Consider the following 72,089-nt stretch of genomic DNA (forward strand, 5'->3'; position numbering starts at 1 on the left):
TTGAGTCATCTTAAAAAAAAATAAATTGCCAAATATAGGCATAACATGAAGGTGCAAGCTGTAATTGTACATACAAAATCAATTGGAAACAAAGTCACTAATAAACAGCATAATTTTATTTGCCACTGGTGGAATTATTACATTAATAACCAAGACTGCAATTAACCACTAAATAGTCATTTTGCACATTTCTCTAGACTTTCTACCATCTGCTCCAGGAGAGTCAGGTTTGTACACCTCGAGCTTACAGTCCTTCAGGACATCTTCCTTGAAGGTAAAGAACACTTTACACCCTGTTTAAGAGGACCAAGTCCAGTTGGATCCCATGTACTTAATGTCCATTAGCATTGGAAGTGCATTAGATGCATTCAACATAATTCATTTCATGTACTACAGTGCTGCTTCACTGCACTTCGCCTGGTAAATGAAAGAAAGCAGAAGATGTGCTTTCAAGCTGTGATTCAAATAAAATAAAATGGCAGTACAAAAGGTATTTACCATTATGATTTGCACCAACATTAAGGAGAATATTTGTAAAATTTTCTCTGCAAACCATACAGAATATTTATTTACTTAGGGGTATTTAATAATAAATGTTACAGAAATTGAATTGTCCTATTGGCCTCAATAGAGATTTTAAGAGCCTTATCAGTTAAATCTGGACTGTCTCTGGTAATTATGGCTCAGTATTCCATTTCCTTAGAATGTCTCCAAATGGGCTATTAAGGAAATTACTGTTTGGTTTAGAATGCTTTACAGGTAATTCTGCAAGTGTAAAAAATTAAGCTAAACCTATACTTGAAAATCAAAGGGCAGAGAAAGCCCTACAGTTATCAAAAGACAAAAAAACCCCAAATAAACAAACAAAAAAAACCCAACAAAAAAACCCTCGACTTGTTTCTTAATTGACCTAGGGGAAGGAGTCTTGGTGATGATAATCCCAGAAATATCCCTCTGGCAATTTATCTAGTTAGAATAGTGAAAAAATTTCTCCACAGAACTCCAAGCATTATGGTACCTAAATGCTGTGTATCTGTGTGCCTGCTTAAGGAATATGTAAAATATACACAGATCCATTACATTCATGTGCAGTCACTGTTTAGAAAAAAAATGATACAAAACATGTATTTCATGTATGGCAAAATCATGCCGGGCACTCTTCTTTTTTTTTCAAATTTATCTCTGCTCTTGGTTTTCTAATGGTTCACACAGTGAAAGAAAAGTTCAAGGGGTGCACGGCTGTTGAAAAGGAGTTTCTGCCATTGGCAGGCAGCAGCATATTGATGTGGATGTACTCCTCATGAAGAGTGTCGAATATAAATGTATGTTTGTGAGACACAGACTTATAACAGCTTCTATTTAGGCACCAAGATAGATAAAAGATGCAGTATCTCCTCACAAGAGATTAAAAAAAAATAAAAAGAAAACAAACCATCCCATTTTCTGACTGGACTGGGAAACTATGCTGCCTACTCATTAATGTAATTGATTTACGTAAAATCTAGGCTCAGAAGAGGTCTGTGCAGTCTAAGCTGTCAGAATATATTGAGAATGCAAAAAAAAAAAGCAGAGTTTGCAATTTATCTCTGCTTTTGAAGAGTCACTTAAGTACATTTTGTGAGCTTTTGAATTCCCTCCATCTTTCAGCTTTTAGGGGAAAGGTTTATCAGCTGTTTTTAACCATCTCCAGGTTTCCAAAACATCAATCAAACTGTTCTTTTCCTTCAATTTTTTGGGGTAAGAGGCAACTTGCAGGTGTACAAATGTATTCAGGCAGCACAACTGAATTATCAATGCCTACTAGAACTCCTTGTGCTGCTGTCATTATCAGTATTATATTTGGTATTATAACTAGTTGTCTAGGGCTGGTTACAACCAAAACTCTTATATAAGGTTTTGCTACAGAAGACAGATAAAGAATTCTCATTTGATTGCAAAATCAAAGGCATAGGTAGTGTAGTAACACTCATCTGTCACTGAGGCCAGCATATTTTTCCAGTTTTGTTTTACTTTTCCTGGTCACTTTATCTGAGATAGACTTTTAGAGACAACTTTTAGAAAACAGTAGCCTCTGACAGCAGAAAAATGGTCTGGAGCTACTGGCAGGAATAAGGTGCCTACTACTCATGCTACAAGAATATAGATAAGAAATTGAAAAGATGAGTGGCTTGTGCATCCTAGAGCTGTACATTTTCTCCGGGTTATACTACACATTTTGCAACCCTCATCATACTGTTTCATGGTGAGGGTTGGATTCAGAAACCCATGTTGTGATCTCAGCTCTGAAAAAAAAGATACTGCACAAAGGAGATCAGATTCTCTTCTTGTTCTCTGGTATATCAGTACAAATATTCAGGGAATTTCTCATACCAGATAGGATGAACCACCAATTTAATAATCAAACATCTTGAAATTATTTACAGTGGGTAGTGGGACTGCTTCAAGGGTTTCTTCAGCCCCTCCCCCCCTTTTTTTTTCTTTCTTACCTGAACTTAAATCAGCAGACTGAGTGATATCTCTCTCACTTGTAGAAAAAAACAGACCTACTCTGGATGTAGTCAGAAGGCCACTCTTTTACTGTTGCCACAAGAAAAGGAAAGAGAATTATTTCGGCTTTAGGGTTTCACAGATGTTATATGGTAACCTAAGAGAAAAAAGCCAAGTTTTTCATGATCTTCAAAGACTATGGGCAAGCACTCTGTGTAACGACTAACCAGTATGACATGTTGAGGAGTATGAGGTGGAGCCCAGATATGAACGAGACACGTCCATCCTGAAGAGGAGAGGCCAAACAGAAAGCTTCAAACCCATGCTTCCTCAGAAACCCAGGCATGGGGAGGTTAAAGAACTGACTTTTTTTTGAGCTTTCTGACTGATTATCTGCCTTTTTCAAACCATCTTCTCCTGTAGATAGTGTAAAAAAGTATCTCCTGAAATATCTGCAGTTCATTCTTCTACTCTATACAGTTGACATCAACTGTTATAGTATGGCAATAGAATTGTGCTCAATGTTGTCTTGGCCTGAAGGAAGATCAAGTACCCACTCCAATTTTTTTTTAAGATTTCTCAGCTGCTTTCAGTACTGTTGACAGTGTGATTTTAAATTAATGGCATTAGACTAAGATGAACTTGGTCCGCTTCCTTGAGCATAACAACATCCAGACTTAGCAGCACTTCTGGAGTAGTTATATGTCTTGAAACTTTTCCTATAAGCAATTTGAATTGTGGTAAATTGGTTTTCTCTTCTTTGATTTAGAGGCTTTGCAGGGCTGTAGGTTCATTCTCATGAGTGCTGCAAGAAAGTCTCAGACATCTTTGTGGAAACCCTTAACTGAGAGGAGAAGCTTCTGGTGAAGCTCTGCAGCACCAATCAAAAGGTTCATTTATTGAACTGAATCTGGCTTTCACTGAGTGTAATGTTCTGGGTAACATCTCTCCCTGAACTCTGAGAATGTATTTATGGAAAGATAAAGCCAAATCGATATTACAAATATGTTAGACTTTAGGAAGAAACAAAGTAAAACATATTGCTCAAAATCTTCTTTGCACAAAGGGGGGCTGATAGAAGCAGAAATGCAAATTATGTCGCAGCTATTTTGTAAGCTAAAAAGGGCTCTCCCCTCTAGGAGATCCGGGGTTGATTCTTTTAAAAAGTAAGGCAAATAATAATGATAAAAAATCTATAGCTGCCCCAAACACCAGCAGTTGAAAAAAGAGAGGTTATATGAGAATTTTAATATGCTGTCTAGCTATGACCCAGATGTATACATACAATATTAGAATTGCATTTAGTTTAATACTGTATTTAGCATACAAATACAGAAAACAGAGACTTTCAATATAAATATAGATCACATGTACAGGAGAAACAACTATGAAAAAGGCAGTCTTTTCTAACAATGCCAGAAATAGTGGGCTAACCCTGTGTTTTTAGGCATATGACCTTTGTCTCATTACGTGTACCTTTAACTGTGATAAACATCCATTTAAATGAACATAATTTCCTTACAATTACAGAAGGGTCATACATAATATACTAAGTTCCCCTAGCAGCATATGTGTTAGTCATGCATATTTCATGAGCAGTTTCATTCTCCCAGTCAGCTTCAAGCGATGATCAGGCTTATGGGTTTGGTGTGTAGGAAATTAAGGTCTTGTCCATAAAAAGATTCCAAGGCAATGATTCTATTTCTGCACTTTATCCAGAAGAGCAGGAGAATGACCTCCTTTTAACTTCTGATTGGCATTGGTATCAAATTTCTTTGTGATACACGTTAATTCCCCTTATTTCTCAGTTGCTATGGAAAAAGCATCATTTCCACAAGTGTTTGAATGTAAAAACTGTGAGCGTAACTCAGCACGGAAGGGCAGTCAGAAATGTTGTAGTTGCATTAGAAATTGTGGAACAAAAGAAGAAGAGCATGAGGAGGACTTATTTAAATAAGTCAAATATGGTACATGCTAAACTTTTGTGGAGTAGTACACAAAAAATTTATTGTGATCCAACATACGATCTGAGCAGGTAAAGCAACATCTGTTTGTACACTGTGATGGCTTTTCCGGATGCAAAAGGGGAAGAATATAAAGGGCTAGAGTGGTAAAAGGAATAAAAAAAGACTGTGGTATGAACACAAAGCTCTAGAAATTCTGAATACCACCAGCAGCAATCTCCCCCTTCTTTCTTTCCAAAAAAATCAATTTTATCAAGGCAGCTCTATCTAGTTGATATTTTTCACCCTGGTAAAGACACTGTTTGGAGCCGCATAAGTCACAGATGTCAGCTTAGACAGTGAACACATTCTGCTGTTGTAGCAGGACGGTTTGGTCTCAAGTCAAAAGGAAAGGTTATTCTCTGATAATCTTTAAAACAGTGCAGAGCTACACAAAATCAAATCCAGCAGAAGCCCCCCTCCCAAGTGTGGCTAATGCTCAGAGATCGTGATGCCATGCTTGATGCCCTGTGTTTTTGGGAGATATTTTTTGTTCCAGCAATTACAGTGAAGAAAGCTGTTCTCCTTGATATGTTAAATTAATATTTATGTTGTTAAAATATCAGAGACACCACAGAAAAATATTAATATAAAAAGGTTATAATTATCTTTAAAAATAGGCATCAATTGAAATGTAAATCCTAGTGAGCTGTGAGAGAGACTTGTTTGCATTGTGCCTGGGGCACCCTGCCTGCCTGCTGCAGCTGCCATTGATCATTTCAAATCAAAGGAAGCTGGAGATGTCTCTGGTGGCTCGACTGGGAAAAAAGCAAGCAGAGAAAGATGCTCTGTTCTGCAGGACTCTTATCAAAAAATGAGCTGGAATGTGTTTCAAATCTTGCTCCTGTTGAATATGGAGCCCTTCAAAGCTTTGCCACAATAAATAAAGTTTTCAAAACACATAGAATCTGAAGGATATGTTTAAAGTCCCTCTGAACTAAGAATTTTTCCCTTTCTTGTTGTTATTAGAAAACAACAGCATGAAACTAACGTGCATGTGTTGATTAAATCAGAAGACTATGCAAGCAATCAGAAGCCATCATTTTAGAGTGGAAATTCATGTTTTAAATTCCTGTGGATAGAAAAAAAATATTTTCAGGGGAAGGAATACAAAACATGGGAATGTAGAAATGCAATTTATATCACTATTATTTCCAACCACAATGTCTCTATACTGTACTGGGCAACAATAAGCAATATGCCTTCAGCTGCCTACACTTTAATAATAGGAGATAAAACACATCTTCACTAAACCCTGAATATTACTATGTAGACATTTCTTGAGGTCCATTAAATTCTATTTGACATACATTAAAAAGATTTAATCACAGATGCCAGTCAGCTAACCAACCCATTAATCTAGCTGTTTTTCCTATGAAAATTGTATTTAAAAAGGTCTTTTTTCCCCTCTCAATTTAATTTAGTCATCCATTTAAATTTCATGTATTTATCATGTAAATGTGCCTTATTTGCAAAAGAAAAGCTCAGGACTCAGTGAAATAAATAGTTATTTCATTAAAATGGATACAAAAAACCCTGTGATTAGGGTAATTAATTTGCACACTAAAAGCTATCTTTCTAGTTCAGATCATTAATATTGATGGTGTTCGATTTGTTCTCAGTAATGTTCCTTGAAATACACTCAGAACTGGCAAGCAAGTATGAAGAAGCAGCCGCCTAAACTAGAAATGAGGATTCAATAAGCACTTGGCTACTTTCCCTCTTCCACCATTCAAAATTAATAACACACAGTCACGATGCCTGTGTCCCAAAGTGAACTGGATTATTTGGATTGTATGGGATTATGCAGTTCGTCACAACTGAATTTCATTTACATATGCAGTTCTCACTGCATTTCCCTGACTTTATTTTTTTAAATTCTGAAATAACATTAGTAGAGATTATGTCTAGGTATTCATGCTGCTATACACATCCCTGCCAGATAACAAGGCAGGATTTGCCAATACACTCTTTTGTCATTAGCTTTTCATCTGCATAATATGCAAATTGTGTTGAACAGCTTCCCAGTTTGAGTCCTTTCTACCACAAGATTCAGTCAAGACTCATATTTTGTTTTCCCACTGTACAGCAGATGTATTCCACAAAAGACCTTGCAGGAGAGGTGTCACATCACTGTGGTGCATTATCAATTACAGCTGTAGGTGAAGTGCCATGAAAAACAATTTCTGGAAAAATTTCAGACACATTGTGCCGTCTGTGCTACTCAGGTGTACTTTGTGGTGGAGAAGTCACACTTGTACTGCCATATGGGTGCTGTATGGTTTATCTGTGCATACAAATTATAAGGATACATGATATAGGTCAAGGCAATATCTATGTGAAATATTTACTTTCAGCCTGACCGCACAGTCCACCCTCTCCTCATTTTCCTCCTTCAGCACCTATTCAAACTCTCCAAGGATCATCAGAAAGTTTCCATTGTTTGAAAACAGGTTATCAAAACCATTTTCCCTTCTTGTTTGCCAACAATTTTGTTTTGTAGCCTCTCATCCATCTCCATAACTTTTGTCCTAGGTCAAAGACAGTTTAATGCTATCATCATGGGCAGTCTTCGCGAACGAAGATTTGGGAGCCTGCGCAGTGGATTTTTTAGGTGAGACACAGTGTGCACTGAACTGAGCCCACCCTTTAATCCTGAGGTTCAACTGCCGGGGCCGAGCGAGCTTGGACAGTGGCAGTGAGGTCCTCAGGACATAGGTTTGTTTAGAGTGCCCTTCTCTTAGATGGATGGCCTTACAGCGCTGACGAGCTCCATCTGCCCAGGGGAGTTCCCTGACCGGGAATCGAATCCAGGCCGTGGCGGTGAGAGCGCCGCATCCTAACCACTAGACCACCAGGGAACTCCCTTAATGCTATAGAAGCTTATATATAAACACTTTTTATTCATGAAAGATTAAAAAAATGAATCTTATCTTATTAGGGAGAGTATTTGATTCACATCTGGTAAATTTAGTATATAGAAAAGAGTCTTCATAAATATTACATTTAAATAATTATTCAGTATAAATATGCGTATCTATATAGTTTTTACAGAAAAGATCACACAAGTTTTTAAGTACATTGAAATACATTTTACATTTGCTAATTCATAATTATATAATTTGATGATTTCCTCATTCTCTGTCCTTTCTCAGGCACCATTTTTACACTCTTGACTTTCCAGGCAGTTGCATATCAAATCCCATGTAGTGATTTTAATGCCATAAATGGGTAATTTTTCTCAATTTACGTGTCATATGTATAACTAAGATGCTAAAATATAAAAGGATTAGAACCATTTAATTATTCACAGTTTGTAAATTGTTTCACTACCAATGAGCAAGAATTAATTCTTAACTAATACAAACGTCCTTTGTTTCTTCTGTATGTTTGAACATGGTATCCAAAACCAATGTTTGATTTGGCAACCTGAATGTTGTGCTGCAAGTGACCACAATAGTACCATCTGAAAATCTAGCCCCATCAAAAAAAACTTCCAGAATTACTAGCTGCCTTTAAAATAAATCCATATATCTGCTACACACAGGTTTGTGTAAATATGTAAATGCAAATATATATGTAATTTATATATATATAAAAGCCATCACATTTTTCGTTTATACTTTAAAACAATTTATTTCATGTTAGGAGTTTGGCATTTTGCTAACTGCTCATCCTACTCATCTGATGCTTTTAAAATATGAATTCCCAATGCCTTTCATTAAAAAAAAAAACTTAAAAAAAAATCCTAACTGTGAATAATGCAGCAAATACTTCCTGATTCTTCCGCTATGGAACTGGTTGAAACCCGTAAGTCACTTCAAAAAATAGGAACTCCTGAGCAAAGCACTGTAAATTTCTCTAATATCTTTCTGTATTATTTATTGACAAAAGTATTTGCATTAACATTTAACCATCCATGATTTAGAGAGTACAGGTCATAAGACAGTCTCATTTCTATTCACTTTGGACAGTATCCAGCACACTCTAGATATTTGAACAATCATGATATTTTCATAGGAATTTGTTTTTAAAACCTGCTTTCTCTCTTATATACTTTGATGTCGATCATAACTCAGGAGGACACATTCCTTGTGCAGTAATGGAAATGGTTTGTGCATCTTTCTAGTGAGGATCCACTGCCAACTCTGCAGATATACAATCCCAACACTGTCCCTTTTCCTAGATTTAGTGGAGCTTAGATGGACACATCTATATAGAACACGGTGGGTAGAATTCCTGGGACAAAGAACCTCAGAAGTGACAGATGACCCCTATGCCCATGTGGAAAAACATCAGGAGAAAAAAAATCTTTAATTGTGTGGGGACTTAATAAACTTAGTTAAAAGTCTCCAAATGGAATTTTTGCATGAATCTTCAACAACAGAAGAAATTTACTTTCAACTTAGCCATTCTATTTTACTCTTTGATATCTTTTAATGATTTGTTTATGTAATAAGTATGGTATGTATTATCTTGGAGAAGATATTTTCATGAATCTCTAGAAGTCTCCATTCAAAAGTGCAACTGCAATCATAACATATAGGTTCCCTTTGTCAACCCTTTCTTTTCCTTATTGTTTCAAGCTTCTGACAAAATTTCTCGTCAGTCTCCATTCTCCCTTTCATTCAACTATTACTGTTATGTTTTTCTACTTTAATGTTACTACTGCTGAAATTCTGCTCTGTCTGGAATGGCTGTGAGAATTTTGAAAAACATTTACAATATTATGCCAGATAAAATTATCAAATATATGTTTTTTAAAAAAAATACTTTCAATCCTATTCAACTATGAAACCCTTAAATTTCATTACATTTAAGGCATAGTAACAAGAGAACTCACTAAAAATACTTTTGTTTTTAAAACATTATATACACATTCCAGCTCTGTAAAATAAACCTTTCCTAACTATGTTTATGAAAATCTATTTTAAAGTTACTTTTATACAACAAAATACCTACCCCTGTATTTACTCACAGCTTTAATAGATAATTCTTTCCATTAAAAAAATAAGTGAAACATTGAAGTATTTTAAACCAATCCCAAGAATACTCCATGATATTTTTTTTCCCCAGCCTGTTTCATGAATTGATTCAAGTGGTATCCTCAGATGTATTGTAATAAGACAGTTCTCATCCATACAGCAACAACAGCAGTCAAGTTATAGCAATGTGCTAATTAAAGAGAGGAACTCAACACAAATCTACTCGTTACTATTCATGGCAAGTGTACAGCAAATCACTTAGCTGTTTGTTTTTAAAATAAAAGCTTTTGTCAGTCTTGTTTGGAAAGATATGCATGGGCTGAAAAGACTTTTACTAAAGCATGACATTGAAAACACATTGCCCCAAGGTTTGATTGAGCAAAAGGCTGAAACATTTATACTTTAATGTTAGACTCTAGTTTTTTTCCATAGCTATTCTCCTTTCATAATGTTTCCTTTAATTCACTCCAAATCAACAGCTGGGGGGAAAAGTGCAAGGAATCTTCTAGGATATATTTTGTTCCAAGGAAAATGATAGGAAAAGCACCCTTGCTAATTAAAATAAAGAGATCTCTGATGCCTTGCAGTTAAATACTATTCATCTTTATTGAGGTACAAGGAGAACAGCACTGCTAATAGTCAAGAAAACCATTAGTCTCCTGGGTTACACTGTAAATAACTGAGGCATTGAAAACAATACAGTGTGAAGAATGAATGAGCTTTATTCCTGGAAATGCACAACAAGTTTGAACTTTTTAAAGAGAGATTTTCAGCAACATACTATCTTATAAAGGTAGTTAATTGAAGTGAGGGAAGATTAGGAAAAATCCTGTCATATCCAAATGCTCCACTAATCTACATGTAGTAGTAGTAGTAGTAGTAGTAGTAGTAGTAGTAGTAGTAGTAGTAGTAGTAATAATAATAATAATAATAATTGTTATTATTATTATTTATTATTTATTATTATTATTATTATATGCTGGGAAGAATATCACTTCTTTTCCAATTCTCTTAGAATTTATTTTCAAATAGAACAACAAACAAATATAGTTATCCTCCTAGAACACGAATGAAATCAAACACCTAACTACGCCATAGGTAAGATTTCCACCATTCTGTGAATGAGACCAAATTCTTGGCACTGTCTTAAGTTTTACTCCAGCCTTTGATGGCAGCAGATTTAGGATAATCCTGACCATGTCTGATATATCCCATTCCACTTTGTGGAAGTATGGTGTTTACTGACAAATAGTTAGAGAGGGCAAAGACTCATGTCTTTTTGTGGGAGACTCCTATCACTTATGTATCTTCTTCTTAACAGAAGTTACAAATTTTTCTGTTGTCTTTGTGTAGCTTGGCATAGACTTATAGGAAAATACGTAACGGAAAAGGCTTTCATCTCTCCATTCGTTCTTCAGTCTCCTTCACAAAGGCTATCTACAGTAGCTGGTATGATTTACGTTTAACTGGAACCAGTGACATGGCCAAAGAGCAGGAGTCAAAGTTAGTGTCTTTTTTTTCATAAGCAAGGCAAGTTTTGGGGAGCCACAGAGCCAAGATATCCCCACGGTGCTCAAGGGAATGTCTGGTGCTGGCAAGATGAACATGGGTCTCACTTCCATCCCATATCCAATACTGAGTGCGCTCAGGATACTGATTTCTCTTTAAGGTTGCTCCTGCTCATGCATGCATGTACCCTGTATCTATATCAGCTTTTAAATCTGTATTTATGCAATGCAAGATGTAAATATTGACTTTACTTAAAGATGCATTCATTAAAAGCCACAAGAAAAGCAGAACAGCACAGATATGATGTGGAAATAGCAGAGCGATGGATATTCCTTAACCTATGGGAAATGCTTTTAGTGAATAAGTCACACTTAAAAGGATTGGGTGGGCTAGTCTGCAGTGACTAAGCAAAGCATTAAAAATTGCCATAAGCATCAATATGAATCATTTAACAATGGATAGAAAAATTCACTAAAAATTAATTGTTTTTTTTCTCTCCTTGCTTCTTGAGGAGAAAACGTGTAACTGATGGAACCAGAGAGCATGGTGAGCAAGAAATATTGTTAATTCTGTTGGCTCTCAGTTTAACAGCACCTGATGCTGTGGTTGGGAGGGTAAAGAGTGGTGGTTGTATCATCAACAATATAGGACAATGAGCCTTGGCACCAATGGTCGTATATTATTGTGAATGTGTCCTTTCTTTTTGTTTTAGCATCACTACAGGGAGAGAATAAAAGTTCTTTTAACAAAGGACAAATCAGCACAAGGGGTGGAGTGGGTGGAGCAGGCCCCAAAACACAGTTTACAGTAGGAAAGTTTTTGGAAGGTAACAAAGACAAGGCAGTGTCTTATGCAATTTGCTGCAACATTTCTGTTAAAAGAGACAAGGTTAAAGGACAGGAGACAGGGAATTCTGTCATCCTAACATTTAGTGTTTTCCACAGAAACTTTAAATAATAAAAGTCCTAAAAGAAATGTCCTCTCATTATATTAATGACTCGCTGTATTCAGAGCCTATGTTACACAAAATTCAAAGAGTTTTGGAAATCAGCTGCAGCTCTACAGTATGCAGTAATAAATATGAATAGAAATAAAAAAGTTGGCTGGATGCCTGATGTCTACATGTCACTGTAAATAAACCTATATCCTATAGCCTCCCATATCCCGGAATCTACATAAAGGTTTTGCTGTCCACAACAATGAATAACTGTGTTGTTGTAGCCACTTCACCTTGTAAAACACATATCTGTGTTGTGAAGCAAAGAAGGAATACCATAGCTGCTTGAATTTGAAAGGAAATTTAGGCAGAAGTTGTTGAGGGCAGTGATGTTATCAGCTTATTTGATAAAAGTTTCAAAAATATATAACTGAACCAAAGTGGTTGAACTTAATTTCAAGAAAAGTTTCCTGCTACTATTTTTATCCCAAGTCAGAAAGCTGTCCCTTGGATAAATGCATTTCAATATAAAAAGGCACAGAGAAAGATAGTAATTTGTGCATAACACTGCAAAATTTTTATAAAGAGTGAAGAAAAAAAAATATTTGTTTGGTTCTCAACAAACAGAAAGATAGACAAGTGACTTTTAGATCAGAGTGAATAACAAATAAAGAATTAAAATAAAACTGGCTTTGGACACAAGATTAACACTTTGATAGTCTCCCAGACCGAGGGAACACATGCTAAGAAAACTGCATTTTCCAGCAAATACAAGCTGTGAAACAATGCTGGCAGAAATACATTTTACTGTTGTCCCTTAACAGATCTAGTACAAAGACACTATGCTAATTTTCCTTTACATACAAAACCTTTGCCATAAATTATGTATGGAATGAAGCCTACTAGTAATATATTACATTTTTTTTTCCAGCTAGCTTTTATACTGGTTTCAGCCAGTGCACATTCAATGGAAGGATACACAGGCTGTATCTGCATATGAAGAAGTGCAAGAGAAAAAACCTCAAAGAGCTCTGACAGAAATTTTTCAATGTATCTAAGTCCCTGTATCTGTATAGAAGTTAAATATGTAACTATATCTCTACAGTTATCTATGTGAGACATAATTTTCAAAAAATTATATTTTCAGTAATCTATAAATTATTAGAAAATGCTGAAAGGCTAGCAATTATGAAAAAAATGCCTAAGTAGAATACTAAGATATGGAGAAGGAATTCTAAATTGAAGCACTTCTTTGAAAGTTGAAGATAATTTTGCTAGATGTTGGAAAATGAGTCTGGGCAACAGAGTTTCTGTAAATTTTCATTTCTGTAATTACTTTATACTCTTATTCTATTCCAAGCTGATCTACTAGCTTAATACGGATCATTGACTGCAACATTTGCACAGCCTGTCTAAATTTGGCATAAAAAGAATTATACTGACTGCACAGCAAAACCAAAACTTTAACTTAGGAAACAGACAATGTAAAGGCTACAAGTCTTGTTATCACTCCCAACAGGACACATTGCACCAGCATTTTGCTTAAAGAGAGCACATGTTTCAGGCAAAAGCACATCTGTCATTTCAGAATACTGAATTGTAAAAACTGAGTAAAGCTATAGAAATGGGATTATTTTTGTGTTGTCATGCTTATTCAGAACACATGCTCCCTTGGCACTGACAAGAGTAGAAGAGATAATCTAGAGGGTGACAAAGGAGACTCTACCCTGTTACGAAGTCAGTTCCTAAACTGCATTTAAGACTCAGTTGCAGAAAAAAGATAGGCTAGTTGGGGCTGCAGTGTCTTATCTGATGGTAAGAAAACCAAAAGGAAAGACGCAACAGGAGGAAGTGGAAAGGTCTCTTCTTTTTTTAATCCTGCCACAGACTGTCTGGATGTGATGTGGAAAGAGGTGTTCTTTGGACTCTCTGGACTTCCAAAACACAACCACGATCAACACTTAACCTCTTACCAGTAGTAATATTCTGTTTAAAAAAAAATCATAATGCTGCATAGAGATGTTGTTACATCATACCTGTCTAATTTTAAAGTAATTGGGCACAGACATACCCTGCATTTCACCATATATACAGACAGATTGAAATAACATCTTATATTTGAGAAGAAAAAAGTGCAGACAGATGGCAACATTCCAGATTCTTAACATGAAAGAAAATTTGTTTCAGAAATTGTCACCCCCATGTTAAGAGGAAGTAAACAGGGGTTTAAAGCAACTTTGGAACTCTCTCAGGGCTCTGTGTCTGTCAGTAAGGGAAAGATCTCTTACATTAGTTAGACAGATTTACAGTTTGTGCAGAGGATGTGCACAGATTTATTTGATTTAAGAAGAATAAGATAAAGGGGAGAGCACCCATTAATTTGTAGAAGACAAAGTTCTCTACAAATTTCATCTTTTACTTATGAGCTTGAGTCATGTCCTTGACTAGTAGATTCTTCTTCAGAGCTCTTGACACACATGCTTAGCTTTGTGTAAGATAGGTTTGATTGTCATGATCTGAAAAAGTATGAAAGAGAAATGAAATGACAAAGGTGATAGGTTGCAGAATCTGGGGAAGTGAATATGCCAAAACAATTAATAATAATGATTTAAAAACGTGACAGAGAAAACTAATGAAAAAATAATTGGATTTAAGTTGCATAATAAACAATAATCAGAAAACTGAAGAGGTGATAGTTTTTTAGAAAAGAGGAGAGTCTGTACTGACTGTTCTGGACATTTTCTTTCAATTTGATGCCTGCAAGAGGGCTCCAGTTTCAGATATTTAAGGAATATCTACACAAGAGCATACTGTGTGGTGCAGCTTTACATCTCTTTTGGCCACATATAGTTAAAAAAGTCAAGTGTTTTTCAAGTGTCAGTCACCTTTAAGGAATAGTTTCAATAAGACCAGTATGCTTACAGTGAGCCTTCTCATGTGCAAATGGGTTGGTACTTGAGTTTTTACAGTTCAGAGACACTTCCTGTACAGTGGCAACTCAGTGCAGTGGAATGGAGTCACGATCACATTTAAACAGGGATGGTTTCATGGCCTAAGTACACCCTTCATTCTGCATTTTCCCTTTCATTCTCTTCCTGCATGACCATGCCCGATTGTCTCTACCAGTGTGTGTTATCAAAAGTGAGTGGAAGATAGTAGGATTCACCATAACCTGGTATAAACTGCTGTTGAAAGCAAAAAAAGAGAAGTTCAAGGAACTGTAGAAGGCAATACTGAAATACAGTTCCAGATGGACTGGGATTTTTGAAACTGCATGTGATGGAGTTAGATTTCTGAAATATCAGGTGAAATCACATATTTTCATGGCAGCGTGAAACAGTCTTTAAATTACAAGTGTACATGCAACGAGAGGAAGTTATTTGCTTTAATTAAGCAAGTCTCAAAACGCAAGGAAGTATCTGTCCTAGATAATTACTTTTCTGAAAACTTGCTTATGAATGGCAGAAGCAAAAAAAAAGGTTATCTAAAATCATGTGGTTAGAAAGAGCACAGGAAGATTATGTAAAGCTGTACGATCAATCATATTGCACTGTGGACTAAACTGTGGACTCTGTAAGCAACTAAAACTGTAACCAACTACCTAAAATTACTTGTTTACAAACAGAAATTAAAATTATTACATCTATAAATTTCAGTGTTGGGTGCCTGTCTTTTTTCTTCTGAGTAGCTGTTGTATCACCCACTTCCACTTACTGACTTGAAACTTCTTACAAGTTCTTCACCTTCCTATTCTGTGACCTATTTTCTAAAGTCAGAACAATGTCTATAAATTTATGATGTTTGAGAGAGATTTAATGTCTTTAGAGATACATGTCGATGTTCTGCATTTCATCAAGTTCACTCTCACTTACCCATACTCCAAGATAACAAGTATCTGTAAGACAAGGGAGAACAAATGCTAAGATTTCTTAGGTCAGTTTTCCCACATTTTTTACAAATTACAGAAATCCTCAAACCACAGTTCAGGAAAACACATCATAGAAAAGAAGTAAGGAACACAGGAAAATCAGGTACTGTGTCTTGTCCAGCAAATCCAAGAGGGCATCTGTGTGGGGGGGGTGGGGGGGGGGGAATGGAGCTCTGTGTGTGCACAAGCACTTGCTTTTGTGTGTGGATGAGAGAGATAACTGGTCAAATACCAATAAGCCAGTCGAAAGTTTATTTATTCCAAAAATCATTTGCAATTTCCTATATATGTCCACACAGATATCTTAGGTAGATCTGTATTTATGAGGTGATCTGGTAATATTATTTTCATAAACAAGATCTATTTTCACAGTAAAGGAAGGAGTGTTAGTAATGTACACGTGCAATGTATTTGTAGTGTGTTTTTATTCCATAGCTGTGCAGTCTCTGCCTGCTGTGTATCTCTCACTGGTTACTTTCTCTGACTGCTAAAGGTGAGGTGTTGTCAAAATTTTGGTTTCAGAGAGAAGGAGACTCTGGTAAATACATAGAGAACTTTTTTCAACTTGATAAGAACTCAAAAGAATAATCTTGCTTAAGACCTTCATAATACAACTAAATTAATATAGCTAGCATTAATGAGACAATTATTTTTTACAAGATAGCAAGAACATAAGTTTGTTTGACTCACATTTCTCTTTTAGATGACTAATATATGGCTATCATTTCCATCACGGATTGGTGTTCACATCCATAATCTGTTGCAAGGAATTAATATTTGAGATATTAATCTAAATTCTAGGGTCAGAAGATATGCTTAAAACCGGTCCTAATGGGAAGGGTCCAGTGTAAATACTTTTGTAGAAATGCCTCTAAAAGTCGTTTTAATAAAACAAAGTGAAGAAATAAGGCATTCTGGAAGGCATGATGGACTACATCAAATGCAGCTGGAGGTGCTGTGGAGGCATGTGGCACTGCAGCCAGAGAGCTAAGATGTGCACGACCCTCCTTCAGCTTCCACACTGCAACTAGGGACTGGTGTACTTGGGGCTGCTTTGCCCACAGCTCCTTGGTCCTCTGAGTTACATCTTCTGAAAGGAGACAGGGGAGGCAGCAGATCAACCTGTAGGTTTCATGTGTGTTGTAAGTTCACTATGGGGCTACTGTACGCTGCTTTTGCCTTGCTAAGGTGACCTTACCCCAGACACTCCCCTGTATAATGCTACTGTAAAAATCTAACAATGCTGACTTTCTGTGAGGGAGTGTGAGCTTCAGTGAACTGTAACATGGAGCTGAAAAATGGAAAGCATCCTGCAGGGAGATGAAAAAAAATGTGATGTCAGGCAAAGGCACTACTGGATCGACCTCTGCAAATTTACATTTACTAAAGACCACAAATCGAAGGAGAAACATCAGTTTCAACTGGACAGGATGCTCATAGTCTTGCCACTAAAAACTATGTCTCAGACTAAGTAGGGGATAAGTAGGAGACAAATCACAATGGGTTTCAAAGTTTTGGTCATTAGAGTTTGTTAAATATGTTGACATTCCTGCAAGGAAAATACTATCAAATCATTTAGTAGGGGAAAACAACAGTTAATGAAAGTGCAATTAATCTGGGCATGGTTTCATGAAATGCCATGCAGTTTAATAAAAGGACAGCAAATGTCACAAAGTGATGATGAATATCATGATGGCATTTTCTCACGCTAGAATTATTTGCATTTCCTCCCCTCAATTCTGCATAACACATCCACTGTTTAATGAATAACTGGAAGAGAAAAGAAAAAGGGAAAAATTTGTCCAGACCTACAAGTTACATCTTGCATTTGATATGCTCCATGAACAAGAAAATGAAAGTCACAGAATGTGCTGCATAAGAAGCTCATAAATTACTAACCAGCAGTCTCTATATCTCTAACTAGCAGTTACTTGTCAGTTGTGGACAATTCCATTACATTTTTGTATGAGTTGTATTTTGTATGAGTTGCATTATTATTGTTGGTGGTGTTGCCAGTATTATTGTTGTTATTATTATTAAAAATGTTTTTCTCAAATAGGAGTAACTGCATCCAAGCAAACCTGTCAGCAAATTTTCTCAGCAGCTAAACAACTACGATCAAAACTTATCCTTGAATTGTGCTCAATTCTCTGCCCCTTACAGTTAGAGAGACAAAAATGCTCAATTACTCTAGGCACAATATGCCCAGTGATTTTATCATTTTAGGCGTTGAGCAAGCAAGCTAAAAAGTCATGGAATGCAGTATGTTTATCAAAAATTGGCCTTGTGTTCAATAATCAAATATCTGGGAAAAACCCCAAATACAAGGGAGAGAAAAATGTAATTTTATGATCCTTTTCAACACATTCAAAACTGTGAAACTGACACCTCTTTGTCTTTAAATAGACACAGGTTTCAAATATCTTATCAGGCTAGGCTAAGAATACATAATTCCAAATAAAAGCCTTTCAGTACTCTGAGAAATTCTTTTTGCTCAAAACTAATATTTTTTTTTTTTTTATGTTGTGTACAGAAGTAGAATAGTTTCTCGATTTCTCTGCAAAAATCCTTTTAGCTACCTCAAAAAGTGTGTTTGGTACAGACTTACTTGATTTTTTTGTATATGAGCAAAAATTTGATTTGTCAAATTTTATTCTTCGAAAAGATCTTTTAGTAGAGTTAAATGTCCATTTTGTGCAAAACAATGACCACACATCAGCTTGGAGTGATTGCACAGTAGTTACCTTAGCCTGGCAAATGGCAGCAAAATGTCAACTGAAATGAAAGACACACAGCCCTGGGCTTATCACAGAAAGTGCAGATGATTCATGTAACATCGTAAATAAATAACACAGGCTTTGTGTTAAGGTAGGTTTAACAGTAGAGGCTCTCTTTTCACCACCAGCTCATTTCAAAGCACCCGTAATAGAAGCTTTATTTGGTGACAGTGACATGCAGCAAGATAAGGTATCCTGTCTTTAATGCTCATATTTCAAGGTCACAGAGTGTTACATTCCAAGTGAACATGCAGAAAACTCAATCAGATAAGACCTGCATTAATGGACCGTCAAAATATTGATAGTAGGTTCTCTTCCCTGCCTGCAGGGAATGTTTAGCCTAGTTGGTAATTATGCAGGAGAGAGAGGAGAGAGAGAGAGAGAGAGAGAGAGAGAGAGAGAGAGGTATGAAGAGAGATGGCAATCATGATTTGTCTATATATGTCACAAAAACTAAGGGCAATTATTTGGAAATGGAGTTTGAACCCAGGATTTGTGGACAGTTGAAGTTCTTATTGACTGATCTCCGTGATCAAGTCTATGATTTTACATTGTATAGCCAACAAATAAAAAAAATTCTGTTCCTACAAGGGGTATGAGACAGACATTCACTTCTGTTGCTAAGGGTCACAGCATTTGTTGCCTAACAGGTATAAACTTCAGATCCACTTGGTTTCTTTTTTCTAAATTTGCTACTAAGTCTGAGGTTTTATTCCTAAGCATATGTTGATTGCTCAGAAGGGCAATGATGAAATACTGAGAGAAACAAAAGCATATATTGGTGAAAACTCTGTGGGAAACACTAGAACAGAAAGTTTTCTTACCTGCTTATGGATATTACTATTTCTCTAGCCCAACATTATTCTGGAAGCAGGTTAAGCCATGAACTTTGGCTTTACTGAACCAGTTCTGAGTGATGATCTGACTGTTTGCTACAGGGCAGCTGCCAGTACTTATTATTTAGGGTGTGATATGCCCAGGTGAGAGAATGCAACAGATACAGTCAGAACATGGTAACAGAGAACAAATTTTATTTTGTATTTCAGTTATTTATGCATTTTATCTTTAAAATTAACAATGTGATACATATGAGACTATTTTAATAACATTTACTATACATTCAGATTTTGTAATCTCTGACAATTAAAATTACTAAATGAAAATAAGTATGAAATACATGCGGTAGCACTGGCACTTCTGTTCAGCAATTATTGATGAACATTTTTACGTTAACAATGGTCACACTATGTTGGGGAAAAGAAATGATAAAGAATGTAGGTTTGGTAAAACTCTATTGCCTTTCAACTCATTTATTTCTGTTAATCCCAGTATATAGCAATATCTCGATATCTCTTCAGGTTCATTAGAAGCACTTGGTCATCAAATGTTAAATATTTTCCCCATTTTCCACAGTATGGTGAGAACCCTTATGTAATCTAGTCCTCCTGTAGATAGGTGGTTTGGAATGCTGGATCCTGTCCAGCTTCAAGGTTTCTAAAAAAAAAACAAATCTGTCTCCAGGTAGTAATTTCCTCTCAGGCTTCCAGAAATATCTCAGATATATAAGACCAAAAGACTTTGAAACTTTCTGCTGAGATACGGAAGAATATTATAAGTCATCTTTTGTTCAGCGATCTAAAAGGCTTGAATACCTTTTAAATTTAAACTAGCAAAACAGGTTTAACTGTGTTAAACTTCTAGCATACCAGATGAAATGCCCAGATGATTTTCTGCAAAGCCATCTGTCTTAAGTGAAGTTTTCCTTCCCTAGTTCATAAAATCATAACTTCCATCAGCAATAAAACATCTGACAAAAACCAATTACTTTTTCACTTAGGATAATGTCACAAACTTACTCTTCTTTCAGTACTGTTTGTCCAAAACTAATCTCTTTTCATTCTATCATGATAGTGGATAAGGCACTGGGATATTAAATTCCAAAGTTTATCATCAATATTCTATATTCTAGAACTAAGACTTTATGAAGACTTAATTATATATGACTCTGTCTTAAATTTATGAGTTGTCAACTGCCTTGCATCAGAAAGTAAAACTTTCCCTAAAACTTCTCATTAATAAAAATTGATACTGAACTGCTATCCTGAAACAACGTCTATTTTAAAATCTTTAATTGTAGATTGTATTGATGATTGTCTTGCAAATATCTTAAAAATTCAGTTTGACATTAAGTCAACCTGCAGATGATCATCAGGGACTTGTCATCTGACATTAGAGCTGCTTGCCTGATGTGAGAAATAAATTCCAGAAGATAGAAGGCAGTCAAGAAAATCATGGACTTTTAGCAATACAACAACAGCTGAAACAAGAAAGTTCTGGTTTGAGTTTTAATCCCAGAATAAAGACAAGAATGAAATGGTCATGGCTTCTGAGACAGAATTATCTAAAGACAAATCTTGAGGTCTGTAACAATATCCTTACTTGGGGAAAAAACCCTGAGTGAGTGAAAACAAGGGTAAATTGACAGCAGAGACAGCTGCAGAAAGGCAATCTAAGAACAGAACTGTAATCACAGCTGAAATGCAAGGAAAAACAGTCCTGAAAGAAATATCTTACAATAAATGTTGTAGAAAGATAAGGAAAGGATGTAGGGTAAGGGTGTTTTAAATAGGAGTTACTTGGATCATATGGCCGCAGTGTCAGGTTAAAGCTGTATTTGGTGAAAGACTCTGATGATGTAGAGGTTTGAAAGATCTTTGAAATTTCCCTTTGTCTCTCTTTTCTGTACCATATAAATCGTATCAATAAGGTATAATCAGAACTGTAATCTATGTCATTATTTCTCTTTCAAAAGTGTATCTTTCTACTCTCATACCAAAATAAACACCACTTCATAGACTATCCAAAAGGCTTTTTTAGTGTCTTAAAAACCTCAGCCTTTTCCATAAGCAAGAACTGTGTAGAAAGTGAATCAAGTCATTAATTGACATAAATTCTTGTAGCTTCACTGACTTCAATGCAGATACTTTATATGAAAAAAATGTTATAGTCCATATATTTCAGAAATGCTCTGCTAGAAACCAAATAATCTAAAAACTGATGAATAATTAGAGAAACCTGCAGAGAAAAGTTTAGTCAAATGGGTCATTGGTCATATAATATCACACAAGTAACAGCTAGGAGTTAATCTTTGGGGTATCGACGAAGATTCTTAAATTTATGGATTAATAAAAGCTCTGTCTTGGGAACTTATATGGGAAAAGTATTACAGTAAAATTCCAAATGGTATCATGAATGCTTACGAACTGAGAGGTTACAGGTGAGAAACTTTCAGCTTCCTTACATTCCTTTCAAAACCTCCACCCTAATCATGCAGACTCAATACCTTGTTTTTTTGTCACAGATGAAAGAGCTAACACAGGGCATGTAAACCAATGCCCTTATTTTGGTAGACAATTTACATACATCTTTCTCCTTGTTATATTCTTATAAGGTAGATGCTATTGTTCTCAACATTCACAGCTACAACAGGTTTATATGGCACTGCATACAACTATTATTAAATTCCTTTACAAAATCTTTGAGATTCTTAAGGCTAAGATCATCAAAGCTGACAAAACATGTGTCCAACTTTTGCAATCCACTGCAGTTCATTGTTTGCAGTTCTAATTATAATATATGTTAAAGTTAAATCCTACCTCCACACCCAGACTTTTTTCAGATCCACTGCTTTATGTCTATGCTTCAATGCTTTGAACTTTACTCTGTCCTTTCATGAGATATAGTTATCAGCAAACAGCATTAGCTGCAAGAATAAGAGATAAAAATACGTAACTAAATGAATGAAAAGCTAGTTATGTACAGTTTTATGCAAGCCATGATATAGCATTTTGGTCCTACTTATTCTCCTAAGGCAGGAAATAGGCATTTAGTGGTAGTGGTGTTTGAGTATATCAGATGGGGAAACAATAAAACTTAAAAAACTTTGAAGTGAAAAAACTTGCAAAAGGCCTGCAGCTAGGATTTAATCTGAATGGCCACTTTGCAAACAAGCTTAATGAATAAAATATTCTCAATCACAAGGTCGGGTAAATAAGTAGACAGAAAAAACTTGCAGCAAAGTGCTCTCCAAACTTTCAAATATTTAGCAATTGCAATTAGCAGTTCTGAAAACCTTGAATAATTTTTGTCTCCTTTTCATTAGAGAAACAAAAAAGAAGTATAGAGGTTTGTAAAAACAAAAGGATTTTAAAAATATTGATCTGAGAGATTATATGGGATTAGGAAAGTCATGCTCCAAGATGGAATGTGATTTTCTTTTTCTTGGTTAAGAATTCTTCTGGTTCACATTTCTGTTATAATCCTGCTTACCTTATGTTTTCTCTAGATGAAATATTACATATACAGTGGGAAGGAAGAGACCTAGAGACTTGGACAATTTGCCTACATTTAATTCTAATAATATAATGAGACAGGGGAATCAGTGACACTACAGCTAAAAGCTAGAGATGAACTAACCATCGCTTTATCTTCTGTTGCCATGGACTACATGATGAACTCTGCAGTGACCTAAATTTATAATAGAATAGTGCTCGTTGCTGCTGTACTTAGCACTCTGTTGCAATTACAGCACATTAGCCAGAAGAGTGAATCTCAAGGGAAAATGTCTAGTCTTTTAATCAAGGAGTAGAAAAGTCAGAGTGAAAATTACTCTGCTCTATATATCTGCAGTCAATGTGTAAATGTGCATCTAACAGCAGTCTTAATTTTGACCAGAAAAAAATTTTATTATATACAGGGGTCATGACTGTACAGTTCACTCACTTAATCTTTTCTGTACTTCAGTGCATTTGTTCCTGTATTATATTCTCAACCTTCCTGAACTTTGTTGGGAACACCAGAGAATTAAAATAACCAGTTTTAGGATTTCACCTTTAGCCTGACCTATTTCAAATTAGTATAATCCTTTTTCTTTATTTTCCTGGTGTATCTCACAAATCTGAAGAACTGGGGAAAGCATACTGTGAGCTGAGCACTTGAAGACAAGCACACTTTTCTTGCAAACAGCTTTTAACATTTAATGGGATCTGTAAAGCTCACTTTACGAGTATTCTGAAATCTGATAAGTTATTCATTTGTTTTAATGGATAAGAGGAAAGCTTTTGTAAACAGAGTGTTTCAAAACATTACTAATGAGTTTTCAAAAAAGAAACTGTCATTTCTGTGGCAATAGCTGAAAGTGCTGAAATTTAAAAAGGGGCTAATTTGAATTGCAGAAAAAAATAGGTCATGAAATTCAAGGTATATTTTAAACTCTGCTTATGGGTTGGATAGAGGAGAGAGCTCTTTTTACTTCTGTTCAAATGAACAAAAGAATTCCTAATGCTTTCAGGGAAGGCAGGAGCAGGCACAGAGGCAATTCACATGACCCAACCTTAAATACCTGTCTGAGACACCAAAGCCAGGAACTTCACTCACTCTGGGCTGCCTGTAATGTACCTGCAGAGGGCTGGTCACGTCAAAGGACTAATCAGCACTGTGCAGCTCTGAATCACCATCTGAATGTGCCTACTTATTTTCTTTGTCCTAAATAAGGTACTACTTAAGGGCAATTAGGGTCCTAACTTGGGTATGTAATGTTAGATGTCTGAGGGTGACTGGTGCAAACCTTCTCTGTGCTCAATGAACAAAATGGAAATCAAAATAATGAGTGCCTCTCATGACAACATAAGAGTATAATTTTGAAAATCCTGTTGTAAGTCAGCTTTTTTGGTCACTTATCCAGGTAAGGATTTGCAGAACCGCAAAATCAAAAGGATTTTTCTTGTTTTTCTCATTTTCCTCTTTTAGATGTTCATGATAATACACTACAAGCATAGTAGTAAAACAATATGTATGCAGAACAAAATAATTTACGTGGCAACATCTTTGCTATTTTTGTTTTCATGGTGATTTCAGAACTACGTCCATCACTCCAGGAAAAGCCAAGTTACATAAGTTTGTGACTCCAGTAAATAAACGATTACGTTTTCTGAAAGAGCTCAGTTCCACTGGACTAGTGGAATTACAATATATATTTCTAACTACAGCACCTTTAATGAACCATCAGTACTGTTAATAAAATAAAAATTAAGGATGAGATGCTGTACATTTCACTGTTTGTTTACACTTCTCTCCATTCATCTATTTCTACAATGGCTGCTAAAAGCCTTATCATAGTATTTTACAGTAAGCACTATGTGCTTACTTCTGTGAAGTATATGGGTCACCAAAACATCTCCTAAAAAGTGAAAACAGATATTCCACATACATTATGACAAATTGTAGACATTACAGGCTCTCTTTAGAAGCTATTTCTTCTGATTTGTGTTTTAAGCTCTAAACAGACAGAACTTAGAGGACATGTCAGAAATATGCATGAAAAATACAGAAGGAATTGTACCTATATCTTCAGACAGACTAATGTGCAGGTACTGAGAGAACAGATAACACTTTGAGACTTACTGTATCTGAACTCTGGGTATTTTCAGAGCATAAATGCTATCTCTATCTCAGGTATTTTTGAAGTTTAGATGGTGTATTTTATGACACTTCTCTTCCCAACGCATTCTTCCCATCTGTGTGGAATAAGAATTGTAGAGGACTTGTGGAAATCAACCAAAGGTAAGTCTGCAACACCACTGCAAGAAGGTCAAAGATTTGGAGAACTGGTATAGACTTAGATGCAGAGAATAACAGAATCACAGAATATGCTGAGTTGGAAGGGACCCACAAAGATCATTGAGTCTAGCCCTTAGCCCTGCACAAGACCATGCCTAAAATCACACCATGTTCCTGAAAGCACTGTCCAAATGCTTCTTGAACTCTGTCAGGCCTGGTGTTGTGACCACTTCCCTGGGGAGCCTGTTCCAGTGCCCAACCACCCTCTGTGTGAAGAACCTAGATTGTTTGGAGATAGAGCTTAAAAAAAAAGAATAAAATGAATGTAGCTAACAGAGGCTGATGAGCAGAGCCAAAGGTTAAAAAAAAAGGGAAAAGTAAGTTTACTGGAAAAGAGAGTCACAAATTAGGTTTTCTTAAAGTGGAAATTAAGAAAATGAAATGAGTCTTCAGTAAGAGATTGACAAGGGCAGCTGTCTCTGCAAATAGCATTAGAAATCAGAGGCTAAAGACAAAAACCACACTAATTTAACAACAGCACTCACATAACACTTGGCACATTTAGATGATTTTCCTTCTTCAAAGGGAGGCAAAATTATGTTTTGAGTCTCACTGAGTGTCTGTGAGATAGAATAATATAATTCTATTATATTATGCAACAAGGCATAAACCAGGATGTTAATTTGCTACTATAGTTCACTTAACTACAAATATCACCTGGAATTCTTAACATCCTCTACTAAATTTAACATTTCTACATAGAACTGCATTTGTAGGAGCAGTCACATTTTAGGAGAAAGGCTAAAGCAGACATCCTCTTCTTGCTCCATTCCAGATTTTCACCTTGAATAATATCCAAAACCTTGAAGTAAAAATAAAAAAAAGAAAACCTCAAAACATTAAAGTCTTTAAAAAAATACCTGTTTTTGTGGTTGCAGAACTGAACATATATGTACACGTATATATGTGCATTCAGCAACACAGATGATTCTTTTTTTCTGTTACACTTTACTGATCCTTATTTATAGCTGGAAACCCCTTTATGCTTAGGAGAAAAGCTTCAGAGATTTCAGAGGAGCTGAGCTTGCTGGTTTAACTACATTCAGCATCTCAAAATGATTATAATGATGACTACACTCTAGTAGTTTGATGGGAACATTTGGCAGCATAGTAACTCCCCTGCTGTTATTATTTGATGTGCTTTCATGACTATTTGTATGAGGACAAAGCACTATAAAAGGGTTAGACATAAGCAGGCACCTACATCAGCCCACACAGAAAAAAATTCTTAAGATGCTAGTAAAAGAAAGAGAATATGTAAAGGCTTACACAGCTTCTCAGTCTAATCTTTTTTTTTTTTTTTTCCATTTTTATCGTGGCATGTAAAAGAGCAATCTGGGATGAAATGGAGGCCAATATATAGAAAACAATTGTGTATTTTGCATTCATTTTCAAGTACTGCTAAGTGTTTTGCAATTGCTCTGATCCTGCAATGATATTTCAGAGCTGTGTTACAAAGACACTGCTACCACATATCAGTAATAGTAACAAGGACCAGATTTGTTTTGTGGGTTTCTTTTCTCCATCTTTCTATTTAGAGTTATTTTCCTTATTCTGGCTCAAGGAAATTATATCACCTCAATCACAGAATCAGAGAATCAGAGAATGGGTAAGGTTGGAGAGTGCAACCGAATGTCACCTGGTCCAGCCTTGTTCAAGCAGAGTTCCCTGGAACACACTACTCAAAAACCTCTCCAGATAACTTTAGAATATTTCCAGGGAAGCAAGCTCCACAACCTCTCTAGATGAGCTCTTCCAGTGCTCACTCATCCCTACATTAAAGTTCTTCCTCATGTTCAGGTGAACCTCCTGTGTTCCAATTACAGCCTGTTGTCTCTTGTCCTGTTGTTCAGCATCAGCACAAAGAGCCGGGCTCCATCCTCCTGACACCCTTCCTTCAGATACTTTGAGAAAGTCCCGTCTCAGTCGTCTCCTCTCAGGGTTGAAGAGGCCCAACTCCCTCAGGATTTTCTCACGAGAGAGTGGCTCCAGTCACCCTTTTCAGCCTTCTGTTGGACCCACTGCAGGAACTCTTTGTCTCTATTGAACTGAGGAGCCCAAAACTGGACACAGCACGCCAGCTGTGGCTTCACTAGGGCTGACTAGAGAATCAGAATCACCTCCCTCCACCTGCTGGCAATGCTCTTTCCAATGCACCCCAAGGTACCATTTGCATTCTTGGCCACAAGGTCACACTGCTGGCCCTTGGATAAGTTTGATAACACCAGGACCCCCAGGTCCTCTACAGAGCTACTTTCCAGCAGGTCAGCCCCCAGCCTGTTCTGGTGCCTGGAGTAATTTTTCCCAATGTGTAGGACCTGCACTTGCCTTCACTGAATTTCAGAAGATTCTGTTCTACCCATCTCTTCAACCTGTCGAAGTTCTTCTGAAGGGCTGCTGGAAGGGGTGTCGTCCACTCCTTCCAGCTTTGTATCATCAGTGAACTTGCTGAGGAGTCATCTGCCCCTTCATCCAGGTTATTGATGGATAAATTAAACAATATTGGACACCACAGAGACATTGGTAGCTACATAACAACTGACCGAGACCCACCATTGAACCAATTCTTAATCTACGTCACTGTCCACCCATCATGCAGCCTGTGATTCCTGAGCTTGGAGGATATTATGGGAGATAGTGTCAAAAGGATTGCTGAAGTCCAGATAGACACCTCTGTTGTTTCCAGAGGAGGAAGACAAAGCAAACTGCTTCCTGGAGTAGTCAATGAGACAATCTAGCTATGTAAATGTGCTCAGGAGTCATTGGCCAGGCTGCTATTTGTCACGAATTAGGAACATGGGAACAGTTTAATGGTCTCTGCAGTGCTGCATCAGGACCTGCCAGCACTCCCAGACACCATTCAGAGCAGTTTTGTACAATGTTCTTGGAGGCTGGTTGTAAGAGTGGACCTAAGATCAGTGTATTTGAGGGTGGTTGAAGGATAGGCAGTGTTGTCAGTGTTGTCACCATCATCGCTCAGCAACCTGACCACCCTGACCAGCTACTGCATATTCCTACCTACTTACCAAAGACTTCTATCAGCACTGGCAGCTTAGTAGCTGATATGTACCCTTTCCAGCAGCTAAAAGAACTTACACTTTAATGCTTCTGAGATGTAGGTAGGTTTTAACACAGAGGAAAAACTGAGGCATAAAATAATTAAATTACTTCTTCAAGGTTATAGTCTATAATAGGACTGGGAATTGCACCAGAGTTTCCAGCAAAACTGAATCCTTATCTTACATTTTATGCACTATTCCTCATTCTGTCATGATTTTTTTTTCTGTAGAAGTGATCAAGAGCTAAACTCTGGAAGAGGCCTGGCTTCTGCACTGGAATTACTGCCAGAGGTACTCTTCTTGAAAGACTAGTTAACATGAGAAGACAATTGCCTAATTAATCCCACAATGACTCCTTCCCCCTTGCATTTTAAAATTTTGTGTGTAATTTCCTACTTAAAAGATCCCAGACCTTTCTGTGCCACAAAGCTTTGGATATTAACTGACCACTGCTTCTCTTTTTCCCTACAACTATCACAGTCTCAAATCCTTAAGTAAAACACTTTCGTTTCTAACTAGCCTCATACCTTCTAGGCACGGGAAGACTCCATGTATTGCTTTTTGGTAATTTCTAGAGTCAAAAAGAGAACAATAATGTCAACATTATGAAAAGAATAACCACATCTGCTTTGTTTTTCACTATAACAATGGTCATTCTTGCAACTGTATTAAAACACATTGGAAAGGTAAAAGTTTGTCAGACACTATTCAGACATTTGCTGAAACATCCAAACCACCATCAGCTTAACTCAGACCAGATACTTTTCTAGAATTGATCGAGAATATTTTTTCCTAATTGTTTTATGGTAACACACTGAACCATAAAGTTTTAGATGACTGTACTTTTTTTTTTTCTTTGTCACTGTTTATTGAAGGCTTGAGCCTTCAATAAAGCCTTGGACATTTTCAGTCCAAGATTTTTAAGGCCTCAGCATGGATATAATATGACAGATAGTGGCCTCAACAATAGCTTTTTACAGAACATTCCTTCAGAAGAGAAGAATTTAATTTCTTAAATAGGGAGACAAAATGTATGGTAAATTATCCTCATCTTATGGTTCTATATTTCTAGTTTATAATCATTACATTAGTATATAATTTAAAGGGTTATAAATGTTGAAGGAAAAGGCATCATATTATGTTAAAAATCAGAGACACTAGATTGATCAGCAATTAAGTCTGGTGATGGCATAAACACATTTACTCTTATACTGAGAAATATTCCTAGCATATGAATAGCCTTCCATGATTTGTTCAATGTACCTTTTCCTCTCAAGGTTAATGCTGTGAGGAAAAAGTAAAAAGAGTATTCATTTCTCCTTTTAATGCTTCCTGTCTTTTGAGAGGCTAGTGTATTTTCTAACCACATTACAAGGAGTTTGCTTTCTAAATGAATCTCCAACAGAGAATTCATTCAGACTTTTCAACCTGTCATCTTTCAGAAGCAGACTCAGGATGCTGAGATTTTGAAAAGATTCAGTGGTAATGGAGTTGCTATTTTACTATTTGGCATCTCTGTGTTATGTATGATTTTGAATTCTCTTCCCTTACCTACCTATCCAAGCTTTTTCAAAAGCAGCATATGTGCCTGCTCTCTTCTAAACAAGATCCTGGGAGGTCACCTCTCCAGTAGTTCTTTTCTGCAACTCATGATCTTGGTTGTTTTCTTCTTTCTATGATAACACTGACTTAATAGTGATGACATCAGTTGTCACTGTAGGGATTTTTCCCATAGTTTACCCACAATACATAGTTTTTCCCATAGTTTACCCACAGATAAAAGTAAGCATGATCCTTCATTCTATATGCTATGTATTGATATGAATACTGAATTTTGAAGTCTACTGTTCTATTCTCTATTGTATAGGTCAACAACTTTCAAATATGTTAGTAAGAATTGGCAGCTAGAGTGAGGGCAAGGACAAAACTCCTTACTGCTTCCCTGACACGCCTTCAGATAGAGCAAGATTTAGTTGCTGCAAGTAGAGATTAAAGAATCAAGAACTTTCCCCAGACTCACTGTAGTAAAAGGCTTGCAGGGCTACTGTGTTCATTTGCTCACCCTCAAAATAGAAATTCCCAGTACAGTCCTTCAAGTATGGCCCTAACTGAAGGAGGTATGATCACCTATAAAAGAGAAATGGCTTTATGACAATTTAGTTTTATGTTTTTCTGATGAAGGACACTGTCCCCTCTCACAGAGACCATCACACCATGCCAGTGATACTATTGTTTTGAAACACAAATACTTGTCTGATGCAACTTAATTGATACTACCTACACTAAGTTTGAGCAGAACTTTACTGTTTTCACAAAAGAAAATTTGATCTTTATACCTGTTGAATTAAGACAGCTAGTAAATGTATGAAGTACAGTTTCATTTTGAATTTATAAAAAATGTTTTCCAAAATTATATTGGAAAAATATTTTTGTTAGAATCCAGTGTAATTCTTCAGATGCAGTTATTACTGGTATACTGTTTCTTGATAAAATTATTCATACTCTGAAATAAACTATCATGAGCACACTTCTTCATGAAACAGCGTTCATTAAAAATGGTTATTCTCTTAGCTGGAAATTACACTTTACCATTTAGTCACTGTTCTAAAGTAATATATATATCATAATATATTGCTAAAAAGGCAAACAGTAGCAAACCAGTCATCTTCTAGAGTCAAAGTGTGAATCAAACAGACCACCTCCAAAGAAAATATGTTGATTGAATGGATGCTGTCTGCAGTTACTACTTACTGCCATCCAGGTTCATAGTCTCTATTCTTAATAGTCACATGCTGAAGCTCCTTCTTCTTCAAGTGGTTTTCTAAAATACTTATTTAGAAAAGAATACTTTAGAAGTAGCCAGCAGAATATGTGATATAAATTCCTCCCTCTATGGATATGAAGACATGGAGGTAGTTACTGCTTGCTTGGGCTGAAACAGGAATTTAAATGTATGCACCAGATGCTCAGCTGATGCAAAAAGGATCATGTCTTCCTCACATGCAGCCCAGCTGCTCAGCATCATACCTTCTGTCCCATTGTTTGTGCTCCACAACACAGGACTAGCGAAGGCTGTTCAGTTTGTAAAAAGAATTATAATTACAATAATAGGAGTAAAACTGATTACACTGTAGCACATTTGAGTGACCTGGGGGATGAATTAGGCATGGTTTACTGAAGGCTGCCACGAAACCCTATGTGTGTGCTCCCAAAACCACCAAGTTGTTAATAGGTGTGTAATTCTCCTCTCTTTCACATTTTGTCATTACTGAGTTCAGGCCTCTATACTAAGAAGGCAGAGAAAAGACAAAATGAACTAATTTACCTCGGGCATTGTTTTCAGAGGAAAGTTGCAACAGAACCAGGTACTCAGGTTTGGAAGGAGATGGCATGACAACAGAAAATGGGAAACATTACAATTCACATAAGCTTCTTACTTTATATAGGCGATCACCTGCTTAAGCCAAACTGCTGTTTTGTCTGATGTTCCTTGCTTTGCAAAGCAGAGCTGTTTTTCATTTGTGAGTGACCAGTTTCCTAATCGGATATCCATCTGTGTTTTTCATGCTCTACCAATGTGTACTGAACAGAAGGTTCACAAAGCAACAACTGAGAATATTTGGATTATTACATTTAACTGATTTTTGTATGTTCAAGTACTGAATGAGTAATAGCTGTTTGCCTGGCAACCTGCCGTTCTAGATACTAGCACCATATTTTTTATTTTGGCAGGTCATAGCATCCTTGAAAGCTCTAACCTTTCTGCTCCTGGACACTTTGTGACTCATTGACTGCATCTTTTGCTATTCAGGAGGATATATCCAAGTTATCATCACTGCAAATACACATTGTTCATGAGATACATTGAGAATATATGGTTAGATTTTAACCAGATCTCAATGTAACAACTGTTTCAGCAGACTTTTCTTCCGACTCTTATATACTAGGGCTGTTTTTACTTATAAACCATGTTTTAACACTGAAGGAAAACAACGCGGCTGGTTAACCACAATTTAAAAATATAGAGTCCTTGAAAATAACACACATACACAGGGAACTATGGGAGCCTTGAGATGTCATTTAGTTTTCTTCTTGCCTAAAGGTGGGATCAGTTATACTATTGTCAGCCTTGACAGATGCGAGTCTGACTTGTTCTTAAAGACTTCAAGTGTGTGTGTGTGGGGAGCTCACAGGCTCTCTTTTCACGTGCCTCGCTGTCCTTATCATTTGAAATGTGACTTTTTCCACCAGTGGTTTAAGGTCACTGTCTCTTATTCTTAGTGCCACAGACAGAGAAATGGGGTGTAAGCTGAGTCTGACTTGTATCTCGAGTCTGTATCTTTGTACCCTATCCTTTCCTTAGCCAGTACACTTGTCCCCTGCTTAAGCATTCCTGCCATCTATCTCCAAAACTCTAGTGCATGAAAAATGCAGGAAGTGTAAAATATATGCTGTCCAATTTGCCAGGAATTATTCACTATTATGATTGCTGAATAAATGCTAATGCTTCAATTAAATATCCCCTTTGAAACATCTCAGCATTGGAAGGGATTATAAAACTCCTGAGGGCACAGTAGTATAGAATAGAAATAAAGGTGTCAAATATTTCTACTTTTGTTCTACATAAAGATGTGTACATATGCATTGCTTTCCAATTTGCATATGAGCATGTGTATGTAACATATTACATGTGTTAAGTTGGGCCAATACCACCTACATTTTTTACCAGCAATGTGGTGTTTCAGGCTTCTCAAATATCAACTCCTCCCCACCAAAAAAACCCCAACAGCTGAAAATATAAATCTTGGAGTCAGCAAAATAAAAAATAAGCGCTTTATTACACCACAGCATTTCCCTCAACTTTCTCTGTGGTATCATTTGAAGCCTGCTTTCTAAAACAGAAGTTGAACAAATGAATCCTTCTGTCCTCACTTTCAGTTGTCAGCAGTGCTTCAGTGTGAGATGAAATAAATTGCCGGTCTCTTTCATCTTCTATAATCAGCTCTGCACAGCTGAGTACACCCACATCCCTGTGAGCTGCCTCTGCCAGCACTAATTCTGTGTGGAACGGGAAGTCTTTGTTAGTGCCATGTTTCTAAAGTTCTACACAGGGATGGGTTTTATTATTTTTATTTCTCCCTTTTTCTCCTGTGGACTTCTCTGACTGATAAGCTATTGTACAATCCATTTTCTTCCAGAGATAAGCTTTTAGGTGGGCATGTTATTTTCAAAATATACTTGAAGTAGGGTGCTTCTATTCCAGTGGGTCCCACTATCACTGATATAGCACCAATGCTTTTGCAACACAATACTTATAAACTGGAGATTGTTTGAAGAAGCCTTCAACCAGTCTAACAGCAGGTCAAAACATTTCATTTTTCAGAACTGTGAAAGCTCTAAGTTTGTGGCTGCTGCATCAGTGCAGGGCATTGTGGAGATTTATTTATCATAGGGTTTTGTCTTTCCACCATATTTGCTCCGCTCAAGAACAGTGCAAAGGACATCATCAGGCAAGGGAGGGCCACTGTTTCCAGACTCATTGGCAACTTAAAATACCAGGCTGTTACCTTGTATCAAATTATTTCTTGGGGAAGTTAGAGGTAAGAACAGAAAATCTGGCACTATACCTACAAAGATGTGGAGATGGACTTTGTTAATGCACTTACTGGTCCAGGTGACAGGTGATACAGCTGTGGCACCCTAGCCTCTAGGTCATCAGCTCAAACCCAGAGCAGGTCAATAGAAGGAAACATGTCATGGGCAACTGTGAAAGTCCCTGCAGACACATCGACACAATTATCCTACCCACCACACTCACTGGCAGCCCATGACAGTGTGGAAAATTGCTGTTTTTTACAGAAACTGAACTATGCTATTCTCATTCTTTTCCCGAGTTAACCCTTGAAGGATAAAACTGTACAAACTTTGACATTTGAATGCTATCTTCTACAATAGGGCTAAGGACTGAAGTTTTCAATCACTGTCCCTATCCTGGTAAGCATTGTATAGAGGTAAACAAAAGTACAGCATGCTATGTCTCAGTAACCAATGAGTTGAAGCAGTCCAGCAAAAGGAAAATAAGGTAGACCAGAAGATCAACTTTTTCCAACCTTTTTACTTCAAACAAATCCTTTTCTGCACGCTAAATGATGTCGGTAGTAGAAGTCTAAGATTTGGCTGCAGCATGGTTTCTTGTGGACTGGTATGTTCTGTGAAAAGGAGAACATTATTAAGCAGTGAGACTTAGCAGGAAGTGCAGTTTTATCATAAAAGAATAACAATACTGGTCAACTCTGAGGCAGAAGCAAAACACGGCATGACCCTATAGAATCTGATTCTCCCAAGAAATGCACAACACACATTTTTATTAAAAATTATTTTTAAAGGTCTTAGAATTTAGAGCATATAAAATTTTTAAGAGCTCTTAGAATTAAGTAGTTACTCTTCAGGAAATTCATATTTCAGCATTTGTTTGAAAGAAAGTGGGCTATTAACAAGGCAGATATCATGACGAGAGTCTGTTATAGACCCCCCAACCAGGATGAAAAGATGGAAGTATTCCATAAGCAGCTGTGAGAAGTCTCACCATAGGTAGCTCTCATTTTCTTCAATTTACCAGATGCTGCTGGAAATACAAAATAGCAGAGACGAAACAGCCCAGGAGGTTCCTGGGGCATGTGGAAGATAGCTTCCCTACACAGCTGGTGAGTGAACCAAGTAGGGAATGAACAGCACTGAACTTACTCTTTGTGATCAGAGAAGGACCTGCGAAAGATAGAATCATAGATTCATTTACATTGGAAAAGACCTTTAAAGGATGGTGACTCAATCACTTTCTTTTGCAGCCTGTTCCAGTGCTTGGTAACACCTTCAGAGAAGAAATTTTTCCTAATATCCAATCTAATTCTCCCTTGGTGCATCCTGAAGCATTTTCCTCTTGTCCTATCACTTATTACTTGGGAGGAGAGACTAACTCCTCACCTTTCTACAATATCCTTTCAAGTAGTTGTAGCAAGTCTTAAAGTCTCCCCTGAATCTCCTTTTCTTCTGGCTAAACACCCCCAGTTCCCTTAGCTGCTCCTCATAAGACTTTCTTTTTAGTTCCTTCACCAGATCATTGCCCTTCTTTGGACACTCTCCAGTGCCATCCTTGGAAGTATTTGCTGTAGATGTAGCCCTTAAAGACAGAGTTTAGCACTGAACTTGGCAGTGCTGGCTTAACAGCTGGACTTGCTAATCTTAGAGGTCTTTTCCAACTTAAATGATTCTGTGATTCTATGATTAAGGGTAGTGTGTAGCAGAACAAGGCTTACATATTATTCTACCTTTAAAAAATGTTGTAACAGCCAATAAACTTGCTCCCTGTGACAAGTAGTTTCCAGTCTTCAAGTCACAGCTGAAAGTGCTGTTAATATTTTTTAAATTACTGCATATTCACTGTTGACATCTAAATTACCTAGTTGATCTTTGGGCACAAGTTAAAAAAAGTTATACATTTTTCCAAGATGTGAACTGACTTCCACTCTTCTTAGAACTGAGGGGTGCAGCAGGCAGCCACTGTGCTCTTGGAGCTACCGGAAGCAGGAAAAAGAGGTTTCTGTGAGGTCTTGTTCTTTGCTTACTGAAAAATTTGGAAATGAGGACTTTCTGGAGAATACATTTCACCTCCTAATTTTGTGGTATGCGCCCTTCCACTAAGCCATGTTGAACAACACTAAGGAAGATGTACCATTACAACCAGACTTCTAGAGAATTCTCTTCTACGTGAATGCTTCAAGCTTGGCATTCAAAAGCTGAATGGACACCCTGTGTAAAAATATTTTGAAGGGTAATCACATCTTCACATAGGCTACCAAATATTTGTGTTGTATAAGCACAAAATGTAAATGTGATATGTCCCCTCCTTTGTAAAATCACTTACAGATCAGAATAATATCTAGTAAACACTTACAGTTGTAAGTATGCACAGCACTGGAAATGCAAGTTCTGTAGCTATATCGTAAGAGGAAATTACCTGAACCAAAAGGAATACCTAACTACCAAGTATGTTAGAACTTAAAGCCAGACCTAAATTTTGTTATTCATAAGAAGCCAAAATAAAATTCCTTGAGCTTTGAGATATTTCAAATTTGAATTCAAAACAGGAATGCTGCATCCATTGGTAATGTCACAAAAAGTTAAATACAGTTAACACAATGATATATGTAACAAAGTCTAAGGAAATTCAAAATGAAGTCTAGTTATGACTTCAGACCACTGAAGAGAGAATCATAAACTTTCCCCACAGATTTATCTTGCATATTCTTCAATTAACTATAATGTACTTCACAGAAATCTCTATCATGGGTGTAAATATTATCAGAAAAAAGAGTAGGATAATTATATGCGAATTTACATGTCTCAGCAAATTAATAATTGGCATTTATTTCTGAATCAATAAACCCTTCTAGTTTTCTGTGCTTCTAGAAGGCCCCTCACTGCTGCCAATGTTAAAATCAAAGGTCAGAAATTCCAATCATGCACTCAAGACTATCCTGGAAAACAGGGCTGAAGTACTTGGACCTGGATAAAGGAGCAGACTATCTTTTTCCAGCCGCCTTAATGGGAATTGAGCGTGTAGATGTGGAGGTTTCAGGGCTCAACTCCTGGTTGTGACTGCTTGTAGAGTATAATGGCCATCTCCTCAAGGGTCAGGAAGAACTAGCCAAACTGCAAGTACCCTGTTTATGGCTATGAAGGAGGCAATGCTGATGTCCACAACAGTTCTCATTTTCATACCTCTGTTTGATAAACAACAACCTGTTTTTGGTAAAGTGAACAAGGTCCATCATGTTAGTCAGGCAGGAGCTAAGTTGCAACCATATTATTTTTGTCAAAATTTTGTTTCATCAAAGCATTCTTTCCAACCATTAGGGAAAAGAAGGTCAGGATAACAGTTGTTATCAAGTCAAAGAAATCAGCACATCCCTCCCAAAGCAGGAAATTTTTTTAAAAAATATTTGGACTAACAGAGTGTTTTCACTCTTGCTTAATGATAACCTTCTTTGCACAAAAATCTAGATGCTTCAGGCTATCTACTGTAACAAATATGAAATCAAATCCATATGCATAAAAATGACATACAGGCATGCATATGGGAGCTATATTATTGCTACTGCTGAAATACTTAAGAAACCTGTTGCAAACTTGTTCCTTTAAGCTTGATCACAGTTGTATTTGAAGAGTTTAAAGAAAAATTAAGATGCAGTGTGGCTACTGCTGTTTATTGCTGCTAATATAAATCAGAACATTAAATATTAGCAGAGGATATAGCACAATGCCAGTATTTGTCCTTTGTATAAGACTAATTTCATTACTAATTTCTAATGAATAATTTTATTAGTTAAAATAAGCACTTTAATATTCAGAAAATGGTTATGTTCTAGGTAATTTTTTCCACATACTAATCTGTCTCATTCCCACATGTCTGTTGTCTACAAAAAAGCTCTTTTTAAACTATGTGAATTGAATTAAGCGTTTCTCAATGTGGTTTACTAAAGAGTAATACACTTGGTATAACAATAATATCCAGTTAAATGAATATTTAACAGCTGGAGCTGGGACCTAAGTAGATTAAATGGAAGCAACTCAATGAACAGGTGCCTAGTTAGATCTCAGCACACAAAATGTCAGTAAACATGGCATTTGCTTTATAGTATTTTCTAGGTGTGTTTGTGTTTAGAGAGAAGGGTTTATTTTTTGCAAAACATGTTTCATAACCCTCTCAGCAGTAGACTGATTGGCAGAAGCTTCTTTCTTACCTTTCTTTTATATAACTATTAGATCTTATTGTTGTTTCCCGTATTTGACAGTGGTTTTCCTTTTGAAAGAAAGAAAAGAAATCTTCTCATTAGCTACAGCTGGCACATGGCTAAAACCACTGACAGAGAAATTTGCTTTCAATTATATATTCCCATTACCAGTAATACATAGCATATGGGTGAAAGAGACACAAGAGGCAACCAATACTTTTGGACAATGCTGAATATCACAGTCTTGCCCTATTGTACTTTAAATTTACATTACATCCAGCAGCCAAGGAGAACATTAAATATGTTGATATTACAAGTTTGTAATATCCTTTCTCCCAAAGTGTTGATATGATTTTATACTATGAGGATTGGTACAATTCTAGACAGAACTGTGAATTTTTAATGGTCACTTATTAAATTTCTGAGATTACAAGTACTCAGCAAGGCGGAGTTCAGAGACTGTGGCCAAATCCTGCAGGTTCTGTAGGGAGTCTACAGAATGAGGTGCACAGCATGTTATTGCAGGGCAGATCTTCTGCAAAGTACCTCTGTGATTTTTTTTTCTTTATTGGCCCTGTGTTTTCATCACTGTAGTGTTGAGGGATATTATATTCACAAGGCTGCTATTGGGGGAAGCATGTTGACAATGCTGTACACTGGGAAAACCACTTCTATAGGTGTAGATTTCCTTCTTAGAGAATTAAAATTTTGCAGACATGCATCTGAATCCCAAGTTCAACTTCCTGATAGTTTAAGACTTTTTGGAATTAACATTTTGGCACCACTTATTACAGAAATGAGACCCAAGTGTAATTCTTGGATCCAGACCTATACATGGATCCAAGTTTTCCCTATTTGGTGCTTGATGTAACTTCTGTTGAAGCCAGTGGGAGATGTTCCACTGACTTCACAAAACATACATCAGGCCCTTGGCTGAAAAAATATTTACACAGAGGAATTCATCCTACCACTAATTTTAATAAACATGTTTTTAAACTTTGCTTACAACATTTTCCATTAAGAAGAAAAGCTAACAAACTGAAATGCTCTTTTGAATATGAATTCTGTCTTGACAATATATTGCAAAGACTTTCCTAATGACAAATTAAAATGCTCATATGAAACACACATGCCCATTTATTATGCACATACTGTTAAGACTTACAGAAGAAAAAATGTGTGGCTCCAAAAAAAACACTAAAGAAAATTTGGTTATTCTATCTGAGTCTAAACAGTGACGGAAACCCACTAATTTTTATATAGTTTAGAGAAAGACTCTTGACAAAAAATCGGGTTACATTCAGTATTAATTTTAGAGATTATAACTCTATACAGGTCTCCTGAGAGCATGAAAACTAATCAGTCTTTTATTTTGTTGTCTGTATAGCTAAGACTTTTTGCAAGTATCGATACCTTGTTTTACTAAGAAATCCTGGAAATTTCCTTAGCATGTTAAAAAAAAATCTTTCAAGAAAGAAAAAACCACTACTATGAAAACAAACTATCCACAAGTGCCGTCTCGCTAAAGCTAACAATTCCAACAACTCTTAATTTTGTCTGGTTCCTTGGTGGAAGGTTTATATTGCAAACACATTCCCAGTTATGCTGTAATCTATCTCAAAGCTGGCATGATATCAACCTTCTGGCAGCCAGGACCAAGTCTGTGGGTATGAGGGCAAGAGAAGGGCATCAAAAAAAGAAACAAATCTTGGTTCCTGCAGTTCAAAGGCTGGTCCCATCAGAGCAGAAGGAGCGTATTTTGATTTTATATTTTGGTAAGAAAAACTGACATGAGTTTGTTTATGTCTATTAGGCTTCTACCAGATGGAAAGGTTTGCTCATGAGAGGCAGCTGTTTTAGCAAATTACCTCACTGTGGTATAATGACTGAGTTATAACATGCTATTGAAGAAAATCCTTTCGTTTCCCAGTGAGATCATGATAACTAGAAACAATTTCAATAAGATTTTTGATTTACTTTGGAAAGAGTTCAGTTGGAAGGACTGGTGATACAATGATGTATTTCTCTTGTTCATATTTCTTTGTTATATGTATTAAGCATTTGGTTTTGCTCTGAACTAATGTACTGATAATTTTCTCTGGGGTGATGTATTTCATTATTTAAAAATATAACTGCAATTGCATTGGGTAAGAAGCTGCTCTATATACAATATGCTTTACTGAAAAAACTATTGCAGAACTCACAAAGAATTAATTCTTTGCCATTTATACACCTACTTTGTGCTTACGTGATTAAAATTATTTCAAGAAAGAATGTAAAACAACACAGATAGCACAAGCTATATACAGTCTGCATCCAGAAGGGTTATGAAGGGATAAACCTTTTTGGGGAGTTTAAGTGAAGTTGGCTTGGCTATTTTGAGGAGCTGAAGGAAAAAAAAAACAAACAACAAACCCAAACACAAACCCTTTCACCATTTTAATTTCATTGCTGTAACTTTTGCTAGAAACAGAATTAGCATGCTGGAGAATAAAGTACCACAGAACCTTTGGCAGGATCTTGGTCCCCTGGTCACAGAGGTGCCTTAGGAGGTCTAGTAAAAATTGGCTGTGATGTGCTCTGGCATCAGCTGCACTTCCTGTGGCTGCTGCAACTACAGCTACCCAGAACTTGCATTTGTAGAGGCAACGTCAGTCTTTTCAGTTTTTTTTCACCCCAGCTCCATTTTGAGATATTTTTACAGGCTGTACTTGTGAAAAAAGACCTGAACTGGATACGCGAAAGGTTTTCCTTCCTCCTAACAGGCCTAAGCCTCTGTCCAAGCAAAGGTGAGTGTAGGGAACCTTGTCCATGCACTCCTTGGCATCAGTACTCTTCCCAGAGTCTGCCTCCCCAACCAATGAGCTTAAAAAGCAAAATCCCTTTTCTGATCAAGCTGTTTCTTTCAGTCATCTTTCTTTGACTATTGGAGTGGAAAATGAACTTTCAGTCCTGCTCGTGAATATTTTAGGACACAGCTACAGAGATTGACCAGATGCTAATCCTTTTTGAGCCCCTGGCCTCTTAAAGGGCAACTCTCCTATGCCAAGCATTTGGTAAAAAAAAATTTGCAATTAGCTTAGGAAAATCTGTTCCCCACATTTAGTTTACACAGGTTAAAATAATCAACAATAGCCCACCAATACCAGCACTAGCAACTGGATTGCAATACAGCTTGACATGGTTTATGACATCTGGCCACAAGAAGGGCACTCTGTACACACCACAGTATTATTTTAGGCCCTTCTGGAGAGGACATAATACTTTAGTTTGGTTAGTTCCATGGTTGCACAGTTCATTGATCTTGGACAGCCTCTGAGGTACAGCAGCCACAGCAGCAAATTTAGTCTAGACAAAGGTTTTGTTTACTTTTATGAATGCAAGTGTATACTTTGAATGAGTGATTTCACTGAGTTGCCTCACAATGAAGCCCACATTTTATTTTCATAAGCACTAAACAACACAAAAGCCACAAGCAATTTAAAACACTCTTTTCACCATACATGATTGTCTTGCATTTTATTCGTTACTTGCTGCCTACTTTTTATATGGTATTGTAAAGCCCTTTGCAATTTTCTTCACCAGTGAATCATTTCAACACTTGTGCCATCTGCTCTGTGTATTGCCACCATATATTTCCCACCTCTACCAGCTTATTAATAAGAAACTTAAATTCCACCATCTCTTTTTGCCAGTTGGGAATGAGTCATTTCTTCTTCTTCATTATTCAGAATGCACAAAATTTACTCTACAGTTCGGTTATGCTGAGTATGCAATATAGGGTACACTCAGTTAGCACTATGTGGCAGTAAACAATATTTGTAATTCATGTTTGTATCTGGATATCCAGCTCTAAAGTCTATTATATAAGCTCTTTGCTTACATAATACACATATTCTGAAACCTGAGGAGCTTTATAAAAAATTTTTGTGTTTGTTGATAGGAAAGATCATAATCACATATAACGGGGAGTTCTACTTCAGAAATATGTTATTTAATTTCCAAATCATAGAAAACCTTCAGGATTATCCTATCTTTAGTCCACTTGGGAAACCAGTTCAGTTTAATAGCTTGTTTTTCCCTAAGCATACGTTAGGGATTTATTAACCTGCAATGTTTCCTTCTTTATATCAACAGGCATATCATTTGGGGAGTGATCTTTAGATAGCAACGTCAGTTGGGAAATCTGCTGGAAACTTACACTGCTGATAAACCTTGCTTTTTGCTGGCCACTGGGAGGGGAGGGTAGGTATGTGAGCAGGCAGGATTGACAAGTTACAGGCAGAAAAGTGGGCTGCTGACAGGGAAGATGCTGGGATCCGGGAAGAAACCATACTGAGAAGAACTCCTGGGAATGAACACTAGAGTGTAAGACTAGCAGTGACTGGTTGAGCTGCTGTGTCCAGTCCCTTGCAAAGGCAGACAGTCGTGTGACCAGTCAAAAGGGTCCACAGAGCCACTGTCACACATTCCCCACCTGCTCCATAAAATATTTCCCAATACCCCACAGCAAAATTAAAACCTTTAGTACAAAACCAAAGCCACAGAATCTATAAAGTGTCACAGGAAATGAAGCAGATAACAATGACATTTATAATGTACTAAGGCCATGAAGTAGCCAAAAATGTGAAAATTAACAGATGACTTTAGAAGACAGATTATGCCACAAACAAAGGCAAAATAACTGCAATAGGCCTGCCAGTATGACCTTGTGAAAATTTTTTCCTGAAGATATATTTGTCAAATTATAAGCATGTGTGCAAATGATACAAAGACGGAAACCTTGATCTTGGCCTTCGCATTCAAAGCTTGGTAGCTCTCTGCCCCATAATGCTTAGGATTAACAAATTTTTTGAGAATGGACGAAAAGAAGTTCTTGCTCTCATTTAAAAATTCATGTGTGCATAGTGCTTACCTTAAAAGTCCTGTTCAGTCATGGAATAGCATCTGCCCAATGCTGAATAATTTCCAGGTAATCCATAAAAGCCTGTTGACTGTGAAATGAACTGAGGTTTTTATAAGGTCCTATGGTCCTTGGTCACTGTTCACAAGGGTGGCAAAATATACTGTTCTCATTAAAAAAACCCACATATTATTTCTTCTCGATGATATGTGAGGTGCTAATTTCTCAGAGAGAAGTTTAGTAGAATTTATTTAACAAGGGCAAAGCAATGAGATTGTTTTCTTTTCCTTCCAAAAAGTGACTAAACTATATTCCATAGAATGGAAAAACACTATATCTGAGATAAATGAACTGTTTCAGACTAAACTGTTAAAATTAATTTCCAGTTGCTTATTAATGTTTATTATTGAGAAGGGATAAATGGATTTGGAAATAGGGAATGGTCTTATCATAGAGTTTATTTGTTAGATAGGGAATAAAGGAGTATTAAACTATGCAAACACAGTGTTTTGTGAAAAGACACTCACTGCCTTCCAAGGGATTTTAGACAATATTCCATGACACTGAATGGCAGACAAACTGGAACTATCTGGATGAGACAAAGGACTTTCAAATATGCAAGGTTTTCATTTTATTAAACAGAGCACATGTAACTAATCTTGGAGCCCAGATAACTATTCCTTTCAAAGCAATTAGCTTTGCTTCGTTAATATGCTGCTTAACATTTGCTTGGGAGTTTCTTTTGATTTTTTTTTTCCCTCATGAGCGAAGTATATTTTGAATTTTTTAAAAAGATAATTAGAATAGATTGCATGCATTAAATCTGGGAACATCTACAGTCAGGCACTCCAGAAGGCAAGAAGCTGACATTTGACCTTGAAGCATAAGAGAAGTCACAGATATTTGGACTGAGATGCAAGAGATGCAATTTCCCTTCTTGTATATCATCAAGAAAAGATGGATTTGGCACTGGTCAAGCAAGAAAAGCTTATACAGGATGCTCATTAAACTTCCACCTTTCTGTGGCTCTATAATTTTACAGTGAAAATGTAAGAGATAGTAGCATAAATGAGAATCAGATGTGATTCTGCAGAATCATAATAAATAACTTGGAGAATTCTTTATTTTTTTTTTATGTTACCATACATTATATAGTTCCATCCGTATTAGAAATTAATTAAACAGGCATTCTTATGAGTCCTGTTTTGAGCTAAGAATGTGAAAAAATTATTTTTTCAGGTGAAATTCAGTAGTTATTATTCTGTCTTGATCCTCTTTGGAATCTGTTAACAGGTCTTGGTATGATAGGAAACATGAGGTGATGGCATCTCTTTATCAGCCAGTTGAAAACCTCATAGTGAATATCAAGCTATGGTGCATAGGCATGGAATAATCTTTGCTTCACAATACCTGAAGCCAGAGGGCTCTTTAGATTTCATCTGCCATGGTAATTAACATTGAACAGGTCAAATAGAATCATTTAAATCAAAGCTTTTCAGTCCAAAGCAGACAAAATGTAAGAAATTGAGGTACCATTCCGAGATGAAAGTCCTTTGGCAATAAGGAGGATTGTCAGAGAGACAGCTACAGGAGAAAGTTGCAGTGTCCCTTCACCTACAAAAGATACATGTGTCCAAAGCCTTTTTGAAATAGATATTTTTCTTCTTGCCTGAGCTTCTAGTGACCTTTGATTTGGCACTGCACACATGACCTGAACACAGTGCATCCTAGAGAGAGCACTCTCTGCCATCAGAGAGAAGTGGTAGCCCTGTTTCATTTTTGCCAAGGAGTGATTTTAGAGGAAGGCGGAAGAGAGAACAACAATTCTATTACCATTACTCCTGAATATTTGGAGCAAATAGTTACTTAACAGCAGGCATGATTCAGAAGCAAATGCACAAAACTGTGAGCTCTGTCTCTATTGGATTCAGCTGAGGCATTTTCTGCTGCTATGGCTTGTGCTACTCTGTGAGTTTTAAATTGGGGCAGCTGAGGGATAAGTACAAATTCACATCTGCCATGCCCACTCCAGGGCAGTAACCTTTGGCAGCAGCACAAAGGGACAGCTGAGAGCAATAACCTTGTAAATATCCCCATTACAACTTGCCAGAAACTGTGAGTCAGAGTCCCTGACATGAACATTTTGTCTGTAAGATGATGGAAGATTTGTGATGCATTTTATTCATGTCTCAAAATAACGTCTTGTCCTTCTCTGGTCTCTGTGCCTCCTTACTCCCACAGGCACATCATTTCTCATCGTTTCTTTCCTTCACACTGCCACTGCAGCTAATTCACCTGGAGCAAAACCCTGCTCGTTTTTGTTGCCAATCCAGCTGATCAGCACAATGCAGTCTGAGGGTTACTTTCTTTTTTCTGAAGTATAGTTAACTGGATAAACCCTCTGCCAGCAGCATTGCAATTGACAGCCATTTCTCAGAGGGAGTCTCCCACCCTCAGCGTGCTGAACCATTACACAAGCTAAACTCATCATGTGTGAGGGCCAGGCCAAAAACGGAGCCCCAGGCTTCTTGAAACACAAGCCTGTGTGTTAAGCAGCTGAGCACTCAGCCTGCCTTCCCTGTGCTGTAGCTACAGCAATGCTGTTACTGTCTTGTGGGGCTCACTGTAAGTGACCTGCTACCTTCTAACTGAAATGCCTTGGTACAGTATAATAATGAATCCATAACAATAGCTCTGTACAGTATATTACTATTCTAATCAGGTATTTTAATGGTAGCAGTATCCTTCTTAAAGCTAGCATTCATTTGCCTCCTTTGCATTGTAGAAAGCATGCTGCTAAGGCAATGGATAGCTGTAAAGCTAATGGTCTTTCTCAAACTCCCCCTTCTGTGAGAGAGAAAGAGATGGATAGAAATCATAGTAATCTCCAGCCTTTTCCGTTAAAACAGAATAAAAACAAGAATCATTCAAAAATTATGTGCCAGGCAGCCTCTATTAATATTTATATTGACATTAATATTGATAAGAATGCACCTTATGAATTGTTGTCTACTCCCAGCATCCTTAAGTTCCCTGTTATTCCAGCTAGTAGCCATTACCTTGCATCTTCCTCTGTACACAAAGCTTCAAACAGCCTTGGCAGGGCTCCAGCTCACTTATGCTTAAATGGACACTCAAGCTTCGATGGACACACAGCTAAATAGAGGCCAATAATTCAATACAGTATGACTGTACTGGGGTTTCTAGTAAATCTATCAGGTAGTAAATATCATCTGAAGCCAATGCAAGCTTTTATCTTTCCAATTTTGTGTATGTCTGTGTGAAGCCCAGGCATTCAGTGAATCATGTAATTTATTCTGCAGTGCAGAGCCTGGGCTGCCTCAGACATCATATTGACTTTTTTTCCATCTGTCAGGGGCAGTCACTGCTACGCTTTTGTGCAAACGCATCACATTGCATTTATTTATTTATTTAATCCCACTCTCCAGTGCAATTGGGCAAGGAGACATTTTTGCAGATCAACAAATACTAAGAAAAGCATCTGAATATCATTACAACAGCATGTTAAACATTTGTCCTAACCAGTTTGTTAAATCAGCAAATGCACTTCCAGCAAATGCTTGTAATGGCTTAGAAAAGACTCCCTACTGCAATGTTTTATTAAGCCTCAAATATGCCCTGTTATTTTCTTTTGCTCTTTAGGTCAGCAGAGATGCCAATATAATGCAAATAATACCAAACAGCTGGGCTTATTGACTTGTGCTCTATGTTTGAGTGGATATTCAGACCCAGTCAATGATACAGATGCAAAAATAGATAGCACAGATCAAGCCAGCATTCTCTTCTAGAATTGTAGGAGACAAAACTGCCTTTTCAGGGAGAGGAGATGTGCACACCGCATGAGAGAAGCTAGGCTGGCCAGAACCCTCCTCACAGGAGCAGGCACGTGGCATCACTACTCACTTCATCCTCAGGGCTTCCCTGTACAGTGGCAGAGGTGACAGGTGAAAAGCACCAAGTCAGCGTATTTGCCAGCACTGAAGGGTTGTTCTGCCTGGGAAATACAAAGCCAAAAGGCCTAGGCTAGGAGGTACAAGGTCAAATGGCACACTGTGGGAAGGTTGTGATCGCATATTTTAGTACCTGGACTGTATGTAACTGCCTCTGTCACATCAAGGAAATTAGTCAACTATTCCTTGACTTAAAAGTAACTTTTATTTTGAAAAGAGAGAAGACTTCACTAGCTGCCTCCTTTAATGACATAGCCCAGGGGAATAAGAGTTCTTCCACTGAAGAGATAGAGGGTGAAATGGACCTTTATTAAAGGGAGGAGCCATCTTATAAAGGGTAGGATGGAAGGGGCTGGAAAAGTAGGAGGAGTTAGGGAGCAGAATGCTAATGTAGACTGTATAAGGAGAAAAAGGGAGGTACTAACAAATAAGGGATTACTAAACAATGAGCTACTGCAATGCGACGCTTGTGAGCCAATCAGGGAAAAAGGCATAAACTGGGGTACAGAACACTAAGGAATTTTATAAAAACCAGGGAATAGGGTACAATAAAGGGTAAAAATACAATGAACATTGAATATGAACACAAATGCGGAGTCTCAACAGTCCCATTCATCATCTAAATGCAGAGAAGGTGTTGTCCTCGGGGGTCCTGCAAAGCTCTTCACATATATCTATTTCTCTTTTCCACTGCTCATAATCAAACCTCTCCTGGTCTCCCACACTTTAATATATTTAAAGTCCTTTTTTTGAAAAACTTATGCATTCTATATATATTCACAAATTGCCTCTTCTCAACAATAATCCAGTCCACATCATATTAGTATACAGTTTGGTTCAGAAATACCTTTAGTGTTTGTGACTGATTTAAGTTTAGGCTCATGGCACTTAGGACAGACATACCCACACTGTAGTCACTGTTCCCTTTTGACTGTAACCAGGGATTATCGGATTGCAAGACCAAACTTGAACTGCGTATCACATGGGTCCTTGCAGCAAGAGGTTGCATCCAACAGAGCAAGTGTGCTGGTTATTGCAATCCCATGTGACAAGCTCTTCTGGGCATGGAGTTAGGTCAGGGAACAGAGTGCGACTATGACCAGTGTACATCATGTATGATGCAATAGCAAGCACTGCAGTGGGCATGTCCAGTGAGTTTCCCTCTTTTTCACTGTTTCTTTAGCCCAGGAAAGCTATTATGTTCCAGGCTGTGCCCCTCCTGAGCCCTGTCATTCAGCAAGTGATTAGAGATTCTGTTCTACACTTCTGTAGTGGCCATGGGCAATGTGTCCTGCCACATCAGGCATTCTGGACAACAACAATTTTTTAGCGATGCAGGAGTCTGAGATTCATACTCCAATCTGCTACCCACCTGAGGGAATTGTCTATAATCAGATATGCAGGAGCTACTACTGGGTTATAAACCAGGACATTGTGGGCCACTAGGACTGATTTATTACCACTAACAGATGGGTGGTTTCTGGGTCTTCAGATATTTCGGTATGCTTTTTTCTTGGGCCAAACCAGTGTCCTTTCCTAAGCCCTAGGTAGGGAGACCAGGGGTTTAGGGAATTGAAAGCTCTAAAGACTCCTGAAAAACATATAGATAGAGTAACAAAAAATGACAAACAACCTAAAGCCATGAAATATATTTATCCCATCAGAAACTCTGAAAAATGAGTCCAGTCTAATCATACAATGACTACATAACAAGGAAACTGAAAAACAACAGGTAGATTATTTGCTAGCACAGAAAAAGGAAAACAGTAGGATAGAATGCAACTTGATCTTCCAAAAATCATTAAATATTTGCAAAGCTCTTGCATAGAAAAGTGAATCAAAAATATAAATTGCAATAGCTGTAGTCAGTAGGCACTATCCCAAATGGGAGAGCTTTCCTTGTGCTTGAACAGTTTAGATAAAAAAACACCCATCCAGAGTGCCTGGTGGGACAGGGTTTGAATTCAAAGCCATCCCACACCTTCACTTGATTTTCACTGCCAGATAAACCATTTGGCTTATGTCTCTCCAGACTCAGACAAAACACAAACCTCTTTGGACCACCAGGAATTTTAGATAAAGTGAAAGCTCACCCCCAAGATAGTAACAGAACAGAGATGTAGTTGTTTTAATAAAATAATGCCATATAATTCCACTCAGAAAGTGTACCTCCGTAACATTTTGAACCTTACTGGCATGTCAATTATAAAGTGTAGAAACTGTATTTACATATGAAAAGAGCACTTTAAGAAATAATAAATTAATGATAATAGTACTGTTATTCTGTAGACATGATACTCCTAGAAGAGTTTTGCTTGAATTTTTGGTAATATGAGGTTTTTTTGGGTTTATTTGTTGGCTTGTTGTTTGGGGTTTTTTTCCCTTGTAACAAAGGAGATAAATCACATAATGGAATTGTACCTACCTCTTAGAAAAATCAAAACTATGTTATCTGTGATCTAAGTCTTTGCAGATGTTAAATAGTCGAATAATTCCAGCTATAATGAAAGCAATAGCAGTTGAGTACTCTCTGCTTTCCTGGATCAGAGACTTAATGTGCAGCCCTAAAGGGGGGGAACATAAATTATACTTTAAAACATCATCACAGAGGCATCTGAGTCTCTTCACTGCCTGCAGTCCTCCACCTCGTCCTTCTCTCTTTCCACAGACACACGCATGCACACATGCAGAGAGGCACAAGCACCCAAAAATGCATTCAGTGCACCCTTATTAACCTGCAGTTAGAAAGTACTGCATGGAACACATTACTTACAGTACCCTGAAAAGCAGCATGCTGGTTTTCTAAAGAACCAAATTAAAAGGCAACTCGCTGAGCAATTCTCCAACACCTGAGAGCAATTAATGTAAGCAGAAACAGGAAACATCATCAATTATTTAAAACAAAATGAATATGTAACATTGACCTTCTCTAGCACTCATCAGTTTTATACCTCCACCTGAACAAACTCAGGGGAGACAAAACCACAAGACAGACATACACCGCAGGCTATAAAGTGCTGCAAACACTGAAAGAGAGCTCTCTGTCTGCACTACTGTCCTCAGCATTTTCAGTTCTGCAAATGAGGCTCATGCTGTCAGTCTCTCAGTTTTGATACGTGCACCCTTGCCTCCTATATTTTGAAATCTCATATTCCTTTCAGTGCATTCTCTTGTCAAAAGAAGCAAACCAGGCTATTCAGGCTGCATGAGAGTGATCAAAGGACAGTAGACATCTTCTGTGAGTTGTCAGTCCCTGAATTTAATGAACAAAAAAAAGAAGTATCCATAGGTCATGCTGATTTGGTCAATACAGAAAAGGCTCCAGAGCAGCTGGTTTTCAGAGCTCTATGTGTTTTTTAAATGCGGAACTGCCGGTCCTGAGGAAAATATTATGGTCCAAATTATCACAGACTTGGGTCTGGACAGACAGGATTTCAAGGGAACATGGAGTTTATTAGCTAATGCAATTGCTGAACATAACATACGGCAGAAGGAGAAGGATATTTGGCACACTAATGGCTAAAGATTTTCAGAGCAAAGCCTATTAGACACAAAGTACAATAAGTCCTTTGTGACTCTTCAGGCTAAACAAGGCTTGAAGTGCTGGTGTCTGTTGTTCCCTCAACTCCTATTAGCAGTTTCAAGGAAATTCATGAATGCTTCATGCAGAATAACACAAGCTTGCACAAGGTCATGTGCTTAAAATCCTCCTACAGACATCCAGAATCTTGACTAATTGTTTCGGATGAAGTGCGCTATGTCATTACCATGGAAGCTAAGTACATTACTAGTCCTCAGGATCAGATTCATGTTTTTATTACTGTTGGGGTGCTATTAAGGACATTTCAGGCTTTCCATCATTAATTTTTTTTACCCCTCTGTTTTGGAAGAATAGACCTGCAAAAAGTGGCAGGGAGCCAAAGGCTGGCATATAGAATGTCAGCATGGAAGCTATTAAAAGAATAAATGGTATATTAACAGCTGAGTTTTAAAAGAGAAATAAATAAATTATGCCAAGTCCTGTCAGGGATTTTACTTATATATTTATTTACTATAGCTCTGTTAGTCCTAATGACATCATTAGAAAGAAGTTTGGAATATGATATTTCTTCAGCATCATCTAATTATATTTTGGAGAAATCTGAATGATTTCCCTGAAGACACCTGGTATTGCTTACAGGTGCTACATTTAGCACTAGCACAGCAAAACACTTTTCTGTTCACTGGAAGGTCTTGCCAAATTGCTGCAAACAGTGCCCAGGAGTAGCCACACAGAGGCAGCCCAGGCACTATGGGGTAGAGAGGAAGCCCCAGCAGGATGGGAGGAAGCTGTCAAAAAGAGCTCTCCAGGAGATAAAGTGGTGTTGCAGGCAGGGCTTGTTTAGCCTTTGTTTGGTGAGCCATTCTCCTCCAGCAACAGTGGACTTGTGGTTTCCCATACCTGGGTCTGTGATGCAGTGCACTTTGAGGACATATTTGGGCCTGTTTGTCCAGCACAGTAGCTGTCAGGAACAGTCCTCTTGCCAGGACTAAACTCCTATGTTGTCTGCTCTGCATAGGAGGATGAGCTACAGAAACTGTGAGCTGTAATCTGTTTGGTGGGCTAGGCACAGCGGGAATCATGGAAAGGTAAAGAGTGTTTTACAAGGGAGATATTTAGGAGTCTAGAAATAGATTCATATCCAAAAAAATTAGACCCCTTAGTCACAGTGACAGTCAGGTCTGTCTAACAAAATTCTTAATTGTACTAAATATCTTGCTATAAATAACTTGTAAAGAATTGATCCAATTCATACAGCCTTTGGCAAAGAAAGAGATCAAAGCCAGACTTTTTTGCAGGTCCTTATGTGGCCCTCTAATCACCAAAGCTCCTTCCCCATTATACAGCCTGTCCCTGGGACTCACTGCAACAACACATCACTAGAGCAAAGACTTCAGCAGGATCCAACAACCAGATTAGATGTTTACATAGATATTAAAACGTGCTAAGTACAGGACATGGGAGATCCCACAGCCATATACCAGGTTACTGCCACAAAGGGTGCCTACCAGTCTACTGCTGAGTTCAGCATCAGTCAGGATTTTCCAACCTAAAGGTGACCTTCAATTTCAAGATTAGGAAATGAAGATAATGTTTTCAAAAAAACTTTAGACAATGTTGTTTACAATAAGATAAGGTTAAGTTTGGGCTGTACTTATCTCAAACTGTGCAGATTGACTGAATGTAAATTTTTTTCTGGAAGAAAATGCACAGTAATATCTTCAGTCAGGCTGTTCTTAATATAAGTTGATAATGGTGTGTTAAAAGATACCATACTCATTTAGCTACTGAAAAAGTGACAGCAGCATTCTTAACAGTGGACAATCATTCTGTACCAAATATTTATTATCCCATCATCACAAACAGTTGAAAGTCAACTACATACAGAGCTTTTTTTATGGTACATGATATCTATGTATTGCACTAGTGTGTACTTACTTGTGCAATTTTTCTTCTCCATGTACCTACCTCTAGAAATTAGCCTAAGTTATCAGTATAGTGGACATAGTGTTTTCATGGACAACTGGAAGACAATTCATGGCATTATCCTTCAGACAACTGTTAGCTATATTTTAATTTTAGGCTTTTATATATTAGATATGATCTGGCTGTACTTTAAAAGGCTTACTCAAGCCATGTGTTTTCTAGAGAGGTACCATTAAGCATTACTTGCCCAATCGTTTGGCCAAACTATCCCCATGAGCAAAGTAAGCATGTATTGCTTGTTGAAATATGGCTTTAAGTCCATTTACCTCTTTACTTTATTTGCCTCCTACATAATTCTGTAAGTTTACAGTATGAAGGTAATTTTTGCTGTAACGGAGGTTGTTTTTTGATATATCTATATTTTGCATTTCTGTTTTGTTTATTTATATTCAAAGTACATTTTATTTTACTTTGATTGTCTCATAACCCAATATTATTTCTAATGAGTAACGGTGTGTTCCTGGGAAATCATGTTAATGTCATAAGGGTGGATAGAAGTAGATACTGCCTAGCAAGATAATGAACAAACCTTCTGTTCTTCAACCCATCAAATTACAGCAAAAAAAACCTCAGTGCTAGGTAGCAGCTTAATTATTATGTGCCTTATCACATTACTGTAGCGTATAGCTCTTGAAAATGTAGAAGCTTTTCTGCAACTAAAAATTAACTTTTCTCAAAAATTTTAAACAATGCTGACATGTGAAACCATTCTGTCTTTGTGGTTAGCCTAAAAATAAAAAGTGTGTTTACGTATTTTTATTTTTGAAAATTCAGTTTAGGTCAGATTAAATAATTTAAGTAAGTATAATATATTCTAAATTTGGATTCCTCTTTATGGAAATTTCTAACCTAAAAAGTCTTTATTACACAAAACAGAGCATTTCGCCTGACTTCAGAGACTGTGTTGTGCTCCTATGGCAATAAATGTCTAAGACTCTTAGACATGGGAGAAAATTAATCAATTCTGCCAGGCAAAAATTCAGAGAGCAATTTTCCAGACTTCTTGTTAGGAGTGTCTTTTCTTGATCAGGATGATAGCTGTTCTCCAAGCTGCTCCAATTAAGAGGAATCTACTGCATTCAGAATCCGTGCTGAATCTCAAAGGCAATAGGTTAAGAAATTATTATATGTCAAAGTTGCAGAATACAACACTAAAATTCTTTTACCCAAAAACTCCTTCATGGAGCTTAAATGCCTGCCTGTCTTATATGTCAATTTTTTTCTGGCCTAATAATTTCCAACATGCCCTTTGCCCTAGATCCTTGAAATAAAACAAGGATGGCATTTGTCAGCAAGTTTCTCAAGTCTGCTACCTCTCATTCCATGAGCTGTCATTTGAAAAGGTACATTTAACTTGTGAAAAGGTCACTGTTCTACTAAGAGGAGAACTTGATGTTTTAGGTGATTTGTGTCTTGATCCAAATTCCATTTGACTCTACAGAAATAGTTTGCACATGCATATGTATATATACATCTGTCTGTGTGTGTGCGTAGACAAATGAAAAACACAACAAGGCATTCTCCCATATTAAATAATTTCCTCTCCTTGGGAATTGAAAATATACATACATATACTATGCCTTTCCAACAGGAACCTGTTTCATTACTCTTGCCATAAACAGGGCAACTTACCATGCCTTTGTGTGTCTACTATATCTTCAAATTTGATGTCCTATTACAAAACAGATGGAGAAATAGTTACAGAGTTTTACAGCACATGAGTCCATCACACACCTGTATCAATGGCACAAGTGATGTCAAAAATCACAAACAAACAGAATAACCCAACATCAAAGAGGTTCAGTTGCCTCATGGTTCCTTGAGACTTAGATGTGAAGTGGTTTAGGTATACAGTCATTGTTCCTATTTATTGCTGATATTTTAAAATCTGACGGTCACTTCATTATCTGAATTAGAGCACCATATCTTCAAAATCATCCAGAACTCACTCAGGGCCGTAGGTCTGTGGCGATGTGTTGCAGTTACACTCAAAGGTAAAATCTGTAAAATCCTATTAATGCTGGCCCCAAGGGAGCATTATGTCACCATTGCCATCCCACAGTAGTCCCTCCATCCCACAGTAGCACCAACTGCACAGCTTGTTGGTAGCTGAATGTGGCATCTCCGTCAGGCAGCATACAACATGATCTGTATGTTCTGTAAGATAAGGCTTTACAGCAGCAAATTATCCCTGCACCTCTGACTGGTATGTAAAAGAGTTTACAAGATTGGACCAACAGGTGTCAGGTGTCCACTGTCACTGGGACAAGCCCTGTGAATAGGTCTCTACAGCACACAACGATTTTCCTTTCTAGCAGCTGTCAAATGTTTTTCTGGAACGAGACTGTATAAGTAATAGCAGCTTGAATGTAGCTCTTTAAAAGTGTTTGTGTTTCATGAGGTGAAGAAAACTCTTTCTGGTCCAATGGAGACTTTTAACTGAGTATATAATAAAGAATTTTTTCTTTCTCTCTCTTTTATATTGTGTAGAAATGTAAAAGTAATGGTAATAGGTTTTCCTCTTTGCTGATAATATAGGGTGTTTCTGACAAGAAGGAAATTCAAGATGACACATTCCTGGCTCAGTTCAACTACTCTGACTGATGTGGTCTGGTTACCTTTTCCCCCCTATTTTCTTTTTAGAAGTATATTATCACTGGGAAATCTGCACCTCAGAATGAGCCATGTATTTCTGTTACAAAGGTCAACCCATTATATAATTTTGCACATGTTCAATACAAATCAATTCTGTTTGGCTCAAGTGCACCTAAAGAGGCCCAGAGCACATTCAATCCAAATTGTATCACATTCTCCTGACTCAAATTCCCAAGAATTCAATTTTTTTTCAGTCCACTGAAGTTAAAGAGTATTAAAATCCAGCAAAACACAATATTAAAACATGTCTAGCATGTTGACTGAAATACTTGAAGATAAGACAGATGCAGAGGCACCAAAATGAGCCCTGGATTTGATGACCTAAAAAAAGGCATTTGGTTACTTCACGTGACCAACCATGACATGGTAGTTAACATTTCATCATGCAAGTTTTCTGTAGAATTTTCACTCTTTTTATAGAAATTGAGATAAAAATATTTTGCTCTGGGCTATGTGGATAGCTTCGATGAACCTCAGTAATGTGAGATAGATTTGTTTAATTTAGAGTGCAGAGTTAAACATTTTGTAATATAAAGTGAATCGTAAAGTCACTGAGGTTGGAAAAGACCTCTAGCATCATCAAATCCAACTGTTAACCTAGCACGGCTTGATCCACCACTGAACTATAGAACTATAGATTTGTTAAGGTTGGAAAAGACTCTTAAGATCATGAAGTCCAACCATCAACTTAGCACCACCACCATGTTCACCACTAAACCGTGTCTCTGAGCACCACATGCACACAGTTTTTGAACATTTCCAGGGGCAGCGACTCAACTGCTTCCCCAGCAGTCTGTTCCAATGCTTGAACAGCTTTTCAGGGAAGAAAAAGGAATCACTAACTTATTTAATGATGTACCTATTGGTTTCAGTCTAGAAAAGTTACACTTTGGTTTAAAAATTAGGCAGCTTTTTTTCTCTTTGATAAGTATACAAAGTAATCTAGCCAATGTTGCTGTTAGCTAAAGAGATTTCTGTATTTTCCACTCCAAGTGGGTATGCTACTTGGTAGAAGAAAACAAGCATATCTGCTGACAATGAGTACAGGGCATTTTTACAGCTGCACTGGGCAGAGTCTAGCTTTGTGAAGCCCAGGATTTAGCAGTCAGGGCACACTTGTAGCCTGTGGGAAGGCAACTGACCTTGGCCTGCAGTGGTACAACTCCGACAGTCACAGCTGTGCCTTTACAACCCTGAAGGAGATGCAGTTCTACTGATTAGGTGTGGGGTTTTTTAATTAAGCACATTTCATTCAGCGCACGGCCTAACTGTGCTTTCCCAAAGAGCATCTTTGCTACTGGTTACGCTTACTCTCAGAGGACCATGTTGTCCTGTCTCAGACCAATGCTACCTCATGGATTGCACGTTACCAAGAATGAAAAAGACAATTGTGAAGAAGCAGACGATCACTAACAGGTATAAATTATTCAAGAATGAAACATTCGAGTAATATTAACCGATGGATGAAACCATCTAGCTAGTATTCAAGCGTTGCTATCTAAATAATAGTGACTGATGTGAACCAAGCAGACTCAGAAAATTTCATCAGGATGCCTAAATTCTGTTCCTTCTAGCTTCTAGCTCCTTTCTGTTCCTTATGTGATTCTAGCTTAATCAATCACATGTCTGTTAAGTTGTGCAGCATTTTGCTACAAAAATCTTAGCAGAGAAATTGGGCTGTGGCAAAATGAATAAAACATTTCCTACAGTGCTAGAGTAATGACCCTTAAGTGCCCTAGAAAAATGAGCTGCACAAACTCCTTTTTTTTTTTTTTACAGAGAGACTTGAGGGTAATAGGTAAAATAAGGTAAAAATGATGATGTTTAAGGGTGGAGATAAAACAGAGTATGTACCACTTACTTGAGGTGTCAGCCCAGTCCCTTCGCAAATACAAATCCATGGGACACTGAGGTATGTGTTTGTTTTTATCCCCTCACCTCTTTCCTGTTGCAGACAGTTTTTGCATCAGCATTAACGCCTTCATCTTTTCTTGTTCTTTTTTCATGAAGCTTATTGTGTCGCCATAAAGACATTGATCAAGTGGTGGCTGACAGGATAGAGCTATTTACTTTGAAACAGTGGGAGCATTGCAGGGCAGGGAAGCACAGTGAAAATCTGCAGTGGCTGCAACTTACAATACCTGAACAATTCATACATCTCCTGGAACAGGTCTCCAAAGGCAAAGAATAATGGCTGAGATTTCCTTATAGAAATGTCATTTTTATCTGAGGCATAAAGTAGTAAAGAAAGAAAAAACCCCTACATATTAAGCGTGCTTAAAAAGAAGCTTATATAATGATAATTACAGAGAAATGTAAAATCAGCCTCTGAATGGTGGAGGATTATTTATTGTCATTTCAAATTAACTTACTTCAAATGTATCTAAAGCAAACTTGAAGTTAAGATGAGACCTTTCTTCTGATTTCTATTTTAAAAGCGGAAGGGGAGAAACAAGGGAGACCTCTGGTTTCGGCTGTGTATTTCATTAGATAATATAATTGGTAGACAGCTGCTGACAACAAAATACTCCTTTAAGAAAGCAGTGATTTAAAAACTAGTGTGAGGTCATGTAACCTCATTATTCTCTTTACATCTTCCATTAGGTCAAAATACCAATACCTTTTGCGGTAACTTTCATCTCAGACAGCATATGCCAGTGCTTCACTTTCAACTCTGGCTTTTTTATTCTTCAGAAGGATCACAATCTGCAACACCACTGCTTCATTTTCATTACAGTGCTGTTCTATCTTTAAGGGGAAATCAGTTTCACATTGTGTTATTCTTATACTCCTTAACAAGGTTTAGAAAGAAAAAGAAAAGAGGAATCCTTTTAAATTAAGAGGTCCCAGTTTGATAGCACTTCCCAAATCCAAGAAAAAAAAAAAGTAAAAGGAAAAAAGAAAATAAAAGAAAGCTTTATTATCTGAATAGTTTGCTTGAAAAGGATATGCAGCAGTGGAACATTCAAATCCCAACTGTCTAAGCTGAAGTCATTGATGTGTATTATCTGCAGGCTGCTATCATTAACAAGGCAGCTTTAAAAGAACAATTCTTAAAGCCTGGACAATTTCTTTGGGCTAAAACTCTGAGGACGCCCTCTCTATCCTTTAGCTGAAAAATGGGAATCCTCTAGTGTATGAACACACATAAAAAAGTTGTCTTCTCTTACTGGACTTTCACAAAGTCTTTTTCAGAATTTCTTTGCTTGACTCATCTCCCTTTCTGTGCAAGGCTAAGACAAGACCACTTCTGAACATTAACACAGAATAATTAATAAAGTCCTCTGATTGATTAGGAGCATGCCAAGTCTTTCTTATGAGTCTTCCATAGATATCTGCTACTGCTTTCCTCCACCTCCTTAGAAGGAAGATTTTAAGGGAAAGTTTAATGTATTCTATCTGATGATTTCATAGGGGTTGATATAGATGTAATGACCTACAATTATGTCAGTTTTTTTAGTTTTATTTTGAGTAAGGTTGTTTTTTCTGACTCCTTGTTTAATTTTTTTATAATTTGCGCTTATTTTTCTTTTCTTTTTTTGAGGGGCAAATTTAAGACTTTTCACTCTGACCCCCAGAATGGAATCTGATTCTGATAAACTGATTACAATAAAAGAGCAGTATTTTCCTTTTCCTATGGTTTGAATATATTTCTGGTTATTGGGAAAGCAAACTTCCATCTTGCTGTATTGCACGTTTGATACAATAATTTTCAAATTATAGAATATGAAGGAAAAGAGGGCTTAAACAAAACAATGATGACACAAAGACTCTTAGTTTATACTTTTTTTTCCCCCCAGGTAAATGTTAGACAAAAACATGCAGTTGTTTTTATAGATTTAATGAGATCTTGTAATTGTCATTGTCAGATGTTTATTTGATTATGACTCGACTGGTGTCTGGCAGGGAAAGGGATATGGCATATGGGAAAAGAGGTATATTTATAAGGGGAAGCTCACCAACTGACTTCTGATAAAACTCTTGTGTTAAATACCTAAGTTCCACAAATTACAGAATCACCTGGCTTACTCAATCTATAAAATAACCTAAAATGCCAAAGGTCTTGCAAAAACATAAAGCAACTTCATTCATTAAAAATTGAACCAATCAGGGGAACAAGGAATCAATATTTCTGCCCTGAAATGGAACATGATAGTTTTTAAGATATCCATCTCATATTATTGTAGATTTAAAATTGGCATAGTACTCTATTTTTTAACATCTTTAAAAATAAATTATTCCCAGAACGATGATTCTCTATGTTAGTTTCAATGCACAGTGAATATTAATCTTCGTAAATCAGTGAAAAAAAAATCATGTTGATCATATAGTAGTAATTATTGTGTAGTGAGACCATTCATTAGGCAGACAAATTTCCAAGTGGGAAGCACTGAGCATAGCTAAGTGCCAGGAAAGTGGAAGATGAAATTCAGCTCCTGGGAGTGGTCTAGATTGACCTCTCCCTGTCTTCAAACTCTGAAAGTAGGTATTAGAAGATTGTGGCACAGACTGAAGCAGCACTTTTTTGTTACCTAGGGCTCAGCAACATCAGGAAAAGGAACTCACAACAGTTAAGGCAAATGGAGCAACAGCCTCAAGATCCAATTCCCAAAATAGATTAAAGTTTCCTTAAGTTTATTTGCCTCTATTCTTTGCATATTCTCAGCTCTTATTATGCGGAGGTGGAATACTGAAGCAGTGATCAAAATGACCAGTTTTGCAAGAATCTCACCTAAAAAAGGTATCCTATCAGTCCTTGACTATGATTGTATTAATGAGATTTTTCATCCTGGTAAAACACTGCCATGAGATTTGATTGTTTCAGATGTGTTTTGGATTAAGATGTGAGATGAACTTCCACATTTTATCAGTCAGGGACATGTCTCTGGACTTCAGAAAGCCTACTATTTTAAAATAACAAATGAAGCCACTCTCTGAATTTTGCTGGCAGCAAATGGACTGTGAGCACTCAGCATGGAGGATTTACCTGCATAAATCAAAGGTAAATACACTTGAGCTTGAGAAAATACACATATAAAAAACTACCAGGACTTTGATCAGAATGAATAAAAGAGCACATCAGGGAGTGATTGTACATACTTGTGATCTACCTCATGCATTCACACACTGAAAAACATGTGGGTTGCAAAAAATAAAAAATAATTCTCCCTTTCCTTACACACAGAGTGCTCCACTTTGTGCTTCAGTCCTTAGAAATGAATTAACTGATTTTCAACAATACCTCAAACACTAACATTACTGAAATTATAGTTTATGAAAGGAATAGCTAAGGAGTCTGTTTCACTACATTTTTGTGGACCACTTCAGTTAACAAAATCATGTCCTTACTAGCCATGTCAAAAACATATATTGGTAGGTCTTGATACAACTGATACACTCTTATATAAGGAATGGTTAAAAAAGTTATTCTGTGAAAATTAGGTCCTTAATAGATGTTACTTGCAATAGCTACAATGAGAGAAAAAAGGAAGAATGTTGACAATATATTTTATTCTAATTTGTTACACTGCCTTTGATAAGCACTTTCCAAAGGTAAAGCAAGGCATTTGACAGACCTGTACATGCCAAGGATACCCCATATTTTCTCTGTGATTATCTGGCAAAGACTTAGAGGCATCCTATTTGTCTAGTCTATGCCCACCTTTACAGTAAAGTTGTTCAACATTTTTCTCCAAGGATTAATAGAATATGATTTAGATGCTTGTTAGATGACCAGTAGCATTCACAAAAAAAATAAATTACTTGAAAATTGCTTGAGTGTAGGGGGAAAGAAAGGCCGTTAAGCTTTTTTTAAATTAATTTCTATTGCATGTTAGTTTCCTATTGCCTGCTCAATGATGAATCAGTATATCTGCAGATGATATACTATCATAAAAAGCCTCTGGATGCACAGAAAGAGCAATATAGCAGCTTCATTTTCCTGCAGGATTTAATCTTATGAAATATTCAAGAAATGCAAAACAATTAAAAATGTGCATGTGTGGGAATGGTTTTTGAGAAAGTTCACTTCTTAGACTTGAATATAAACTGTTATATACATCATGTATCCCTAGAATTAAAAGAAAACCTCTTTGAAAATGAGAATTTAGAGCTATTAGTCTATCCTCCAAAGACATATTTGTGTCCAAAATAATAAGGCTCCCAAATTTTGAGATTAACTATATTTACATAATATAATAAACAATGAGAGTTACTGCTTGTCTCATTTAGCATGCTCAGTTTCTGCTTGTAGAGGGAACATTGACCAGAACTGTCATAAGCTGACTACATATTGGATTTGCACTACAGTGCAGACAGAGTGAGACCTGCAGAAGTCATTTTTCCACCAAAACTCATCATAAACTTATTCTCTTTTCTGCATATTTTCACTGACTTGCACAGTTCCTTCTCAGTCACTCTGACTTGAGAGGAGAATGAGATCCACTGTTTTGTGATGCTCTCATTGGGTTTTAAGCACATTCGTGCCCAGACATATTTTAGCACTGAGTCCAGAAACCATACTTCTGTCCGCAGCTCTTCAATGCCAGACAGGTTGCCTCCTTCAAAGCAAGACTAAAAAGCTATTCAGACTTCTTTTTCTTCCTCTTAAAAATGAGGAAAGTAGAATTTATACACTAAAGTAAGCCTATTTTTTTTTAATACATTTTCCTGTTGTTAACTGCCAGAGTTTCAGGAAAAATTATCTTTCCCACTGTACTCACATCATGAACATTTTATACCATGCCATTCCTGCAGCAACTCCCATCCTTCTGATAAACATTGGGGAGGAAAAAAAAAAAATAGGGTAAATGCCACACTTCTTTTTAACCTCTGCTGATTAGAGATAAGACTATGCATTTGGAAATACTTAAAACATTGACTTTATTGACAATACAAACAGAAGAAGAGAGGAAAGGTTTTGTCACTGTCAGCCCAAGCCTATACAAGCATATCCCTCACAGCAGCTGGTAGTTTAGGGCCCACATGAATAGCATACATACTTTGGAGCAGCCTGTCTCTAGTTGTAGTGAAAAGAGCTCAGCCTAAGTGATCAATCCAGCCAAGGCCTTTAGCAAAACCTTAACCTTCATAGAGAAGGCATTGTGGAGTTTAAATAACAAATGGGTCAGGGTCCTTGTCCTAAGCAGTAGAATTATGTTTCTCCACACTAAATATAGCCCTGGTCCACAATTTTTCTTTTGTCTTTTCTGTCTTCTTCCTAGGGACAAGTTTATAATTTTTATAATTTCACCCATTATACTTACATTTTCCTGTTCCCTTCTATGAAGCTGCTTAAAATCGCTATGTGGGTTACACATGGTTGGAAGAAGAAACACAAGCTCTGTTCTCATTTGTGCATCCAAAGACTTTTTTTCATTTCAGTCATTGCTCCATGGCTTTTCCTCTTTTGTAAAGTCTAGTTCTCAGTTCTTCTACCCACCTTTCCCTTAATTACTTATATATCAACATGCAAACATGAACAAAAACTCATCTATGTTATGAGGTCTGGTTTCTGCAAACCACCAAGAGCTGACTCAGGATTCCCCTCTTCTGTTCGCAGGGCTAGATGACTTGGCTTTGTGGAGGAGTGTAACAGACCACAAGTAAAGTAGATAAGCTTTTAAGGTTTCATTTAGAATTCAGAGCACTCAGGGACTATAACATATCCATGCATTCAGAATGAGACAAAGTAGTAAGCATGAAGAATGTAAAATGTATTAGTCTTTCATTTAAAACCAGGAAAGCCAGTATTCCTCTTTCATATACCTGATCGGTGATTTTGTGTGAATTAGTTTCAGAAAGTAATGTTTTGTATGAGTAGATTTTGGCAATAAAATGTCACACTGACTAAAATGAGGACAGTAAAATATCTCCAGATTCTGTTTTCACATTAAAAAACAATAGATTCAATATTATGTAATTACAGAGACTAAGAGAGTGTAAAGAATGTGAATATGTGCTTTGTACCATTATACTAAAAGGTATTAAACACTTTGTTTATTTCATTTCACTGCAAATACTCCTATGCAGGGCAACACTTCCAAGGCCTTAAGCAGTAGGAATGTATAAAATGTAGGAACACACAAGGATCAGATGGGACCACAAAATTTAACATATTTTCATGTAAGCTATTATGAATGAGGGCACTTAGAAGAAACAGCAAATATTCAAATAGTTTTCTGTGTGCAGTTGGTTGATTTGCTACCACTAACATTAAGTTGTATGGATAAATTAGGAGTATTGGTGACTGCTGGCTTTTAGTCTGTGATCATTACCATCACTGTCAAGCAGTCTCTTGCCAGAATGTGATAGATACACCTTTTTGTACTGTCAGTTAAAATACTATGCTGCTGTCATCTATAAAATGTATTTTCTCAAGGAAGTTACCTAGTCATGGAAAACTTTTAAAATCCTGAAAAAGAAGCAGTGGTCAAGGTTCATCCCTCAGGCACAGAATGTGATAATGGCACTCTGCCACTCCAGTTCATATCGTCTAAGGGACAAAATAAAATAACTTTTGGATGAAGTTACATGTGACCTTGGAATCTCCCTGGGCACAGTGAAAAAATTCCATAATTTTTCTTTGATAATGAGTGTGTCTTTTCACAGTCACTGGTAAGAAAGCACATTTCTCTTTGTTTGTACTTGAGAAGAACTTTGCAGAACACTTCAGTCTACAGAAGCAACCCAAAAGCTGAAACCTGTTCACAGATCTGTTCACACATAGTTACACTGCATCTATGCCTAGGTGCACAACTCTTTGGTCAAAGCTTACAGTGTTTTGAGGTCCTTCAGGTAGAGAGGCAATAAACACCATGATAATAAGCTCTGTTTTGTAGCTGTCCTACAGGGATAGTTAATATTAAAGTGACCATCATAGAAAAGTCTGCTATGTAAAATATACTGTAGATACTTTGGAAGGAAGTAAAACTTCCATATGTTTACTTAAAAAAATAAATTGTTAATCAGATTCATTTGCAGAGTCACACAATCAAAGACTTTACAAAAAATGAAACCAGTTTAAGGCTGAAGCTGAAAGACTACAAAGAAGTAGTGGCAATTTTCATAAATGATTCCCACTATCAGGCCATAGAAGTGAACTGAAATTCATTTATCGGAAGGTGTTGGGAATTTCACCTAAGAGCAGAAAACAGTATGTCCAAGGGTTCTGACATACAACTAGTCCTTCAAAAACTCAAGATCATTCAGTTTAGCTCTTGAGCTTTTCAGCACTTTCTATTTGATCTTAGGCCACTGACTTTGGACAGCAGCTTCAATCACAGTTCACAGGCAAGTGACTTCATGCCAAGAACAACTTTGTTTGGCAGCAGGAGCTGACACATGTGCTTTAGTTCTCCTGCAGTACCACATGTGTCTTCCAAAAACTGTGGTTAGAGACTGTAATAAAGATCTAACTGTTACAGCATATTAGTGAGGAAATATACAGTCCCTAACTAAAGGTTTGGAAAAAGATCCAAGCTTGGAGTTTGGCTTTTACTCAGATGCTGGCTTTTTAAATACCATGTTTCACTCAACTTTTGACAGACTTTATTTGAAAACTTTTGGTATTGATGTTTATTAGAGCTGGATGACTGCTTTTAGATAAGATATTTTTTAGTAATTTCTGGGTAAAACAAATAAAGGAGAGGAGGGAGGACAGAGAGTCCCAGTTACCCTGTGGCAGCCCACTCCCTGGTGGTTAGGGAACTCATGAAGGACATACTGCAACCTTCCAGTTGTAAACTGTTCTGGGACTCTTGAATAAATTTTCAAGAATATTTTAGGAAGATTTTACTTTGCTTTCATTGCATGCTGAAGGGAATCACACTTCAATGTACCCAAATATTCTCTCAGAATTTTTTTCATCAAGTATAATATTTTCTTCCATCTTCTGCAAAAGCATTTGTACATACTACATACATTGTAGATATCACCATTTAGTAATATGTTAATTTAGAAATTAAAACAATTAACACAAAGAATTATTTGAACTTATTATAAAATTATATTATTTGAATATATATCAGTTATTGCTTATAAAATGAAAGATAACCCAGAACAACTATCTGTGTACCTGTTTAGTTATCTAGGACCTTATGGTAGAGCGTTGCTATTTAATTTGTAGAATGGTTACTTCTTTAACAGCTTAAAAAGAATTTCTTAGTTATTTTATTGTATTTGTATTTTTCAGAAGTATTGTTGTGAATTTACACCTCTTCTATTGGAACTGAATAGTTACTATTGCCATTACTTAGACAATGAGAGAACCTGTCGTGGTTTGAATCTTGTTTTTCCTCAGAGGCTAAGAAAAAGTGGTAGACCCCAAGGGGTGGAAACCCCTGGAAGTTTTGGAGTTCTGTCCAATGGGCGCTCCTGCAAAAATGTAAACATCCCACAAGCTCACCGGAAGAGATGAGTTGTAGTTTGGGTTGTTGCAGGAGAGGTGGCCATGTTGTAGAGCCACGAGGAAGGGGCTCTGAGCCCCTTGGGGCCTCTGGGCCCTCCCAGCCCCTGGCTGGGGGGGCTGCAGGGACCTGGAACAGCATAAAGCTGGGCTAGGTGCCTGGAGATGTTTACTAGATGCCGGGAGATGTTTACTCCATGGGCACAGAGCAGCAGCCGGCACTGACCAGAGAAACAGTGGCAGAGAGCCAGAGATAAGACCTGGACTAAAGGAGCAGCAGAAGCAAAATGCAGCACCGCAAAGAAGACTCCTGTAAAGGGAGAGAGAGAGAACCAGCAGCTGAGAGACAGAGTTCTGGGGGTAAGACTGTACCAGCCCCCCAAAACTCCTTTGAGACCCCTCTTGGAGAAGAGGGACATGGACTCCTATTAAGGAGAAGAATTTTAGACATGCAGCACCGGAGTGAGAGAGAGGAGCTAAGAAGCTCAAAAGATGTCCCGGAGCTGGACCGGGACGGCCAGATGGAATGCGGGGGGAGTTGACCTTGGCTCCCCCCTCCTTGCACTGCTGCCACGGTGGCAGCCTGAGAGACAGGGCACAGAGGCCCTGCAAGAGATACCAGACCGTCACGAAGACCCCCCTGTGTCTTCGTGATATGACGTGGTGATACGACCTTGTCTGGGGTTACGAAGCCCACGGAAGACCCCTCGGTTGGAGGCGATGGGGCCGAGAGAGGTTTGGATACCTCCCTCGTGAGTGCTGGCAGAAAGCCAGCTATCAGCTGCTGCATGTGGAGAAGACAGACAGACTGCTGCCTCAGAAGATGCTGCTGCTTAAGGAGTGGAAGGGATCTGTCCTTCTTTCCCTCCTGGACTTTTATTTGGAGGGGAGAAGAGATCTGATCCACTGTAAATACATATGTCATGGTAGAGATAGTTTGTGATCGTGTGTATAATGTGATATGGTATTTATTTGTACAGTCATTGTAATATATTCCCTTTCCCCCACTTTGAGTCTGGTGTGTTTTGTCTGGAAAAACCTATCTCACATTAGGTTGAGATGCGGGAGGGGGATGGAGTTAGGGGATTGGATTTTGGGGCTATCTCAAACCATGACAGAACCAAATACAGTCTTTCATTATATCTTAAAATTTTCATAGACTATTGATTTTTCAGTGGTCTTATCAGATAATAGTGTAATTTAGGAGGTTGGTGGAATCCATTCTTTTTCATCATACAAACTGGCTTGGCCAGTAGAACTTTAGTCTTTATGGCAAAATAAAATGAAAATGAAAGAAAATCTGAGCAAGGTGCCTAAAAAGATTTAATTTGGCCTACCTGATGGGGATTTTATCATTATTATGAAATCAATATTTGAACTGAAAATTTGAAGCTTTAATTTTTAAGTAAAAACATCTGCACAAATTGTACATAATAAGAAAAGTCAGAAAGTATTATTTCCTAATACCTTAATCAAAAGCATCTTAAGAACATTATATATCAATAATTCAAATGTACATCTCATGTAAATCAGTATTTAGATAAACATTAAATAGATGAAGAGAAAAGCATTCTGACAGCCTCCAAGCTTGGGGACTGTAAGTGTTCTCAACCACAGTGTAAAAACAATATTTTTTTTCACACCTTTGTGAATGTCTGGCAGTGCAGAGTTACCTTGACCTCCAACTAAGGAGAAACCAGATTCTAGTTTATGAAATGTATCTCTATACACACACTCACATACACAGATAGTTGCAATGCTGATGTGCACTCATATCATGTATCTCCTATTTTATCTTTGTTTTAATCACCTGGATACCAATGGCAAGGAGAAATTTACTGTGGACTTAAAAAAAGAAAATAAGCAGGAGGGATGTCACAGCATGAGCAGATACTTTAAGGAGAGAAAACAATGACTCCTCTCCCTGAAGACTGCTGTGGGAAGGATGGCATAGGTCAATTCCAGCCTGAAGACAGATAAGGGACATGGGATTGCCAGATGTGTCTGTGGTGTATAATGATTCTTTGGTGTCTAAGCTTGCAAGCAGCTGCTATGCTGCCTGGCTACACTCTACCCACAACAGCAGCTCTGACAGTCCTAATGGCCACCTTGTTTTTGTTCCCCTTTTTCCAATTATTGTAAGATGTTTCCTCTCCAAGGCAAAGTTTAATAAGAAAAGTTGGTAAAAAATGACATTGGAATTAAAAAAAATCATAGAATTATGGAATCATAGAATGGCTTCAATTAGAAGGGACCTTAAAAATCATCTCATTCAAACCTTCTTGCCATGCCCAGAGACACATTCCACTAGACCAAATTGCTCAGACTCTGATCCAGCCTGGCCTTGAACACTTTCAGAGATGATGAATCCACAGCTTTTTTGGGCAACCTGTTCCATGCCTCATGTCCTTGCAGTAAAGAATTTCTTCCTAATATGAAATTTAAACCTACCTTCCCTCAGCTTAAAGCCATTGTCTCTTGTCCTATAATTACATCATGCCCTTATAAAAAGTCCCTCTCCAGCTTTCTTGTAAGCCCCCTTCAGGTACCGGAAGGTATTCTGCAATCTCCCAAGAGCCTTCTCTTCTCCAGGCTGAACAACCCCAACTCTCAGACTGTCTTCATAGGAGAGATGCTCCAGGTGGGGTCTCACGAGAGCAGAGGGGGGGAATCATCTCCCTCTGCTGGACCTTCCCTGACCACACTACTTCTGATGCAGCCGAGGAGAGGGTTGATTTTCTGGCCTGCAAAAGTTACCTTGACACATCAAGTGGAGATTTTCATCCTCAAATACCCCCAAGTCATTCTCCGCAGAGCTGTTCTCAATCCATTCTCTGCCCAACCTGTATCTGCGTTTGGAATTGCCCCAACTCATGTGCATGACCTTGCACTTGGCCTCGCTGAACTTCATGAGGTTCACACAGGCCCATCTCTCAAGCCTGTCCAGGTCCCTCCTGATGGCTATGTGCAAATTCCCATAACAAGCTAATAATTAAACTCTACCTTACTCTTCTAAATGTGGGTTAGGATGTAAATCATCCAGCTTTTCCTGTGGGCAGTTCAACACCATTTTGTACCAGTAACTGAAGATTAAAAGGAGCAAAAATTGTGTGTCTAAACTCCTACCTCAGATTAAATCACTTACATTCCCAACCATTACAATATAACTCACTATCAGAGAATATGATGTACTTGCAATGTTCAAAAAATGGGTTACTTGAGAGGTCATTAAAATTTACTTTGGGACTACTATTTCAGAGTAGTGAAAATCACACCAAAATGCTTTCTGCACTTGGGCTACCCAGGTAATCCTACCACTCTCAAGATCTGCTCTCACTGCCAGCTTTCCTAGCAGAATTGGGAGATTTCGAAAAACGGCAATAGATGGCTCTTAAACACCATGATGTCTCAGCACACCTCAGACTCTTTCCTTTACTACAGCACTCCATGTACCCAAATAAATCTATTGCATATATATTGTTTGTGTTGCACAGAAACCAGTAAATCACCAACGATAAAGTGTAGCTTTTCCTGAAAATTCTGATTTTACTGAGGTTAAACAGAAAGGTTGTGCAGAACTGCATAGCAGGTCCAGTGCTTCTTGGCACATGCATCTTTGATTACGTGTGTTGGCGAGCAAATCTGTCACCTCTGTGAAGTGCCAGCATAGAGGTAGGTCTGTGGCATGAAGCCTTCCCTCTATAATGGAAACACTCAATCTCATTAAAAAAAGGTTTGAGGTTACTGAGTATAGAGGTTATAGGGGTCCTTCTGAAAAAAAAAAATAATCCGTATTTGTTTTAGAAACTTGTATTTCCTGGGCTAGTAACAATAAAATTTTTTACTTGATCTGGTCTGGAGGGTTTTGGCATGTGCAACAAGCCTTAAAGGTCCTTCCGTGCTGCTGTTCATTCAAAGCCAGTATCAAATGTCTCAAAATTTTCTCATAGACTTCTCAATCCTTAAACAAAGCTCTGTATGGTCTCAAACATATTTGCATCAACACCTGAATGAGCACCTGAATGACCATCTTGTGGTCTTTAAATAAATCTCATCAAATATATAGTGTTTCCTCATAAGCATGTAAAAACAGGCTGTCCAAACCACTATGGTCTCACACAATTCCTTGCCTTCATGGACTCGTATCCTTAGCAATAGTTCTGGCAATACATTAGTTTCCTTTTGCTTGGAAGCAGATAAAGTATCTCCTTTCTTCCAAGCAGACAAATCCGGATTTGAGCAATTTAAAACACTATGATCAAGTAAATCTGAGGATTTGCACACAACCATCAAATCCCTCCTGAGTTTGTTTTAAGTCTTCAAACCATAAGTTTGTAGCTGAAATAATAATGTCTCTATTCATGTGTGTTTCAGAGCTCCCTTTTGGTCATTTTAATAACCAGTTTATGGTTAGCTTCAGCTATCAGTAAAATAGCCATGGATTAGTAATTGACCAAAAAATAAGAAATGAAAGGAAACTTCTTACAGAAGTGAACTAAAGACAAAATGTCCTCCTTTCAATTAATTTATTGGTATTGATTTTTTGTTAGCACCAAGGGTAGGTACTCTTGTTTAGTTCTGATAAATAAGCAAAAGTACATGTACTAGGAGTAACTCACTATGCTGGCTCTACTTATTGAATTTCTAGTTACACAGGCAGGGTTGTTCGTAAAAGCAAAACCTTCTCTTCTCTCTTTTCCTGTTTTTAATTCCTCATCCTAATATTTTCAATCCTCAGGCTTCCATTTTCCCATCCTTATTTTGATTCACTCCTTTTTCCTGAAAATTGCATCTGTTGGGTCTTTTAAATGTGAGATTGAGGCTTTCTGGCAAAGTATGCCATCACTGTTAATAAGCTGAGCCAAAACTCATGTTAAAGTCCAGGAGTTTAGGGAGGTGGGGAGGGCCATTCTCACCATGTTACCTGTGTGAGGAGTGAGATCAGGTTTCCATGAATCACCCTGTCTGAGCAACAGACTGAAATCTGAGAAGTTCGATCTGAAGAGTTCAAAATGCCAGATTCTTTGGTATTTAAAATTTCGTTGGAGACTGATTTTTCTAGCTTCACTTCAATGATACAGGTATATCCAGAGGCACACAGGAAACACCTAGGTGCAACTCTGAAGAACCGCAACCACAAACTCAGAATTTATTAGGCCAAGCCTGGATGATGTTCAGCTATTATTTTAAAAAGTAGTATATCTCCTGTCATTTGGGTTGGGAGGGATATAAAGCACTAAAAAGCTGTTAAGCTGCACCTGTGAACCTGTTGGTAGAAGTACCCAACAAAGAGAGAATAAGAGAGAAAAATCAGTTATTTTAAATCGTCTGCACATTTTGGTAACATTTATCTTGATTTCTCAGTCATTAGCTAGAAAGATCCTACTTTACTGCACCTTCTTCTACCTGCAACACATTTATATTTATAAACCATTCCCAGCTTCATTGGTGCAGCTTAGGACAAGCCTCTCCCTGCTTTGTCAGCATGGTTGGTCCTGGCAATGATGAGCTGATTGCCAAGCTATAAGTGGCACATTTTGCAGAAGGGCTGCAGAGCTTCGCCACTCACTCTTCCTCAGGGATCAAAGATCACACCACAGACTGTTCCTATTTCAGCAGTCTGGGACTTCCAGCAGCCTCAGATGTGTTGAGCATGGTAGGATTCCTAAACGGGAAAGAAAACTTTGCTGTGGCTTGACTAGAACTGCAAAATCTGCAGGCAGCTACAAGGGGTAAAGCCTTCACCTACCACAGCTGGAGCAAAAAAACCACCTAAACCTGTTCCTTCTTTTGGCTAAACAGCTGAATTTAGCAACTGTGTTTGTAACACATTAATCACAGAGAGAATGCCAATTAAAACTATTTACTTTTTTGTCATCTTATTTGTAAGATGTGCTGATGAATGCTACGTGATCGTCTGTAAAGATGTCAACATAAATGCTTGCGGTAAATATTGAAGATTTCAAAATAGTCTTAGTTGCTGATAGAGCAATATACATTTTTTTCCTGAGGGCTGTATACCAATTCCCATAGAAAAATAAATGCTAATATCTATTTTCTTATGAGAAATGTATTGGAAATATAGTATTTAATATAACCATAATCTACATGCTTGCTATGTGATTTATACTTAAAACTGTGAAATAACGTTTATGAACATGGACTAGTCTTTCCAAGAACACATCCATTAAACTCTGCACTTATTTTCTGTATGAAGAGATAAGTCTTCAGTAATATTTTGAGGAATCAATTTTTTATTAGTTTCACATATGTACGGTTTGATCTCCTCTTTCATTTTAGGACACTAAAGTTCCCAAAAGAAAGCCTACAGTTAAAAGGTTTTGGGAATTTTTTGTCATATATGTTTTTCTTGTTTGGTGTATTTGAAGATATTTTCAGACACCATTTCTCCATCACAGGTCAAATGCTTTACAGGTTGCTGGTACATTACTGTACTTAAAAGCCTTTTGTTCT

The sequence above is a fragment of the Manacus candei genome, unplaced genomic scaffold (genome assembly GCF_025592945.1).
Source record: "Manacus candei isolate 608988 ecotype Guabito, Panama unplaced genomic scaffold, ASM2559294v1 h1tg000027l, whole genome shotgun sequence".
Classification (NCBI taxonomy): Eukaryota; Metazoa; Chordata; class Aves; order Passeriformes; family Pipridae; genus Manacus; species Manacus candei.